This window comes from Poecilia mexicana, unplaced genomic scaffold (assembly GCF_051168715.1).
Source record: "Poecilia mexicana isolate PSO_F unplaced genomic scaffold, ASM5116871v1 scaffold_16, whole genome shotgun sequence".
Lineage (NCBI taxonomy): Eukaryota > Metazoa > Chordata > Actinopteri > Cyprinodontiformes > Poeciliidae > Poecilia > Poecilia mexicana.
The window spans coordinates 3,395,091-3,455,813 of record NW_028263385.1 but is presented as its reverse complement, the minus strand read 5'-3'; the positions used below and the strand labels follow the sequence as shown (position 1 = coordinate 3,455,813).

The 60,723-nt window shown below is 46.1% G+C and overlaps 4 protein-coding genes across 4 annotated transcripts; 3 read left to right on the top strand and 1 right to left on the bottom strand.

The window, feature by feature from the left end:
* The first annotated feature begins 5,558 nt into the window (after window positions 1-5,558).
* Window positions 5,559-10,900, top strand: ttc24 (tetratricopeptide repeat domain 24). Its single transcript, XM_088013828.1, has 13 exons — window positions 5,559-7,124; window positions 7,239-7,532; window positions 7,692-7,893; window positions 7,962-8,168; window positions 8,300-8,428; window positions 8,524-8,669; window positions 8,776-8,850; window positions 9,121-9,191; window positions 9,264-9,331; window positions 9,399-9,468; window positions 9,550-9,575; window positions 9,664-9,703; window positions 9,785-10,900. The coding sequence occupies exons 1-13, from the start codon at window positions 6,948-6,950 to the stop codon at window positions 9,882-9,884; spliced, it is 1,605 nt and encodes a 534-aa protein (XP_087869954.1). The 5' UTR covers window positions 5,559-6,947; the 3' UTR covers window positions 9,885-10,900.
* Window positions 10,901-13,206: 2,306 nt separating this feature from the next.
* LOC106932704 (gonadotropin-releasing hormone II receptor-like) lies at window positions 13,207-20,299 on the top strand. The gene is made up of 3 exons (XM_015011536.2): window positions 13,207-14,268; window positions 18,770-18,971; window positions 19,161-20,299. Exons 1-3 carry the CDS (start codon window positions 13,768-13,770, stop codon window positions 19,559-19,561), a joined length of 1,104 nt encoding a protein of 367 aa, XP_014867022.1. The 5' UTR covers window positions 13,207-13,767; the 3' UTR covers window positions 19,562-20,299.
* A 14,527-nt stretch (window positions 20,300-34,826) lies between these two features.
* LOC106910248 (immunoglobulin superfamily DCC subclass member 3) lies at window positions 34,827-45,233 on the bottom strand. The gene is made up of 14 exons (XM_088014121.1): window positions 44,996-45,233; window positions 39,579-39,884; window positions 39,359-39,503; window positions 39,153-39,283; window positions 38,887-39,024; window positions 38,653-38,811; window positions 36,940-37,105; window positions 36,597-36,847; window positions 36,359-36,523; window positions 36,094-36,282; window positions 35,882-35,989; window positions 35,676-35,799; window positions 35,484-35,583; window positions 34,827-34,923 (listed from the first exon to the last, which is right to left on the bottom strand). The coding sequence occupies exons 1-14, from the start codon at window positions 45,048-45,050 to the stop codon at window positions 34,849-34,851; spliced, it is 2,112 nt and encodes a 703-aa protein (XP_087870247.1). The 5' UTR covers window positions 45,051-45,233; the 3' UTR covers window positions 34,827-34,848.
* Window positions 45,234-49,946: 4,713 nt separating this feature from the next.
* On the top strand, window positions 49,947-53,181 carry polr3glb (RNA polymerase III subunit GL b). The gene is made up of 8 exons (XM_014976835.2): window positions 49,947-50,102; window positions 51,356-51,520; window positions 51,662-51,791; window positions 51,875-51,943; window positions 52,231-52,284; window positions 52,365-52,456; window positions 52,526-52,633; window positions 52,979-53,181. Exons 2-8 carry the CDS (start codon window positions 51,413-51,415, stop codon window positions 53,063-53,065), a joined length of 648 nt encoding a protein of 215 aa, XP_014832321.1. The 5' UTR covers window positions 49,947-50,102; window positions 51,356-51,412; the 3' UTR covers window positions 53,066-53,181.
* The last annotated feature ends 7,542 nt before the right edge of the window (window positions 53,182-60,723 follow it).

Below are 60,723 nucleotides of genomic sequence, written 5' to 3'. Positions count from 1 at the left end.
ATGTTGGAGAATGACTGAAACATTTTAAGATTTACGGAATCTCGGTTAGCTGTCAGAGCGGGGGCTGAACACCAAGCACTATAGCTAGCATTAGCTGGTATTTCGCCAGTGGACATAAATACAGTATAGTAATATTCTAATCACAAAAATACACAGTAATATGTCCATCTTACTTGCGAAAAGTCTGTCGAGCCCTCACGTCAGTAGTCCGTCGATCCGATCAACAATATTCCGCAGTGCTGAAGGCATCTTCTGCTGTTTTGGTTGAGCAAAGCAAAGTGTATTTGCGCCGGAGCAGCCAATCGTGGGGGGGAGGGTGTACTCTTTTATTATGTCTATGCTTCGAAGGACCAGTTTCTCAGGGCCCTTGAAAGGATGCAGAGCCTGAATTCGGACACAGCTATTTTTTGTTAGACTCCCCCTAGTGGTCTGGAGCACTTCCGTTTTCAACACTTTTTGTTTGCTGCATTTCATTCGGGGGTGTGTCTTTTCTTTTGTTTGCATGTTTTCTCTTTTGCTGCGCATTTGCACCTGTCGGCCACCGTACATTCATACTTGATGACGTCACGCCCACATCGACACGCCCACATCGACACGCCCACCACCAGGTGTCAAAGCCGCTGCTCCTGTCATATCAATAATTACTTATTTCATTCATATTGCTCTTATAGAGCCTCAGTGAAAACATGTTTATTATTATTAACGCTTTGGTGCAAAAAACTGATTGAAAATCGATTTATTTACTGCATGTTTATGTCTGTTGAGGCTCAGATGGAACGGCACTGAAAGCAGCGCTTTAAACCATTCAGACACGAACACAATAGAGACACAATCAGATGACTGATGACCCGCGATAATAACTCAATAGTCCATGGAAAAACCTTATAAGCTTGTATTAAAGCAGAAAGTACGGCGGCCACCGTAAAAAGGCTTATAGTATCAATTATGCCGCATGAACTGATCAGTAGATTATTGCGAGGGAACGCAAAAGAAAAAAAATTCCCCATGTCCCCTGGGGGGCTCCGTAGCCACGAGAGGTGGTGACGTATTTCCGTTTGAATTTATTCCACATAGGTTGGTTCCGGGTCCTGCTTGCTCCTATTGTTCTTGGCCAAAGCTGCAAGATCTGTACCATGAAAAAGACGCAAAACTTAAAATATCTGTGAGCTGCTGGTTCAACAACTGAGTTTTGTGGTGTGCTGTTGTTTCCAGTAATTAGTCGGTACCATCCAGTGCTTAGTTTTTTCATTTTCCAGCTGATATCAAGGCGACAGCGGACTGTAGCCAAAACTTAGCCACTACAGCTAACACGCGGTTTGTAGCTGCCTGCTATTTCAAAGCTTGAGGATATTGAAGATCCAGCGTCAGAAATGGGAAGATGGGGGATGTAAAGGGAGTTGTACGTGGTTCGTTTAGTGGAATAATTTGTTGGAGGAAAATAATGCCGGAGGAAATCCACTGAAACGGGAACAGGCTGAGGACAGAGGCAGCGATTCGGCACAAGGTAAGTCAATATGTGTGTTGATGCGTTTATGTTATATGGAGTATGAAATTATTCTTAGGCAGCTCCTTAGTTTTTGTTTATGTGGCAATTATATAAAATACATTTAACATGCAGTCGGAGCGATACCGAGCACGGTAATTTAAAAACAGCCGAGAGCAGCAATGCTCCAAACCACACAAGAAGTCAGTCAGATTAAGGTCCAAAACCTTAAGTGGCACCGACCCACATAAAAAACCCACAGAACAAATGGTGCAAATCACGTATTTCCCGAATCCCAAATATATTATCTACTTTTGCTGTTTCATAATTATTATCCACATTAGAGTGAATTTTTCCACTTGGCTGCTATAATCTGTTCTTGCGTTACACAACGTAATTTCTCTTTTTTTCCCTCTGAGATTCTGCTTAGAAAATGAGGTTATGAAGTTACATCCTCCTGCTGCTTTTTGTTTTTAAAATGGTAAATTTAGGTTTGCCTCCACTTTTATGAACTAATGCCTCTATGCATCATTTTTGTAATCCCTTGTCCTTTTTTGACGTCGGAGTTGTTGAAGCTACTTCAATAATCCGATAAATGTCGTTAAAGGTTACTGTGGGCAAATACAGCTATGTGGAAAAAAAATGCGGAAGTGCTAAAACGGAAGTCCGTGGCTTATACCCTATTGAGTAATTTGTAGAATGGGTGTGTAGCTGCTGTCAAAACAACTGCATCTGGTTTATTTATTTTTTTGTGTTTTGGTTTAAGGTGGCAGTAGTTAGATTTTATTTAATATAAAACATTAAGTTTAACTGTGAGGTAATTTTATTGAATTTATGTTAAGTGTATATTCAAATGTGGAGGGGGAACCTTTGTTTTGTTCCGCGGACCACGTGTTGCCCAGGGAAGCATTGGCTGGCGCACTTGGAGCCACATGGGCATTCAAGCTGAAGAAGCTGTAAGAAATTAAGATTTATTCCTCTGGAGTCAATGCTGCTGTAGCGTAATTGAATCTGCGTTGTGTCTGTGGGAATAACAGCCAGACAACAGCTGATCTTGAAGGCACCTTTAATATTCCTGCATTAAACAGCAGAAAAAGAAAAGTCAAAGACAGGCTCTCTCTCCGCACGGTGCTTCACAGCGCCTGTTTAACAAAGTTTGAATGCCCCAAAGCACATTATTTTACAAAAACATAATACTTATATTTAAAATACACTTATTATACCCAGAAAGCAAAACTACATACCTTCTCCCACACGGGATTCGAACAGAAAGAGCGCGACGGAGATCGTGGGAAACCTTTCATGAACTATAGTGGTATGCCCCGTTAACTGTTCTTCTTAAACCCCAAACTGACACTCAAAACAACAATATATGAACTCAATATGTTTAACAGTAGAGATAACAATTTACATTTTCCTTTATAAAACGCCAAATTTAAATAAAAATAATAATTTTTGAAACAGGAAGTTACCCGCTGTTTAAAATGGATCTGCCTGCTTCGTGCTGGACAAGTGCGGAGGGAAGAGCGGAGCCTGTTGCAGCTGCGGAGCGTCAACCAGCAGCCCGTTAAGGGGTGAAGGAAAAGACGGGCTGCATGCACCTGAACCAGAGGCAGCCAGAGTCCAGGAGTGCAGCGTGGTTAATCTGCCACCAAGTAAAATAAGTTAAATGTGAAGAGGTGAATTAACCTCGCTAACTTTGAAAGGGACTCTATAAGTGCTTTAGGGGGTAACCTGCTGTGATATAAGCCAAGCTCAAGTTTAAGAAATGTATTTGTTTGATGCACGGTAATTGTTACCAAGCTATTTAAGTGAATTACAAGTGTTTTGACAATTTAAGGGTAAACTTAGGTACCTTAAAGGCAAGTTATAATTTAGTTTCACATGAAAGTTTTTTTCTGTTTTGTAACAAGCGAAAGAAGATTTATTGTTCTGATTAAGGTGTTTGTTATACCACATTTAAGTTCGTCTTTGAAGATAGAAATAATTTAAGTTTAAAACACATAAAAGGTGGTTTTTAAAGAGTGTTAAAGATACACTACATTTAATTTCATTTAAGGAAAAAATAATAATTTAAGTTTATAAACAAATTGAAAGGTTAGTGCTTGAAGCTACATTTTTAATATAGGAACTTTTTTAAGTTACAGTTAAGAAAACCCTTTGTACATACACAAATTGAACAGTGACATGGTCACGCAGAAAGACTGATGCTGGAGCTATGGAGCTGCAGCAAGAGGGGAGTCATGAAGAGAAGGCCTCAGATACAATCCCCTTGGAGGCAAGAACAAGTCAAGCTGTTCCAGAAGAAGGCTTGAGGAAAAGTGTAAGGCAGAGAAAACTCACAGAGAAAGGCCAAACACTACATGAAGAAAGGGTGAGCAGGCTTCAAGCTCGTTTCAAGATCAGTTATGACAAATGGAAAACTGCTGCTAAACAAGCTAAAAGATCACTTGAAGCACCTGATGAACCAAGTTTGCACAATTACATCGTTCAAATCCAACATGCTTCAGGAGAAGTGAAGCAAGCCTACGAAGAGCTGCGAAGTTATGAAACACCTGACAGAGACACTCGTCGCAGAGTGGACACGTGATGCAGTTTCACAAAAACTTATAAACCAAGTTCAAAGAAACACTGGTGCAAAGGAAGATGAGAAAGATATAGAAAGGAGATCGGCTGGTTGGAGTGAAGCTGGCTCTGTGTTCACTTCAACAACCTCTCAAGTTTCCACACAATCGGGTAGTGTACGTTCAAGCCATTCGAGTACGTTGTCTGTCAAAAGGCAAGAAGCAGCAGCAGAACTTGCAGCCATGGAAGCCACTCTAAAGATGATGGAAGAAATGGAGTGTGAAAGAGAGAAACTGGAAGAGCTTGAATTGGAAAACAAAGAAAGGCTTGCAAAACAAGAAGCAGAGAATGCTGAAACCCAAAGAATGTTAGAACGAAGAAAAAGAGACCTTGAATGTTTAGAAGCTGTAAAACAGATGAATGTTGCCAAAGCATGAACTCGACTCAGATGAAGAAATATCGGATCTTCTGCATGATGTGGAAAAATCAAGGACCACGTCAATTCCAGTAAGCCAGCCTCAGCCTAAGTTGAAACCTTCAAGACTCAATCCAAGCGCGCACCCATTTACACCACCACAAGACAACACCTCAAGTGCACAACCTACTAGCAATGCTACGCAGGAAGATGGAGTAGCAGTACTGGCAAAGGTTTTAGCAGAGTCCATTAACTGATTACCAGTTCCAGAACCTGCTGTTTTCAATGGTGATCCAATCAAGTACAAGGATTGGAAAATTTCATTTCAAATGCTGATTGAAAGAAAGAACATCCCAGTGGGTGAAAAGATCTACTACCTACGAAAGTATGTTGGTGGTCCTGCAAGAAAGGCTATTGAGGGTTACTTTCTACTGGGAACAGACATGGGCAAGTCAACCTTTGTCTTGTTCCGCGGACCACGTGTTGCCCAGGGAAGCATTGGCTGGCGCACTTGGAGCCACATGGGCATTCAAGCTGAAGAAGCTGTAAGAAATTAAGATTTATTCCTCTGGAGTCAATGCTGCTAATGAGGGACAGTTTTGTTTATTTGTATCTTTTATTTATGTTAATACGCCATTTATTGTGAACTGATTTAGGTTTGTGCTACCTTTGTCTGTAGTTCTGACGGCATTTTTGGGGGACTTAGAAAGACGTGTCCACAATAAATGGCTGTTGAAAACCAAGAACTGCGTTAAGCTTCGATTTAAGTCGAGAGGAGCAACAGGCTGCATATCTGAGTTTATCTGGGACTTCATTCTCATGATGCCTCAGCATTGAGGAGGTGGATTTATTTAAATAAGACAGTTAAACAAATGCGACACTTAACCTGCAGAACATGATATGAAAGCAAACTAAGAGTCAGTTTCAGATGAATTTGGGTTCAGATCAAGTAGAAACTGACAGGAACCGGATGAAACAACAAAATGAAAACAAATTTATTTTCCGATATGAGATCAAAACGGTCCCACAGTGAGGAAACCTTTCCTTTGAGGCTGCGCCATAGTTGATGCCGTAAAAGATCAAGAATTCGTTTGGCAAATGCTTTTGACAGATTCGCTTCCTCATAAACACAGTTTGGTGCTTTAATGCCATTTCCAAACAGTTCCTGTATCGGTCACGTGACTTGCTGAAACCAACACGCGCACCGACCCGGGTTTGGTCTGTGGGCTTGATGCATGCGCTGATGCATCGGTGTTGCCGGACCCATCACTAGTACCCGCTGATTTGATCCTTTGGTGAGTTTGTCATCTGATAGCACTATTGCTTTAGCATGAAACTTTTGCTTGATGGCTCATTGGAGCGCTGTTTTATTAGAACCGTTGGCGTTGGTTAGCTGGGCCTCAGGCATTGCCGCAGCGGATTGTGGTTTAGTAACCCCACTCTGTTCCGGAAGGTAACCTGATTGCTGATTTTCTTCTGGCACTTTTTGTATTGATACTGAGTTTCAAATGAAATTGATCAAAATGGGATGTAGCTACATTTAAGCTGATATTGCGCAGTATATGTATTTATTTAATTTTTTTTCTTATTCTCACTCTGCTTGAGTATTTGACAATTTATTTTGTTGTTCTTGATTGATATTTTGAAAGTACACTTTAACTTTGATTTCAACTTTTTAACTTTAAATTGATTAGTTTGAAATATGATTGATATTCTTTTTGTTTTACTTTATTTAAATTATGGTTAATTTAACCTGATTTAAATGTTTATGGCTTTATTAGGAATTTAATAATTGCATTTGAATTTAATATTTATTTCATTTGTATGGTTCCACATAATTGTTTTTTTGATAAAAGACTTACTGGGTTTTCTGGCCTTTTCGGTTGGGATTTTTTCCCCTGATGGATCAGATCCTCTTCTGGATCTAAGGATGGCGAGCTAGGAAAAAGGACAAGAACTTTATGATGTTGGGATTGATTTATTTTGAGTCAATTTGTCTCTCATTATGCATTTGTAATTGTTTTTTTATTCAAATCACTAATACACCAAAACTAAAACTACTGAATCCTGTCTTCATTCTCACCTCAGGCTCCTTAAAAGAACCGTCTTCTGATGCTGCTCTTGTAGCCGCAGTTAGCTGCATAAAGTGCTTTACTTGAAAACAAGCAAATTAAAGGAGATTAAAGTCAGCTGGCGGCATTAAAGGGGCAGTCCGTGTTTTCCAGGCACAACATGGCAGCTGCAGTTAGAAATGCTGCGTGTCCAAATATGGCTCAAACATTCACTGGGTAAGCTCAGCTCAGCTGGAGAGAATAGCTTCGCTGGACAGGTGACACCCGGCGCTCCTTGTGTTTCAGAGATGTTTTCAGCTTCACACCTGGTGAACATCTGTGGAGTGTCACCTGGAGCTGTGACTCATCAGGTTGGGTTCTGGTTCTGAATAAGATTCCAGGAATGAAACATCTGTGAGCCCACCTGATCAACATGGCTTCTGAGGAGTCTCCTCCAGGTGAGGAGCAGGTGAAGAGGAGCAACAGGAGGCAGCAGAAGACGACAGGAGAGGTGGAGGACCGGACATGGGCCGGTCACGGAGCGCTGCAGGCCGGCCGGCCGCAGGACGCGCTGCGCTGCTTCAAGCAGGCGCTGCAGGCTGCTGCACAGGTGAGTCAAGACAGGTGAGATTCCACTGCTGGCCCATTTGCTGGTGGTGTGTAGGGGTTTGTAGTCCTTTGGTGGTGTGAGACTCCATTTCCCATCCTGCCCCTGTGCGTCCAGCTGCAGGACTCACGGGTTGTGCGCGCCTGCTCCTTCAACCTGGGCGCCGCCTATGTGGAGGCGGGCCAACCTCGGAGAGGACTGGACCTCCTGCGCCGGAACCGGCCCGGTCCCAAAGCGGAACGGCTTCCAGACCTGCAGTTCAACACGGCGCTGGCCCACAATGCACTGGGGAAGTACCAGGAGGCCGCCGCCCACTTCCTGCGGGCCGCTCAGCTTTACCGGTCGCAGGGAGACGGAGGGAGTGAGGGCGACGCCTGCATGGAGCTGGGCCGCTGCTGCAGCAGAACCCAGGTCAGAACTGGGTCAGAACCAGAACCAGATCAGGATTGGGTCAGAACCAGAACCCAGAAGCTGATGAGAAATATTCAACTGAGTGTCAGTTTTCCTGTAAATTAGATTTCTGTGGTTTTCCAGGTGTTTTCCAGGTGTTTTGTGTCATGTCTGCTGCAGGACTGGCCTCAGGCGGTGCAGAGTTTCCTCCGCGCAGCAGAGAGTTATAAAATGGCCTCCATGTTAGATTCTGCAGCCGCTGCCCTTAAAGAGGCAGGAAGTCACATGGTTCAATCAGATCTGTCCAACCATGATGACATCAGCAGCGTGCTGACAGAGTGTCTGAGTTTGAGCAGCAGTGTCAGCGACCCGAGCATGCTGGGTAATCACCTTTCCTGACCCAGAGACTTCCTGCAGCAGCCGCTCAGTAACTTCCCTGATATTGTCCAGGTGAGCTGTACCTGTCGGTGGGTGTGGCCTACTGCCGCATCAGGTGCTTCCAGGAGGCGGTGAGCTGCCTCCAACGAGCTGTGGAGCCTGCAGCTCACCGCCCCCCCCTGCTGGCCAAAGTGCTGCACAACCTGGGAGCGGCACTGAATGGCGCGGGCGATTTCAGCTCAGCGTTGGAGTTGCACCGGCTGGCCGCGCGGCTCTACGGTGAGCGTTGCCATGGAAACGTTCAACTCAGGTGTTCCTGTGAAACACTTGAAGCTTAACCTGCTGAGAGTTGACCTCTCAATAGACCTTTACCTGTTCTCAGTGTGACGTTCAGGTGTGTGTACCTGCAGGCTCTCAAGGTTGCCGTGGTGATCAGGCTCGATGTTTCAGTAACCTGGCCATCGCCTCCAGTCACCTGGGGGATGACCAGGAGGCAGCAGAGAGCTTCATCCTGGCTCTACAGGGATTCAGAGACACAGGTACCAAGAGAAGGTGTGCTAACAAAGGATAGATGTGTAACCTGTGTCTGTTAATAAGGACCAGGTGTGCTACCTGTGTGTCTCCACCTGTGCAGGCGACCGCCTGGCTGAGGTCCAGGTGTGTGAGCGTCTGGCTGAGTGTTACCTGAGGCAGAAGAAGCTGCAGAAAGCCATTGAGCTCTACAAACAGGCTCTGAGCGCGCTCTCTCACTGTAAGGTAGCGCACCTGTCTCACCTGGAGGTGAAAGGTCACCCTGAGATCTGAGCTATGCGCTGAATGAGAGAAGTTGAGCCAATCAGAGATCGGCCCACAGATCATCATGACCAATTGGTGGTGTTGTTCTCAGGAGGATGAAGGTGTTCAAGACCGGCTGGTGGAGCGTCTGACTGCAGCTCTGCAGCTCAGCCTGACTGTGACACAGGTGGAGCACCTCACCTGCAGCACCTCGCCTGCAGCACCTCGCCTGCAGCACCTCGCCTGCAGCACCTCACCTGCAGCACCTCGCCTGCAGCACCTCGCCTGCAGCACCTCACCTGCAGCACCTCGCCTGCAGCACCTCACCTGCAGCACCTCGCCTGCAGCACCTCGCCTGCAGCACCTCACCTGCAGCACCTCGCCTGCAGCACCACCCATCCAGCTTCAGGTGTCTGATGTTAGAAATCAACAGATGTTTTCCTTCTCCTCTCCTCAGAGGCGACGCCCCAACAGACCCCGCCCACATCTGCCCCAGCCCCACAGCTCACCTGGTCACCAGGATGTCAGGTGAGTGTCTGTGGGTCAGAGGGAACCCAGAGCTCAGCGCCGCGTCTCATTCTGTCTCATTTCTGAACTCAGGAAGCTTGACGTGGCACAATGTCTGGCAGCCAATCAGCATTTAGATGAGCAAAGGGCAGAGTCTCCACGTAAGTTTTACCTTTATTATTTTCTTTTTTTGTTGCTATAGTTACACCCGATTATGCTCTGGAGCAGAAGCTGAGAAGAGCTCAGGTAGACAGGCAGCTGCTGATCCAGAGGGCGGAGTTACACCTGGACGACACCTGTAAGATAACAGCGTTTCATTGGTTCATCTGAGAAATCCAGGTGTAGAAAACCAGGTGTGACCACAAAGTCTGTGTTTCAGCTCAGAACCAGAGGAGCTTCAGCAGGGTGAGTTACCTGGACTTTACACACCTGCTACACCTGAGCAGCAGGTCGACTGGAGCTGAAGGTGTGAGCTTCCTGTTTGTGTTTCCAGGTGAGCTGTGGTTGGACAGAGCGAACCCTCACACGGACAGGTAACTGACACCTGCTGATTGTTGTTTTTTTAAAGGACAATAAAGCTTTTGAATTATTGAAATGAACTCTTTGTGTTTCAGTGAAGCTTCTTCACCGGAGCAGGTGGAGTCGGGTGGTGATCTCAGGAAGTCAGGTTCACCTGAGGCCAGTTGGAGGTCCCGCCTTTGTTCTCTGATGTAGCCTTCTGATTGGACAGTGGACTGATGATGTCAGACAATCAGGATTGAGATGTTTCATCACATGACCTTCATGCAGCTCTGCATCCATCATGGCTTCCTGCTGCAGATTTACCTCCCAACACCCAGGTAACCAGGTAACCAGGTAACCAGGTAACCTATCCCCCTTTTCCACCGGCCTTTTCAAGACCGTCCCTGCTTTGGAGTAAGGTCGGGCCGAGCCGGGTCGGGTTGCTGAAGTAGAGCTGGCGGAAAAGAGGCACAGGTTACCTGGTAACCAGGTTACCTGACAACCAGGTAACGTGGTTACCAGGTTTGAATCTGGGAGTCAGATAAAAATATTGTATTTTGTAATTCCCGGAGGATTTTATAAAAACTAGAAGAAGGTCGGCCACCAGGGGGCGCTGTGTAGTTGGCAGAATGTTTTCCCCATTAAAGGCTGCAGCAGCTGGAATACACCAGTAGAGACAGCGCCACCTAGCTGTCCTTAAGCACTTTGAATTGCCTTGTTGCTGAAAATGTGTGTATAAATAAAATTACCTTCTAATCAGCAGATCATTGAACCTGATTATAAGGTATCATTTAGAAACTTCCTGTTTCAGTTAATGATTTATAACAGATTGATTTAATCTGAAAACATTTAACTTTGGTAAATCTGGACTAAACATTTTAAATACAATCTGATTAGGTTACCCAACCCAACAAAACCCAACCCAACCCTGAACCCGGATGGTTCTGATTCATTCACACCTGATGCTGCAGGAGGAAGACGATGAGGAAGAGGATGGACTGAGCTTCATCAATAAATTCTTCCTGCTGCGTCTCACCTGAATGTTTTCACTAAGACACACACACTGAGACACACACACTGAGACACACACACTGAGACACACACACACACTGAGACACACACACACTGAGACACACACACTGAGACACACACACACTGAGACACACACACTGAGACACACACACACACTGAGACACACACACTGAGACACACACACACACTGAGACACACACACACACACACTGAGACACACACACTGAGACACACACACACACTGAGACACACACACACACTGAGACACACACACTGAGACACACACACACACTGAGACACACACACACACTGAGACACACACACTGAGACACACACACACTGAGACACACACACACACACTGAGACACACACACACTGAGACCACACACACACACTGAGACACACACACACTGAGACACACACACACTGAGACACACACACACACACTGAGACACACACAGACTGAGACACACACACACTGAGACACACACACTGAGACACACACACTGAGACACACACACACACTGAGACACACACACACACTGAGACACACACACTGAGACACACACACACACACACTGAGACACACACACTGAGACACACACACACTGAGACACACACACACTGAGACACACACAGACTGAGACACACACACACTGAGACACACACAGACTGAGACACACACACACTGAGACACACACACACTGAGACACACACAGACTGAGACACACACAGACTGAGACACACACACACTGAGACACACACACTGAGACACACACACTGAGACACACACACACACTGAGACACACACACACACTGAGACACACACACTGAGACACACACACACACACACTGAGACACACACACACTGAGACACACACACACTGAGACACACACACACTGAGACACACACACACTGAGACACACACACTGAGACACACACACACACACTGAGACACACACACTGAGACACACACACACACTGAGACACACACACACACTGAGACACACACACACTGAGACACACACACACTGAGACACACACACACACTGAGACACACACACACACTGAGACACACACACACTGAGACACACACACTGAGACACACACACACTGAGACACACACACACACTGAGACACACACACACTGAGACACACACACACTGAGACACACACACTGAGACACACACACACACACACACTGAGACACACACACTGAGACACACACACACACTGAGACACACACACTGAGACACACACACACACTGAGACACACACACTGAGACACACACACTGAGACACACACACACACTGAGACACACACACTGAGACACACACACTGAGACACACACACAGACTGACACAAACACACTGAGACACACACACACTGAGACACACACACACACTGAGACACACAGACTGACACACACACACTGAGACACACACACACTGAGACACACACACACTGAGACACACACACACACTGAGACACACACACACACTGAGACACACACACACACTGAGACACACACACACTGAGACACACACACACACTGAGACACACACACTGAGACACACACACACACTGAGACACACACACACACTGAGACACACACACACTGAGACACACACACACACACTGAGACACACACACACTGAGACACACACACACTGAGACACACACACACACTGAGACACACACACTGAGACACACACACACACTGAGACACACACACTGAGACACACACACTGAGACACACACACAGACTGAGACACACAGACTGACACACACACACTGAGACACACACACTGAGACACACACACACACTGAGACACACACACACACTGAGACACACACACTGAGACACACACACTGAGACACACACACTGAGACACACACACACACTGAGACACACAGACTGACACACACACACTGAGACACACACACACACTGAGACACACACACACACACACACTGCCCCCCCCCTGCAGCAGCTTCAGGCTCCGCCCCCTTGCTGCAGTCTCCGGGTCTCTCCACTTTTCCTGCTCTGTTTCGGATCAGCTGCTGTGGATCGTTATCCGGGCCAGACCTGGTTCTGTTGGTTCTGTTTGGGTCGGAGTTCTAGGGGAACATGAGGAGGAAAGGAGCAGAACTCCGGACTCAGACCTGAGGAGCAGAACCGATTCAGAACTGCTGAGCAGGTAAAAACACCAACTCCTTCACAATAAAAGCATCCAGATGATGCTGAATTCCTTCTTCTGGTGGTTCTGGTGGTTCTGATGGTTCTGATGGTTCTGATGGTTCTGTTGGTTCTGATGGTTCTGTTGGTTCTGATGGTTCTGATGGTTCTGTTGGTTCTGATGGTTCTGTTGGTTCTGGTGGTAAAAGTGGAGAAAGTGAAACATCTGGATTAAAATGTTGGTCCGTCTCGTCTGCTGTGATTTATAAACAGGAAGTGGCTCCAGAGTCAGAGAAGTCGGCGACTCCATTGCGGTCACGCAGGAGTAGGTTGCCATGACGACACGGTGAACACAGAGCGGCAGAGGCTAAAAATAGCGTCAGGCTGCTGAAAGCCGATCTGATTGTGGAGACCGAGGCGCCTTTGCTCTGTCCGATCTGGATGGATTTGGGTCTGACTGGTGTCAGATCACCGCCAGATTACCCAGCAGGAGATGAATGGCTCCTGGACCCGCTCCATCTTCAGAACCAGGCTCTAGTCAAGGTTCTCCTGCCATCATGATTATCGCCTGATTTCTCCTCAGAGGTGAGAAGTTGTTGCCATGGAAACCCTCAAGTTCCCTTCCTCTTTCTGAAAGGAAACCTGCCAGCAGTCTTTGAGGACAGGAAGTGGACAAAAAGTTCTGATGGACCTCCAACTGCAGAAAAGATGACAGAGGACAGGTGCTCTAAATTGTCCAATCACAGCTCAGCAGGAAGCTGCTTTCATCAGAACCGTCGGAACCCGGCGTGGCTCTGAGTGGACCCGCTGTCTGAGCCTGTCAGACGCAGTTCAGGGCTGAGCCAGATCCGCTCACACTGCTCTTTTTCCCCTCGTCCTCAGGATGTCAGGAAACGTGTCATCTCTGACTCCGCCCACCAGTGCATCGCCCCCACCTCCCCTCACCGACTGGGAACCTCCCAGTTTCACCCGAGCTGCTCAGTTCCGGGTCGGCGCCACCTCAGTGCTCTTCCTGTTCGCTGCCTGCAGCAACCTGGCGCTGCTGGCCAGCGTCTGGTGTGGGCGTGGCCGCCGGCTGTCGTCTCACCTGAGGCCGCTGATGCTGAGCCTGGCAGCGGCGGACCTGATGATGACGTTTGTGGTGATGCCTCTGGATGCGGCATGGAACATCACAGTGCAGTGGTATGGTGGCGAGGCGCTCTGCAAACTCCTCTGCTTCCTGAAGCTGTTCGCCATGCACGCCGCTGCCTTCATCCTGGTCGTCATCACCCTGGACCGCCATTACGCCATCCTGCACCCGCTGGACGCCCTGAGCGCGCACCGCAGGAACCGCTGCCTGCTGCTGCTGGCCTGGAGTTTGAGCCTGATGCTGGCCTCCCCACAGGTAGGGCTCATTTTGTTCAGGCTGTGTGCCAGGATTCAGTTTAGTCTTAGGTAGCCACCCACCTGCAGTCGGTTTGTCTCACCTGGACAGGAAACTCATTTGCAGCCTGACTCTGGTCTTCCTGTGTGTAAATCAGATTTCCTTTGCTGCAGTGTGTGTTGCACTGTAGCGACAGTCTAGGGCCAGTCTATTGCCATCACCAATGTTCCCTCTAAGCTGCCCGTTTGCACAAATCACACACTGCTCACACATTCTCAGCACACAGAGGAAATCTATGCAGCGCATAAAATAAAGTCCAACATCATCAGTTTTGCACCGTGCAGTTTAGCTAGAGAAGGATAGTGCGATGGGGTTAAGAAACGTGAACACCGTTGGGTGAGCGTTATGATCTGGAGCCTTTTGGTCCAGATCTCAGTGCTGTAGGTTTTATCTGTACCTCTGTCTGCATATAAACACAGAAAGATGTCAGCGGGACCAGCGGACGGGCAGAGCAGGCCGTAAAGTGGCGCCGATGAACCTGAGTTGTTGAAAATTTGCTAGAAAAAACAATTCTCCACTGTCTTTATTTTTTTTATTTCCCACCGTGAGTCAGAACCAGATGTGCGAAGTTGATAGTCGTCAGTCCGATACGGGATACTTACCTGGCAAGTTTCACCCAACAACTTTATAGGGTTAGAGGTTAGAGGTTAGAGGTTAGCGGGGGTTCGCAGTACCTGCAAGAGACGGAGCGGCTGTCTGCTGTAAGAAGTGCACCCATCAGCCGTGACTGATTAGTTTTTCAAGAACAATCTAAAACACGACTTAATCAGTTAATAAATAACGTTTTTCCCATTTCATATAGTTTCTGAACTGTTCTTTACCATAGCAGGGCAGCAACACGTCGATCTCGGCATCAGGAGACAAACTGAACGCCGACAGGAGGCTGAGACCAGCAGGTCCTCCTCTGACTGGCTTAAAACGTTCATAGCTTTATTAAAGAACAACAAAATAAATAAATCAATAAAATGTGTTCAAATTAATGACCCAACAAAAATAATAATCTCAGTAATTGTTGTTTCTACAAGGTGTTGCCCAATTCTGTGTGTTTCGGTTCCTTTACCAAAACAACGAGCAGAGCAGGAGTTTAAATGAACTCATCATCCACCGCTGAGTTCAGGGAGGATTATTAATGATCACAAAATAAATATCAAGCCTGAATGTTTTTATCGTAATCTCTGGTTGGCTTGTGGAGCACAGGAGGTTTCCATGGTAACAGGTGTGTTTAGATGACGGAGAGTAAAGAGGTGGAGTGGTTTAGAGTTGATCACCTGTTCAGTTATTTTACCTTTCTTTACCTTTGCTGTGGCTCTTCACAGCCACTGTAGCTTCTGAACTTTAATAAACGACAAACTTGGACTAATTACCTCGTTAGTCTGTTACTGTACAACATTCACAACAAACATGAAGCACGGTAAATATGTTTCATTAAGTATTTAACAGACAAATGGCTTCTACCATGATAATTATGTGAAATTAAATTATTTGTCTAATTTAAAAATAATAGTTTGGTGTCGGGCTCAGAGTCTGAGAGGCTTTTCCTCTATCACACTTTTTTTTTGCCTCTTATTTAGTGGAAATATTGATAATAAGATTTTCTCCAAAACCTTTTTCAACCTTAAAGCTCCACTGCTGAAAATGAGGCTCTAACATTCACAAATGACATTGAAATAAAATCCAGTCCAACATCTGGTTTGAGGTGATTCCTCTGGAACCTGTTGGAGGAAAAACATCCCAACTCCAGAAGATGAGCTTTAACCTAACAGAGCTCTGAGGTTCCTCCTGTCAGGGTGAGGAGGAGCCATGTTGAACAAACAGGTCATGATGCTGGGCTACTGATTATCCCTCCGTCTGGACACAGGATCAGTAGAACCAGTTTAAAAGATAAAATGAATGTTTATATGCCAGACATGGAAAACTGGGATGACTCCATGCCATGAAGTTCAGAGTTTAGGTCTCCTGGCATCTCAAGGTGTCGACATGGCAGCCAGTGGGCTGAAGGAGGAAATACAGCTTTATTTTGTAGCAATTCAAGAGCTACCAGCTTTTATCACTTTGTAAAAAGTTTAATCAGCACAGAAACTCCAAAGCACACAAAGAAGCAATATATATATATATATATATATATATATATATATGTGTATATTTCTTGCATTAAAATTGTCTTTACAATCTTTATTGCAAGTGAATTACACAATTTTTTAACCCGCTTGGAATCCAGATTAACATTTAATCTGGATTGCAGGCATCTGTGTTGCTCTGAACTTTTCACTGGCGCAGCAGATTTATTCCTAAAAACAAATCTGCTCTGATCAGTTAATAGTTTATGCATTTAAAGCCGGCAGAGCGGACCAATCACACCGCTGGAGCCTCAGCGCGCTGCCGCTGCTTGATCTTTTAAGTTTACCTCAGCGCGGATCAGGCGCTCCTCTTTTCACTCAAACTGGACCCAGGCTGACCTGTATGGATATTTACATCAACCACTGTGAGGAATTATGATTCTTTGGAGAACTCCACATCAAGGTAGGAGTTTAAACCCACCGTGTTAGCTCTGGTTGAGCAGCTCTGTGTGAACCACAGGAATAACTTGTAGTCAAACTTCCAGAGGAGCAGTGAGAATTATTTGTCTTTGTGAACAAAGAATGATGTGGGGTGTTTCCATCTCAACACGCTGCCCAGCGTGTGGCGCTGTCTGCCCTGTAAAGTTCATGTCTGTGTTCCCGGTTGGTCAGAGCGTTAGTGGCTAACAAACCAGCGCTAACCCCATCTTGCAGGTTCAGCCCAATGAAGAGCTTTCACACTGGTTTTATTTTATTTTAGTACCCATCCATCTTATCCGGGTCGGGTCGTGGGGTCAGCAGCTTCAGAAGGGAGGCCCAGTCTTCCCTCTCCAGCCTCTTCCAGCTCCTCCAGGAACCCCAAGCCGTTCCCAGGCCAGCAGAGAGACATCGTCCCTCAGCGTGTCCTGGGTCTCCCCTCCTCCTGGTGGGACCTGAACTCCTCACCAGGGAGGCGTCCAGGAGGCATCCTGACCAGATGGCCGAGCCTCAACTGGCTCCTCTCGACGTGGAGGAGCAGCGGCTCTACTCTGAGTCCCTCCTGGATGACCGAGCTTCTCTCTCTAAGGGAGAGTCCAGCCACCCTGAGGAGGAAACCCATTTCAGCCGCTTGTATCCGGGATCTCGTTCTTTAGGTCATGACCCAAAGCTCATGACTATGGATGAGGGTGGGAACGAAGATCGACCGGTAAATCGAGAGCTTCGCTTTTTGACTCAGCTCTCTGTTCACCACGACGGACCGGTACGGCGCCCGCTTCACGGCAGACGCTGCACCAATCCGCCTGTCGATCTCCCGCTCCCTTCTTCCCTCATTGGTGAACAAGATCCCCAGATACTTAAACTCCTCCACTTGAGGCAGGACGACCCCCCGACCTGGAGAAGGCTCTCTACCCTTATCCAGCTCAGGGTTAGGGGGTTTGGCTATGGATCAGCAGACATTTCTACACTGCCAAAGAAGTATGAGGCCATCGTCCCCCACCCACAGACTATGGAGCCCATTAACAGTCAGTATGCTGAATTCAAGTACATAATGAAGCAAAAACCTAAACGGGGTCAGTCAGCACTTTCTCAGATATGGAGGCTGCAGCACTTAGATGTGAGGAGCTACAGGGGATCTGACAGCTCGTGGGTATTTGTGCCACATTTCAAACATCCAGTGTTGATTATGAAAGAGGATTTAGTTTAATGAATCATATCAAAACATGATCCAGAAATTGTCTTGAAGTGGCACATTTGGACCGGCTGATGTCAATAAAGTCAAAGCAAGAAGCAGAAGGAGCCATCAACCTAGGCAGAGGGTTCAACCACTGGAGGATTGAGAAGGACAGACGTGAAAAAAACTGCGTAATTAAATATTTTACAAGAATTTATACTGTATCAAATGCTACAGCACACATTTCATTGTGCAAAATGTGAATGTTTTAATGTGAACCAGAAGTTATGTCTGAAAGGTGTAACGTCTCATTTCTGTTCTCATGAACAGAAATGATTCTTTTTTTTCATTTGAAGTTGGGCAAATCACTTATACAAAAAGCAAACTCATGGAAATTGCTTATGTAATCTGATTCGTTTAATAAGCCATGCGCTGTGATCCCAGATTTATAACAGGTGTGTGGCCGCAGCGCCAACATGTGATGCTGCTCTCACTGGTCCTCAGTGTTCTCAGGGAGCCTGTGTGTTTGCAGAGATGCATCTAGAGGGAACATTGGGAACACATGAATAGATGATGAGCGAGTCACATGACCGCGTTTCCTGCAGTGAAAGTTCTGCTGCAGGAAATCATGCGACGGAAAATCCCTGCAGGAATGTTCAGAGGATTAAAGAAACTCACTGCTGGTTCCTGGCAGGAAACGCTGAGCCAGCTCTTTGTGCTGCATCCCTTCCTCCCTCTGCTCTTTGTGCTGCAGCTCTTCCTCTTCAGAACCATCCGTCTGGACGCGGCCAACTTCACACAGTGCGCGTCCCACGGCAGCTTCACTCACCGCTGGCAGGAAACGCTCTACAACATGTTCCACTTCGTCACGCTGTACGTCGTCCCACTGCTGCTGATGAGCTGCTGCTACAGCCGCATCCTGCTGCACATCAACCAGCAGCACCTGCAGCACAAAGGTACACCACCTGGAATACACCTGGTCCACATACCTGTACGATACCTGTGATCCACCTGCAGCACAACTAGATGGCAGGTGTAATTACTCTGAAACACACCAGTAATGTGATGCACTTGTAGCTCACCTGTAATTGCGTTGGCAACACTTGTCAACAGAATGTACCTGACTTAGCCCCTCCCCCTGCCAGCAGGTGAGTCGTCCCTGCGGCGGAGCGGCACCGACCTCATCCCCAAGGCGAGGATGAAGACGCTGAAGATGACGGTGGTGATCGTCCTGTCCTTCGTCGTGTGCTGGACGCCATACTACCTGCTGGGGATCTGGTACTGGTTCCAGCCCGACATGCTGCGGGTCACACCTGAGTACGTCCACCACGCCCTGTTCGTGTTCGGGAACCTGAACACCTGCTGCGACCCCGTCATCTACGGCTTCTACACGCCGTCGTTCCGCGCCGACCTGGCCGCCTTCTGCCACCGGACGAGGAGCCACACCTCGCCGCGCTCGCCGGACCGCCTGTCCGCCAGGGAGGGTCCGCACAGCGGCGAGGGCGAGGCGCCGCCTGGCCCCGCCCACCAGGCGGCGCCTCGCTGACCAATAACAGGCCAGAACTGAACCACGGGACGTTCTCTGCTTCTGTGGTTTGACTTTATGTTTGGAGGTTTCTACGGTGGCCGACAGGTGCAAATGCGCAGCAAAAGAGAAAACATGCAAACATAAGAAAAGACACGCGCACAAATTAAATGCGGCAAACAAAAAGTGTTGAAAACGGAAGTGCTCCAGACCACTAGGGGGAGTCTAACAAAAAATAGCTGTGTCCGAATTCAGGCTCTGCATCCTTTAAAGCGGGTGTTCAGAAAAGCAGCAATGGCGACAAAATAATTTTTGCTGTATTACACTTAAAATTACACAAATTTATTTTTTACAATGTTTTTAGGCGAGAATGTAGATGTGTAGATCTGAAATATCTGCTCGGTTCATTAATAAATCACCTACTTCCAATATTGCTCCGACGTTTTCGGAGATGTCTTCTCCCGCTGCATTAACAGCCAGCTTCACTCGCAAGCTGTCAGCTGGCCGGGCGCTCCATGTAGATATTAATAAAGTATTTAATTTATTCCTGAGCAAATGGGTTTGACTGATTAAAGTTAAGCCTTCAAACATAGTTTATTTAACTGTAATGTCTTACTACCTGAGATCTGGAGAGTATTTGAAAATGAATAATATCCCTTGCATTAAACATTTTAGAATCAGACAGATTTTCTTTTTACTATGGAACAACCTTTATTACAAAAGATGAAGAATAATACAGAAATAAAGAGTAAAAAACAACTGAGTCCGTTTTTTTTCCTTCGCTGCTCTGTGCTTCACGTTGTCACGGTTGCTAAGCAACATAACGCCGAGATGGAGGCTAGGCAGCTAGCCGGAGGCTACAGCTTCTCTCTTCTGGTCGTCCATATTCGTGGCCTTCGAAGGATCCGTCTTCTGTAGATCGGGCCGTTTCTCACATAGACATAATAAAAGGACAGACGCCTAATGGACCGCTCTCGTCTTATCAATACATACTTAAGTATATAAACATAAATAAATAATCATTAATACTGAATAATATACATTAGGCTATGCATGATTATGCACACACACACACACACATATATATATATACACACACGCACGCACGCACGCACGCACGCACGCACGCACGCACGCACGCACGCACGCACGCACGCACACACACACACACACACACTGACTGTTTAGCACAGTGGGTAAGACACCAGTCTACCACCCGGGAGACCGGGGTTCGAATCCAGGCTGGGGCAAGTTACAACAGTGCAATTGAGCTATGCAGTGTGGGTCCCTAGGCAAGACCCTTGGAGCTATATAGCCTACCTCATACCATGAGAGACATTGATAAGCATGACATGCCGGCTCAGACGTCGCCCGGCCAAACAAGGTCTGCGTCAGGTGCTGGGGAACCAGAGCACCTTGATGGGCTACTGGAACAAGACGGAAATGGGCGAGAGACGAAAACATGGATCTGTTGGAATGCTACTACTCAAGTAACCCTAGTCAGAGGGGTTACATGCAAAGTCTGAGGGTGGAATGGTTACTTCGACACCCACAGTCTACAATGACTGCCAAACAACTAGTAGCTCAGTGTTCCAACATCCGCAAACGGCAACTGCTATCACAACTTGAGATTGACGAGATACAACACAAATGCTACGGCAAGAGGGAGGAGCCCGGAGAACAATCCCTACCAACACCATAACAGAAACCAATGAGCCGATATACAACTCAGCATCAGTGATCCTTGAAATGCTCGGCTATAAGAGCAACCATGAGACCCAATATCCATCATGGAAAAGACGGTTAGAGGCTAAAATCAAGATAACAAGGAGGGAAGTGAGCCAACTGTCAGAGCTCCAAAGAGGTGCAATGAAAAGACCAGTACCTAAGAAGCACAGCCAGATGCCCATACTTGAAGCACTCGAAACTGCCAAACTGCCAGCCACCTAAAGAGATACACAAGAGAGAATGAAGCCATGTCATTCATTGTGGTCAGCACCAGGGCCTGACATGATCCATGCCTACTGGCTAAAGAAACTCACTGCCCTCCATGAGCGACTGGCAGCTCAACTGAACCAGCTGCTACAGAATGGGACTCACCCTGAATGGCAAACTCGATGTGGAAAACCATCTTGTACGCCAAGAGCGAGCGAGAAATGGCAACCTCGATGAGGTCACAAGGAAAGGAGCCACAGCCAAATACCTCCAACGAATAAGGCAAGTCCTGAGAAGCCAGCTCAATGGCAAGAACAAGATCCGTGCAATAAACAGCTATGCCTTACCAGTAATTAGCTGGCCAATGGAAGAGATAAAGGCCACGGACGTTAAGACTCGGAAGCTACTAACCATGCATGGAGGGTTCCACCCCAAATCCAGCACCCTGAGACTGTACACGAGCCGTAAGGAAGGAGGCAGAGGACTAGTGAGTGTGAGAGCCACTGTCCAGGATGAAACATCCAAGATCCATAAATACATCAAGGACAAAGCCTCAAAGGACGATGTGCTCAGCGAATGTCTCAGACAATGGGGAACAGAGGACGAGGTGCTGGAGGAACCATCATGGGAAGACAAGCCCCTACATGGGATGTACCACCGACAAATAACTGAAGTGGCAGATATCAGGAAATCCTACCAATGGCTGGAGACAGCTGGACTCAAGGACAGCACAGAGGCCCTCATCCTGGCCGCCCAGGAACAGGCCCTAAACACCAGAGCAATAGAGGCTCAGATCTACCACACCAGACAAGACCCAAGGTGTAGGTTGTGCAAGGAGGCCTCTGAGACAGTCCAGCACATAACAGCAGGATGCAAGATGCTGGCAGGGAAAGCGTACATGGAACGACATAACCAAGTGGCGGGCATAGTGTACAGGAACATCTGTGCCGAATATGGACTGGAAGCCCCGAGGTCAAAGTGGGGAACACCCCCAAAGGTGGTGGAGAATGACCGAGCTAAGATCCTGTGGGACTTCCAGATCCAGACAGACAAGATGGTAATGGAGAACCAACCGGACATTGTGGTGGTGGACAAAGAACAGAGGAAAGCCGTTGTGGTGGATGTAGCAATACCAAGTGACCACAACATCAGGAAAAAGGAGAAACTGGAGAAATACCAGGGCCTCAGAGAGGAACTGGAGAAGGCCTGGAAGGTGAAGACCACAGTGGTGCCTGTGGTCATCGGGGCCCTCGGGGCAGTCACCCCCAAACTGGAGCAGTGGCTCAAACAGATCCCAGGAACAACATCAGACATCTCAGTCCAGAAATGTGCAGTTCTAGGCACAGCCAAGATACTGGAGGAGAACCTGAAGCTCCCAGACCTCTGGTAGAGGACCCGAGCTCAGAGGATGAAAGAGACCACCCGCGGAGGGTGAGAAGGGAATTTCTTTTTTTTTTTTTTTTTTTTTTTTAATATATATATATGTTCTCCAGCCTACGAGTTCTGGTTTAAGAGTGATTCAGCAGCTGAGATTGGGTCCAAAATCCGATACGAGATTCATCCGTGCTGTGCAGTGAATCTGTCTCTCCCTTCTTCCTCACGTCGTAGGAAACCTTCAAAACAAAAACGGGACATTTTCGAGTTATCCTACGTTGACTGAGTTAAATAATTAAATAATAGCCATTGTCATCTGTGTAAACTTTGCTGGTGAATGTTATGATTTTTATAATATTGTTTCATTTCTATAGTAGGCTCTTGTATCAGATAATCTAAATGTTGGAGAATGACTGAAACATTTTAAGATTTACGGAATCTCGGTTAGCTGTCAGAGCGGGGGCTGAACACCAAGCACTATAGCTAGCATTAGCTGGTATTTCGCCAGTGGACATAAATACAGTATAGTAATATTCTAATCACAAAAATACACAGTAATATGTCCATCTTACTTGCGAAAAGTCTGTCGAGCCCTCACGTCAGTAGTCCGTCGATCCGATCAACAATATTCCGCAGTGCTGAAGGCATCTTCTGCTGTTTTGGTTGAGCAAAGCAGGAGGGACGACCGCTCCAAGAGCGTATTTGCGCCGGAGCAGCCAATAGTGGGGGGGGGAGGGTGTACTCTTTTATTATGTCTATGCTTCGAAGGATCAGTTTCTCAGGGCCCTTGAAAGGATGCAGAGCCTGAATTCGGACACAGCTATTTTTTGTTAGACTCCCCCTAGTGGTCTGGAGCACTTCCGTTTTCAACACTTTTTGTTTACCGCATTTAATTTGTGCGTCTGTCTTTTCTTTTGTTTGCATGTTTTCTCTTTTGCTGCGCATTTGCACCTGTCGGCCACCGTAGGTTTCTCAGTTTGTCGCAGCAGCAGATTGAATCCCTGAATAAAATGTTTGTCTGATTCTGATTGGTCACAATATTTGAACTTTTATCCTGTGCTCTGATTGGCTGATAACCACAAGCCAGACACTTTTTTTTCCTTTATTATTATTATCATCATATACAACAAATATGGTATCAGCATCAGATGTAAAGAAATCTAAAGAACTTGAAGAAGCCGACCCAGGCAGAAGAAACGAAGGAGCAAAGCAAAAGAACAAAAACAAAAAACAAAACTGGTTTTCCAGCAGTTCCAGATTGTTTGTCATATGATCCAGTTCTGCATCTTGATGTTTGTCCATGAATTTTAGAGAAGAGGTGGCAGAGCAGAGCTCCTTGTGAAAAGTGGGGAAAGATGGTTTGGCTTTAAGAAAACGAGATTTGTGAATGAAAAACTTGCCCATAATAATGATTACATTTAATAACCTTTTGAATTTATTTTCTTTTCTCGTAATTCCAAAAACAACGTCTTTCTTAGAAAATTCAGGTAAGTTAGGAATTTTTGGGAAAGGCCAGTGGTGCACATCATCCCACAAAGTTTTACAAAACACACATTCATATAAAGATGTTCAGTCGATCCAATGTCACAAAGTGAACAAGTTTTATCGACAGCAGATCCAAGTCTCAGGAAAAACACCTGGAAACATTTTGAAGTGGACTCCTTGGCTTTGGAGGAACAAGATTTAAATCATTTGTTCTGATTTTTTCCCTTTGAACCTTTGAAAAGAAATGTGATATAAAATTTGGATTTGGTACAAAAGGAAACCAAGTAACTAGTAAAGCATTCCCTAATTTTTGAGTTCTTTAGTTTGGTACCTGTGACACTGGGCCCATTAACCAGACGTCCAGGCAGATCCGGGTTCTGTAATCTGGGATCTCAGAAAAACATTTAGCTGTACATCAAATATTTGGGGCAATATCTGTAATAACTTTTTGAAATTCACTTTCATTTATTTGCAGGTTGTATTTAACACTGACATCTTCAAAAGACATAAAACCTCCATGATTTAATATCACAGACCAAACGCCTTGTTCTGGCCAGTTATGTGCAAAGATGGATTATTAATTTTTCTGTACCATCAGTTCCTTAGCAGTGCTGTGTGGGCTGCAGTTATAGATTCATCTCCAATATAATAAAACTTGCTGCTGAGAGAAGGAAAGTTTCACAGGCAGTTTAACGTCAAAGTCACATATAAGGAAACTAACTCCGCCCAGATTAGAGAATATCTCACCTGGAATATGGAACCATAATTCATTTTGATTTGTTAAAAAAACTGAAGCCAGTTTATTTTCATGCTGTCAAATTCAACAGCTGCAGTCGTCCACCTTCAGACTGTTTGATTAAATGACCTTTTCTGATAGTTTTCTGTTTCCATATAAAGTCAAAATTCATCCTGTTGATAGATTTGATTGCTGATATTCTTCATGTATTTTCAGGATAAATCTGGAAATATTTCCATCTTGGTGAGAAATATTCTTCCCAGAATAGATAAATCTCTCTGTGTCCATTTATTTAAATGAGTTTTACATTTTTGAAGTTTCTCCCAAATATTCAGATTTATGTTTATTAATATGCACCCAGATATTTGACGTTGGATTTTACAGGAATATTAAAAGCAGTAGATGAAGGACAGTCTTCTAGAGGCAAGATTTCACATTTGTTTAAATTTAATTTAAGCCTCAAGGCCTTTGAAAACGTTTCAAACTGAGAATTGTATGAATTTCATTCAGGTTATTTAAGAAGATGGTTGTGTCATCAGCCAGCTGACCAATAGAAACTCGTTGCCTAACACTGATAATTTACCAAACTGAGCGTTAAATGATATGGAAATTATTTCTGCAGCAGCAATAAACAGCAAAGGGCAGATTGGACAACCTGGTTTTATACTTTGTTAAATCTCTGTGGAAAACACACTGAACTGTTTGTCTCTTTGTAAAATGTTTTAATTACATTAATACATTTATGTCCAAACCCAAATAAATCTAAAGCTTTGAACATAAATTCATGTTCCATCATATCAAAATCTAAAAATAATACAAAGCCTTCATTTTCAACCAACTGGTTAAAATCAGTTAAGTCCAAATTAAGCCGAATGTTATTATGCATAGAGCCCCTTTTATAAACCTGATATGCCTGATTTTAACCTGTTAGTCAGGAGTTTGTAATCATTATTTTATAGTTATTGGTCTTAAATTATCAGGAAGAGTCGGATCTTTTCCAGGTTTAGGAATGACCGAGATGACACCTTGTTTCATAGTGTGTGTTAAACAGACATTTTCTAAACGCAAGGTTCTGATGTGAACCCAAAACGTCTAGAAAAGTTACTAGTTAATCCATCACAGCCTGGAGTTTTATCCAGTTCCTCTGTGGTGACGTCCGCCTCACAAATCTGTTTATAACTGTCATCAATTTTAGGAATCAAATGTTGAATAGAATGAAAAAAGTTATTATATGCAGAACTTTTCTCACCATCTTCAATCCTCTTGGCTCAGGACCTCAAAGATGCTCCTTTGGCTTTTCTGGTATAAAAATCATCTAAATCAGACTGTAGGATGTTTTTGTGCTGCTTGTCATCATTAAAAAACGGTTCAGAGCAGAAGAGACCAAGTTCTTGAATGATTTCTAATTCCTTTTCCTTATTTTGGAAAGTTATTAATTTGCTGTGTTTGACTGAGATTGTCGGACTTTAATTTTAAAGAATTCCCGTTTTTCCGTCTAAGATTCCAGATTTTTATCACTACAAATCAAACTGAGATGCTCCAGGATTTTATAAACTCTTCGTTGTTAAGCAGGGTTGAGTTAAACGTCCAGTAACCTTTCTTATGAGATTTTTTCAATCTGTGATCAGATCAGAAATTCCAGCATTTACACTGTTTTGCATCAGACTGTGTGAGATTAGCCAGAAGTCGATACGGGATTTAGCTGAGCCATCAGGTTTAAACCAGAAGGACTGACCGCTGATTGGCTTCTCTCCAAGGGTCCACCAGGTTCAGATCTAAACTAAAACTACATTTATATGATGAGACTGAAATTTAGAGGGCGATTCATTATGAACCATATTGAAATCTCCTCCCAGTATGAGATGGTTAGTGGAATATTCCTTTTAGATGACTAGTTAATTCAGACAATAAGGATTTATCCTGAGCAACACTGTTGTAGCCTCAGACGTTACAGAGAATCAGAAACTAGTTTCCATTTTAAGGCCCTGGTCGTCTTTCCTATGAGTTTCTAGCTTATTCTGAAAATTATGAAATAGTAAAGCAACACCAGCAGATTTATTACAACCATGAGATAAAATAATTTCCCCCCCGTTGATTGGACCTCATTGATGCGTTTCTTGTAAAATAAATGCAGTTTGCTTTTGTATTTTTACAAAATAGAAATATTGATTTTCTCTAAATAATACCATCTCTTAAACCCCTAACATTTAAGGATATACAGTTAAAATTAGAAAGAAAAAGAGACATAAAAGGGAAGCACCAGAAAAAAGAAGGAGAAGGAAACTGAACTTCTACTGTTCAGGAAAACATGAACTCATTCAGGACACCGTTCATCACCGTTCATCACCGTTCATCACCGTTCATCACCGTTCATCACCGTTCACCACCGTTCACCACCGTTCATCACCGTTCACCACCGTTCATCACCGTTCACCACTCACCACCACTCACCACCGTTCACCACCGTTCATCACCGTTCATCACTCACCACCACTCACCACCACTCACCACCGTTCACCACCGTTCATCACCGTTCACCACCGTTCATCACCGTTCATCACTCACCACCACTCACCACCGTTCACCACCGTTCACCACCGTTCATCACCGTTCACCACTCACCACCACTCACCACCGTTCACCACCGTTCATCACCGTTCATCACCGTTCACCACTCACCACCACTCACCACCGTTCACCACCGTTCATCACCGTTCATCACTCACCACCACTCACCACCACTCACCACCGTTCACCACCGTTCATCACCGTTCATCACTCACCACCACTCACCACCACTCACCACCACTCACCACCGTTCACCACCGTTCATCACCGTTCACCACCGTTCATCACCGTTCATCACTCACCACCACTCACCACCGTTCACCACCGTTCACCACCGTTCATCACCGTTCACCACTCACCACCACTCACCACCGTTCACCACCGTTCATCACCGTTCATCACCGTTCACCACTCACCACCACTCACCACCGTTCACCACCGTTCATCACCGTTCATCACTCACCACCACTCACCACCACTCACCACCGTTCACCACCGTTCATCACCGTTCATCACCGTTCATCACTCACCACCACTCACCACCACTCACCACCGTTCACCACCGTTCATCACCGTTCATCACCGTTCACCACTCACCACCACTCACCACCGTTCACCACCGTTCATCACCGTTCATCACCGTTCACCACTCACCACCACTCACCACCGTTCACCACCGTTCATCACCGTTCATCACTCACCACCACTCACCACCACTCACCACCGTTCACCACCGTTCATCACCGTTCATCACCGTTCACCACTCACCACCACTCACCACCGTTCATCACCGTTCATCACCGTTCATCACTCACCACCACTCACCACCGTTCATCACCGTTCACCACCGTTCATCACCGTTCACCACTCACCACCGTTCATCACCGTTCATCACCGTTCACCACTCACCACCACTCACCACCACTCACCACCGTTCACCACCGTTCACCACCGTTCATCACCGTTCACCACCGTTCACCACTCACCACCGTTCATCACCATTCACCACCACTCACCACCGTTCATCACCGTTCACCACCGTTCACCACTCACCACCGTTCACCACCGTTCACCACTCACCACCGTTCATCACCGTTCATCACCGTTCACCACCGTTCACCACTCACCACCACTCACCACCGTTCACCACTCACCACCGTTCACCACCACTCACCACCGTTCATCACCGTTCACCACCGTTCACCACTCACCACCGTTCATCACCACTCACCACCGTTCATCACCACTCACCACCGTTCATCACCGTTCACCACTCACCACCGTTCATCACCGTTCACCACCGTTCATCACCTTTCACCACCGTTCATCACCGTTCATCACCGTTCACCACTCACCACCGTTCACCACCACTCACCACCGTTCATCACCACTCACCACCGTTCACCACCGTTCACCACCGTTCATCACCGTTCACCACTCACCACCACTCACCACCGTTCACCACCGTTCATCACCGTTCATCACCGTTCACCACTCACCACCACTCACCACCGTTCATCACCGTTCATCACCGTTCACCACCGTTCATCACCGTTCATCACCGTTCACCACTCACCACCACTCACCACCACTCACCACCACTCACCACCGTTCATCACCGTTCACCACCGTTCATCACCGTTCATCACCGTTCACCACTCACCACCACTCACCACTCACCACCGTTCATCACCGTTCACCACTCACCACCGTTCATCACCGTTCATCACCGTTCACCACTCACCACCACTCACCACCGTTCATCACCGTTCACCACCGTTCACCACTCACCACCACTCACCACCGTTCACCACCGTTCACCACTCACCACCGTTCATCACCGTTCACCACCGTTCATCACCGTTCACCACCGTTCACCACTCACCACCGTTCATCACCATTCACCACCACTCACCACCGTTCATCACCGTTCACCACCGTTCACCACTCACCACCGTTCATCACCGTTCACCACCGTTCACCACTCACCACCGTTCATCACCGTTCACCACCGTTCACCACTCACCACCGTTCATCACCGTTCACCACCGTTCACCACTCACCACCGTTCATCACCGTTCACCACCGTTCACCACCGTTCACCACTCACCACCGTTCATCACCGTTCATCACCGTTCACCACCGTTCACCACCACTCACCACCGTTCATCACCGTTCACCACCGTTCATCACCGTTCATCACCGTTCACCACCGTTCACCACTCACCACCGTTCATCACCGTTCATCACCGTTCACCACCGTTCACCACTCACAACCGTTCATCACCGTTCACCACCGTTCACCACTCACCACCGTTCACCACCGTTCATCACCGTTCACCACCGTTCACCACTCACCACCACTCACCACCGTTCACCACCGTTCACCACCGTTCACCACCGTTCACCACCGTTCACCACTCACCACCGTTCATCACCGTTCATCACCGTTCACCACTCACCACCGTTCACCACCGTTCATCACCGTTCACCACTCACCACCACTCACCACCGTTCACCACCGTTCACCACCGTTCACCACCGTTCACCACTCACCACCGTTCATCACCGTTCATCACCGTTCACCACTCACCACCGTTCACCACCGTTCATCACCGTTCACCACTCACCACCACTCACCACCGTTCACCACCGTTCACCACCGTTCACCACTCACCACCACTCACCACCACTCACCACCGTTCATCACCGTTCACCACCGTTCACCACTCACCACCGTTCACCACCGTTCATCACCGTTCACCACCGTTCACCACCGTTCACCACTCACCACCGTTCACCACCGTTCATCACCGTTCACCACCGTTCACCACTCACCACCACTCACCACCGTTCATCACCGTTCACCACCGTTCATCACCGTTCACTACCGTTCACCACCGTTCATCACCGTTCACCTCTCACCACCACTCACCACCGTTCATCACCGTTCATCACCGTTCACCACCGTTCATCCTGGTTAAACAATCACACCTGTGAACTCAGACGCTCTTGTTGGGAAACCCAACGCCTGTGGAAGAGGACCGGTCTGGTCGTCCACCGGGAACATTTCAAAGATCTACTTGAGAATTACAACAAGGCAGTTAGTGAAAGCAGATCATCTTACTTTAGCAGTATGATTGACCTCAAATGGCGACTGCAATATGTTCCTCAGTTTGCTTTATAAAGAAGGTGATGGACCTGGCAACCAATATCTCTGAGCTGCTCTACTTCCCCTGATGAGCCTCAGTGTTCGGATTCATTCTCTTCTTTTGTTCCAATTACATTAAATGAACTGACTTCATTAATTGGTAAAATTAAACGTTCTACTTGTTTGTTGGAAATATTGCCCCCCTTTCTGCTTGTCCAGGCTCTAACTTCCATTGGTCCAACAAGCAGTAGTGACCCCTCTTTTAAAGAAGAGGGGTCACTACCTCTCTTCTTTAAAGAGAGGTAGTGACCCCGGTACCATCTCCAACTTCCATCCCATCTCTGAACTTCCCTTTCTCAGTAAATTACTTGAAAAAGTTGTAGAAACTCAACTCAGATCCTGGTCTAGTCAGTTACTGACCTCTGATCCCTTTCAGTCTGGCTTTCTTAACACCATTCCACTGAAACTGCTTCAGTAAAAGTCCATAATGATCTGTTATTGGCTGCTGATGAGGGAAAATGCTGGTTTTATTAGATCTTGCTACCTTTGACACCATCGACCATAACATCCTGTTAAACAGGCTGAAGGTCCTGGCTGGTGTCTCTGGCTCAGATTTGGACCGGCTGACCTCATATTTATCTGACAGGACATTCGTCACTAAGACGGACAGGTTTTCCTCTGACTCCGCCCCTTTAACCTGTGGGGCCCCACCAGGCTCAGTTTTGGGTCCACTTTTGTTTTCTTTTTATATCATTACACTTGCTGGCATTATTCAGTCCTTTTCGTTTACGCTGATGACATTCAGTTGTGTTTTTCATTCAGACCATCACCTGACAGGTCGGCCGTCCTCGTCCAGGGTTTGTCCCGTATCAGTGACTCTCTGCTTCTAAACACCAGTAAGAAACTGTGATTATTGCTCCCAGTCACCTACACAACAACATGACGACTGCCTCCTTCTGCCTGCTAGTAAAATCAGAGGTAAAAAATCTCGGTGTCACATCTGACTCGTCATCAGGCTTCGACTCACATTAAGGCTGTTTCCTGTTCTTGTTTCTTTCATTTAAATTGTTTCTAAAACCAGACGAAAATCATTCATGCTTTTGTCTCGTCTGGATTACTGTGATGCCCTTTTTACCTGGATAAATCCTCAGCTTCACGTTTGTAATCTCCACAGAAGCAGCAGCCAGACGCCTCTGCAGATCCTGTCGTTTCTCTCCTGTTCGCTGCACTGGCTCTGATTTTAGGATTCGTTTTAAAGTTCTTGTGCTGACATGCAGCGCGTTTGGCCAGGCTCCTGATTACCTTTGTCAACTTTTAACTAAATATTCTGCTGCTCGTTCTCAGTCTGAATCTTTTATTTGCTCCAGGAACGGTTGAAACCTAAAGCGGCCGTTCAGTCGAGGCTGTGGAGCCGTTGGCCTTGCAGCTCCGTTTTTCTGACTCTGTTTTTAAAAAGCAACTAAAACATTTTTACTTTCCCAGGTTTTTATCTCTTGATTTTGTTGTGTTTCTTCTGGTGGTTTTGTGTTTTGTAGGGTTTTAAGGTTGATTTTTATTGTACAGTGCTTTGTGATTTTATGTCTGTGAAAATTTTGCTTTATAAATAAACTTTACTTACTTACTTAAAGTGCTATATAAATAAATTTAACATTGAGATATTAACATGGAAAAACCTGATGACAGCCTCATATTATAGCAGAAAGTCAGATGGCCCTGTGTTCAGTCATAACACCTGAACGGGTCAGGACAAAAGAAAAACACCCCCATGTCCCTTAGAGGCCTCCGTAATTAACAATAAATAATCTGTTGAAACGCAGCAACAAAAGGTGAACAAACAGAACCTGCAGGTTCTGATCAGGTCGAGGTTAGGCTCCTCCCCTAGGCTCTGATTGGCTGACAGCTCTGTGGTAAAGCAGGGTATCACTACATTACCCATGATCCACCTGGGTTGCTGCACTTTGTAACCATAGACATGTGGTTACAATATGTCCGTCTGTAACCGGCAGCCATGTTTCCATCAGCGTTTTATTTATTCATATTTTGCAGCATTGCATTAGAAACAGCTGAAGGAAAATACTAAATATAAAATCAATCAATCAAATGCTTCAAGTGTTTGATTGATTCGCTACGTCAGCAGCTCTGACGTAGCGAACATTTCACCTGAATGACGCTTCGCCTCAAACCACCAGGTGGAGACGCAGAGTCAGAAACAGCGACCGTCCACAAGTCGATCTGTCCGTTCAAGTTTTAAAACTGTTCACTTTATTATAGAGCATCTGATTGAATCCTGCCAACATGGACCCGACCAGAACCGGGCTCAGAGTGAAAAGAAGCAGAACTTCAGTCCAGTTTCTACATGAATAACTTTTATTTGGCGTCTAAACAACAGAGAGAAAAACGACTGCTTGATCCAACAGCAAGAAAAATATTCAAACATTCCAGAAAATTCATTGAAAACAGATAAAAATCTCCATCAGAATCAGTTAAAGCTCCGCGCTTCACTAGAAAACCATTAAAGCATTTCATCATTGGTTCTAGCCTCAAATCTCTATGATCTACAGCTTCTAGAGCCGCTCCGGCTGGAGGGTTCTGGTTCTGGGCCCGGTTCCGGTCCATCTCCTCCAGCTGGAAGCAGTTTTCATCTACAAACAGAGTAAAAACGGGTCGGGGTTCTGGACCTACGGGAATCGTCTTCACATCAGCAGGATTTGGCAGAGCTTCCTGTCCGCCGCCAACGGCGACGACCGAAACTTGGACTCTGCTGACGGAAGAAAGTTCTAGAAAACCAGAATAATTAGCAACATTAAAGGCTTCGCTCTGCATTAAACCGGGTCGCTCCAGAACCGACACCAAGGCAGCAAGAAGCTCCTGGCAGAGCGGACATGTGACCCAGAGGACAGAGGGGCGGGGCTTAGCAGGGGGGACTCCACTGATGGACTTGGTGAGACTCGTGTCCTCCAGTCCTACGCTGGGAGTTTAAAGGGACAGGTCCGAGTTTTACTGTAAGCTGTCCTCGGGGTCGGGGGTCGGGGTCACCGTAAAGACTTGTAAGCGAACTCGGTGAACTCCCAGGCCCTCTGTGGTTCTCCATATGAACCTCAGAGGTCAGAGGTGAAGGTGGAGCTGCAGGTGTCTCCATCTGTCTCTCATTTGGTCGTTTGGACTCGTCATCCAATAGAAACTCGTCGTTTTGGTTCGTTTGTTCTTCAGAGTGAAAACAAACTGAATCTGGGTCAGAACTTCCTCTTTGGACGCCGTTCAGCACATTAATATTTGGCTCCAACACATCACAGGTAGGCTGAAACATGGCCGACAGGAAGTGGCCACGCCCACCTTTATGTGTTCATAAAGAGATGGTGAGGACGTCCCACAGAGAGGCGTCCACCATGTCCAAACTGTCCTGCTTCACCTCTGCAGCAGCTCAGAGGTCAAGGGACAATCATGGAGCTTTTGGTTATGAGGTAGCTTGGCCTGAGCAGCAGGAGGTCAGAGGTCAAAGCCTGAGGTAGTGGTGTGGGGGGGCAGCTGAGGGGGTCTTCCTCCACCATGGTGAAGTCTACTGCCACCTGCTGGCCAGAACGTGGTAATCCCTTTGGTTCTGGGCCCAGAGGCCCGGCAGGTCCGCTACCTGCTCAGGGGGTTCTGAGGCCCGGTTCTGGTGGGACCGGCGGGAACTCGGCACAGTTGGTGATCAAACGGAAACAACACCAAACTAAAGAAAAAAGGTTTTGGTTCGAGCAGGAAGTGACTCTGATTCCACAGAGGACAGTCCGGGTTAGGGGTTAGGGGTCAGGGGTCAGGGTCAATGTGACCGGGGCGTCATGGTACCGGGTCAGAGGGGCTCAGCTTTGGCTCAATGTGGGAAAGGTAGTGAACAGACAGAGCGGCCGGTCTCTGCAGCTTCATCTAAAGGTGGAGGTGAGGCTGTTGGAAGGGGGTAGTGGGGGGGGCACCAGGTGGGGGGGGGCACCAGGTAGTGGGGGGGGCACCAGGTGGGGGGGGCACCAGGTAGGGGGGGGGCACCAGGAAGGGGGGGGGGGCACCAGGTAGTGGGGGGGGTTATCCAGTTCCAGATTCAGCAGATCGACTCGACTCGACCATAACGGTCACTGGAGAAGGGGTGGAGTCACAACTCTGCAGGTGGAACAAAAGGTGATGATTAGCTTGGTTCTGATGGTTCTGATCGGAACCATCAGCAGAACTGAACACATATTATAGCTGAAGCTAATGCTAAACCACCAAACACATACAAATTATTAGAAGACGCCAACGTTAAGCCACTAAGCACATTTGAAATCTTAAAATCTTAGCAGAAGCTAACGCTAACGTTAAGACGTCGGTCTCTTCTTCTTCTTCTCCTTCCTGGTCTGAGACTCGCTAACAGCAGAGTCCTCCGATTCTGCTGCATTTTATCACTTTAACGTTTCATGAACCAGACGACTAAAACGAGATGTGACATAAAGTTCATCCAAGTCATGAAAATGGGAAACATTTTATGGCAATAACTGGTTCAAGAGGCCCAAATAAATGGCAGCCATGTTGAAAAATGGTGGTCATCCTGAAATTCTATTGGCTGATGGGAAATATGAAGATCAGCGGATGTTTCTGCCAGAGCTGGGTTGTGATTGGCTGGTTGGATTCAGTTGAATGATGGTGACCAGGTCTGAAGCTAATCGTTCAGGTGTTCTCCTCACCTGGCTCAGCTCAACGCTCTGTGCTCTTTGACCTTTAGCCCCTCTCACTCCTTTCAGGGTGGCCGGAGTCTCCCAGCTCCCCTCCTTCCTGCAGATAAAACTGAAAAAAAACAACAACAAAAAACAGGAAGTTGCACGTCATGGTGACAGAGAGGAAGCAGACAGATGATGATGATGATGATGATGATGTACCTGCGTCTGTATGCCAGCAGGATGAAGAGCAGGCAGCAGAGGACGCAGGCCAGGCCACTGTGAACGCCGACCAGCAGCGTCGACATGGACGGGTCGGAGTGGTCGCAGTTACAGCTCTGACCAGCTGGGGGCGACAAAACTGTCAGGTTAACCTCTAAACTGGCCAAACTGGGCAAACTGGTTCCAGCCTTGGAGGCTCCGCCTACCTGCTGCTGAGGCTCCGCCCTCTGCCAGAGACACCAGGCGACGAGCTGACGGACTGTCTCCGTTCCCGTTGAACGCCACCAGCTGGATCTCATAAACCGCCGCCAGTTCTACACACACACAGACACAACAGGTTACCCTGAGCCCCCGGGCCAGGTGAGCAGGGGGCGGGGCCTCCACTTCTACACCTGGCTCAGTAGCGTTAGCTGCTCACCCAGGTTGGAAATGGTGTGAGTGTTGATGTGTCCTGGGAAGACTTCCTGCCCCTGGACGTCGGGGTTGGAGACCCCATGGAACTGCAGCCTGAAGCCCTCCACCTTCCCTGGCTTACTGGGCAGCTCCCAGTACACCTGCATGGCTGTCTGGTTCAGCACCTTGGTGAAGAAACTGGGAGTACTGGGAACTGTGGAACAGACAGAGGGCAGCGTTAAGCAACAAGAACGAGGGGGCGTGTCTCAGGTGTGTACCATGTGACGTACCTCCGCCCAGCGTGGTGGCGGTGACGGCGGCGGACGGCGGGCTGCCGCCCTCAGCAGAGTACGCCTTCAGGTAGACGTGGTAGCTGGTGGCGGCCTCCAGGTTCTGGACGTCGTGGCTGAAGGTGTTCTGGTCCACGGCCTCCTGCAGCTCGGCGCCGTCGGGTTCTGTGGATGCAGTGGAGTCAGAACCCGCTAGACAGAACCACCCGACCTGGTTCTGACCCGGCCCAGCTCTTACCTCCCAGTCTCCGGATGTGCAGCACGTATCCGATGACCCGCAAGGCGTCCCGCGGGTCGGGCCGGTCCCAGGTGAGCCGTAAACCAGCGGCGCTCAGGGCGGTGGCGCGCAGCCCGGACGGTGCCTCGGGCAGCGCAGGCCCCGGTGCCACTGCCAGTCGGGCGCTGGCCTGGTTGGTACCAGCGCCGCTCTCTGCTATGCACTGGTAGATCGCCTCATCCTCTGTGGAGATGCGAGTGATGGCCAGCGTCCTGCAGGGGGCAGAGCGGGTCAGAGGGATCTAGAGGGTCAGAAACCGGTTCTGACCCGGTTCCGGCCCAGTCCCAGGCCCCAGCAGCCTTACGTGTTGGCGTTGGTGAGCTTGACGTTGGCGCTGGGCGCCAGTAGCTTGCCGTTCTTCAGCCAGATGAGGTGCGGCTGGGGGACACCGGTGGCAGTGCAGCTGAAGACGGCGCTGCCCCCTGCTGGCCGGGAGACGGACTGCGGCCACTGAACGAACTCTGGAGGAGCTGCAAGATGACATGGGAGGGTTAGCGGAAAGCCTCCTGCAGGGGGCGCTGGCAGCAGGAAGAGCCACTCACTGAAACTTCAGGATTCATTCAAACTGTGAAATTCATGATGATAAAAAAACAAATGTTATTAAAAAAAATGAGAACATCGGAATAATTAAAAGCCTTTTGCATAGAGGGAAAATTGGGTGGAAGGAAAAAGTATGCTGGAAACAGGGTCCTTGCAGCTTTGAGAGGAATGTGATCCAAGAGTTTCTCCAGAGCTGCAGCATGTTAGGACAATAGCACAACAATAAAACTAGCTATGGCTACTGTATTTCCATAGCGATACAATAAACAAAGTGTCTGTGTCTTTCTGCTAAAGAAAGTTTTTTCTCTGTGGGACACTCGGGCCTGAGATGAAGATCCTGATGATGATGATGATGATGAAGAGCAGCAGCTGCAGTTGCCTCTTTGCTCCAGCAGGGGGCTGCTCTCTGGGATTTCCCACGCCATCGTCCCGTTAGTGAACCCATCTCTCTTTCTGAACTTGAACTTCTTTATGTCTGTGTTTAAACTCCACTTTGACCTTTGACCCTTGCACCCCCAGAGACAGACAGGTGCTGTCTCGCCTCTGGCCGCCTGTCGTCCTGGTAACCCTGAGACCCCACTCACATCTCCTGAAGCCCCGCCCATTTGGCTTTGAATACAAAAGATAGGGGAGGGGGCGGGGTCAGGGGTCAAAGGGCAGATAGTGTGTGTGTGGGGGGGATGGTTTCACTAGCAGAGAAATAAAGATGATCTATGAAGCGTGGAAACACACACACACACACACACACACACACACACAGAGCGATGAAAATGATTCAGATAAATCCTAATGACCCAAATTTTGAGAACTGGTCCAGTTTGGTCCTGGTTCTGGTTCTGGTCCAGACGCTGCGTTCTTCATCTTCCTCATTTCTTTGGACCGCCTCAGAGAACTGACCGGGTTCTGTGACAAACAGAACATGGTTCTGACCCAGATGGGTCGGCTGGTACTGACTCTGCAGATCAGAGGTTCTGCTGCTGCCCAACAGAACCAGAATAAATGGGTCCATCAGAAGTTCTGCTCAGTGACAGGGTGGATCGGACCGGGTGGGGTTCTGCCGGGACAGACGGCACCGCTGTGGGAACCAGATCCTCATTGTGCGCCGCGTCTCTTCTCATGCTAATCAACATGCTAATGGCCTGACCTCTGACCCCACAACCCCCCAACCTCAGGCTGAGCGAAGTTAACCGACCTTCATCTGGACCAGAACCAGAACCCTTTGGTAGCAAGCCTGCTGGTTCTGCTGGAGTCCAACAGTCCCACCTTGTGCAGATGAACCTGTCCTGTGTTGAAGCTGCCAGGGGTCATCCAGAGCGCTCGCTGTAGTCACGCTGCTACGCTCCTCTCTCTCTCAGAGAGGAACTGATTCCAATAAAGAACTGAAAACCATGAACTGATTCAGAATCTGTCTGATCCGATTGGTTCTGGATCAGCCCGGTTTGTCTGTGAGGCCAGAGGTCCAGAGTCGGTTCTTTACCTTGGACCACGAGGCGTCCCAGCGCAGTTCTTCTGGACCGGCTGCCAGGCCGGTTGGCAGAGCAGACGTAGACCCCGGAGTGCTGCAGAGACGCATCCGAGATCATCAGGTTCCCCGTCCCCAGGACCTGGACGCCCTCCACGCCGATGGACCGGCCGTCTGGTGGCAGAGGACAGGACAGGTGAGGCCAGGTGAGGACAGGTGCTACAGACAGACAGGTGATGGTGGCGTTACCAAGGCGACTCCAGGACACAATGGGGCGTGGGTTTCCTGTTGCGATGCATTCCAAGATGGCGGTCTGGTGGATGTTGATGGTGAGGTTCTGAGGTCCAGAGAGGATGACAGGCTCCTTGTAGGTTCTGGACCCTGCAACTGGACCCACAGAACCAGAACCCATCAGTGAAACGGCCCAGACCCGCTGACACCAGAACCACTGATCAGGTAGAGAGCTTCAGACGTTTGTTTTGTTCAAACCTCCGGGCCTCAGGTGGTTCCCTTACCGGTGACGGACAGCTGGGCCTCGCGGCTGTAGCGCGTGTTGGCGATGTTGGAGGCGATACAGCGGAACAGGCCGGCGTCGGAGTGCTGGACTGCGGTCACCTGCAGGACGCCGTTGGGGAGCAGAGTGTACCTGCAGACACAACCGGGGGAAACATGATGACGAGACTGTGGAAGCTTGCCAGGAGCTGCAGGTAAGGAGGGTCACCTGGGGTCAGCGGTGCTCAGAGGGAGGCGGTCCTTCTGCCAGGTGATGTTTGCCTCAGGAATCCCGTTCACCTGGCAGCTGAGTCTGGCCACACCCCCTTCGTCCACCGCCAGGGACTGTGGGTGGGACAGGAACTTTGGGAGTGCTGCGGCATGGAGACAGGTCAGGTCAGATGAGCTGCAGGTGGGGGATGATGTTACATGGTGCAGGTGTGACTCACAGGCCAGCTGCGCCCGCGCCTTGCGGCTGATAAGCAACCCGTAGCGGTTCTGCGCCGCGCAGTCGTATTCACCGGCGTCCGACTCATTGGTCTCTCGCCTCTTGGAAAAGTTCCTGAGGAGGAGCGTGCCATTGGCCAGCACCGTCGCCCTGTCGCCGGTTGCTATGGGAACGCCATTATGCCTCCATGTGATGCTGACGGGCCCCTCCCCCTCCACCTGGCAGTGCAGCATCAGGGGGCGGTCCCTGACGGCAATCACGTCCCTGGGCTCCATCAGGAAGGAGAGCTCCGAGGCTCCCAGCGCACCTGGAGAGCAGGTAGGAGAGGGGCGGGGCCTCAGCTGGAGCACACGGTGGCAATAAGGTCTGCCTGCAGGCAAAACTCAGGGCACAACTCAACTCACTGCAGGCTCTACTGAGGAATGAGAACCAGGGAGACTGATGAAGGTGATGATGAAGGTGATGATGATGACGTCAGCATTCCTTCCGGTCGCGCCTGCAGGCATAACTCTGGGTTAAAATCAAACTCCTTAAATCAGGATCGCCACACGAGGGAGTGGGCGGAGCTAATGCTGCTCACACCAAGCGCACCTGGAGCGTCAGCAGCGACGTCCAGGGCGCCACGGCTGAGTTTCGAGAGTTTTGAGGCTGAGTTGGAAAATCTGAACATTTGCCAACGGACGCGGAGCGGGAACTAATCAGAGACTCTGCTATGTGACGTAGTGGCGGCTGTAGTCTGCTGACGTAAACAGCACCGAGAGCGAGTAAGTGAAAGTCCGGAAACCTCTGAATCATCTGGAGAATTCAAACAAGCGACATTCTGTTGATTTCAGTAAATAAAAGCCAGACTCAGTGTTTCACAGGGAAGAGGCTCCAACGCGCGGCGTGCCTCTATCAGCTGTCACCTCCGTCAGGAGCTTCATATTTTGGTGCTAGTCTCTAAATTTCATCCGCCATAGTCCAGAGACCGGGGGCGGAAACAGCGGCTCGTCCGACCTGAAGCGTCAGACGCAGCGTTAGCCCTGACGTCATGTGACCAGTCCACCTGGCGTGATGTCACAGCTCCACCTTTGGGTTGAGGTCGATACTAAAGGTGACTGCGTTCTCATTGGCTGAGCCGCTTCTGATTGGTTCAGGACTCAGGGTCTCAAACTCCAGCCCTCCGCTGTCCTGCAGTTTTTAGATGAGCCACAGGAACAAAACACTGGAATGAAGCAGCTTCATCTCCTCCTCCTGGTGTAGATCGGCTCTCCAGAGCCTCAACAACCTAATTATTCTGTTCAGCTGCTGCAGAGAAGCATCTAAAAGCTGCAGGGCAGCAGCCTGGACTGGAGTTTTGTGTTCCCTTACGGTTCTTCAAACTGAACCGAACCAGAACTGATGTTCTGATGTTTAACCACCCAGAGTGGCTAGAGGAGGCGGAACCGGACCGAAGCTGGACCGGATCCGACTGGACGGAACCAGGTCGTGATCGGATCAGTCAGATCAACGATGCTCTGCTGGTTTCCACAGAAACATCTAAACTGGTCATAATAAGTAGCTGAGCTCACTGGACCAATAACCGATCAACTGTGATAAATGAATGAATGAATGAATGAACTGAAATTACTTTCATAAAGTTCTTCCAGACCATCGGAGGATCCAATTGGTCGGTTTGTGAAGCTGCACTTGAACTCAGCTCCAGTCTGCAACTCCCCCCCCTCCCCCAGCTGACTGACCTCTGACCCCCCAACATGAAAGAAAACAATCAGAACAACTAACCAGACCAGACACAATCCTCCTGCATCCCCACTGCAGCTGTCGGACCCGCCAGAACCTTCTGGTCGTTCCTCATCCAGGTTCTGGTTCTGGATCAGAACCAGAACCTGATAATAATAGATACAGAGATAAAAACACATCGCTGCAGAATAAAACACCTGAAAACATGGCAACATGGATCAACATGGCAACATGGATCAACATGGCAACATGGATCAACATGGCAACAAGGGTCAACATGGCAACAAGGGTAAACATGGCAACATGGATCAACATGGCAACATGGATCAACATGGCAACATGGATCAACATGGCAACATGGCAACATGGATCAACATGGCAACATGGATCAACATGGCAACAAGGGTCAACATGGCAACATGGATCAACATGGCAACATGGCAACATGGATCAACATGGCAACATGGATCAACATGGCAACATGGATCAACATGGCAACAAGGGTCAACATGGCAACATGGATCAACATGGCAACATGGATCAACATGGCAACATGGATCAACATGGCAACAAGGGTCAACATGGCAACATGGATCAACATGGCAACATGGATCAACATGGCAACATGGATCAACATGGCAACAAGAGTCAACATGGCAACATGGATCAACATGGCAACATGGATCAACATGGCAACATGGGTCAACATGGATCAACATGGCAACATGGATCAACATGGCAACATGGCAACATGGATCAACATGGCAACATGGCAACATGGCAACATGGATCAACATGGCAACATGGGTCAACATGGATCAACATGGCAACATGGATCAACATGGGTCAACATGGCAACATGGGTCAACATGGATCAACATGGCAACATGGATCAACATGGCAACATGGCAACATGGATCAACATGGCAACATGGATCAACATGGATCAACATGGCAACATGGATCAACATGGCAACATGGATCAACATGGATCAACATGGATCAACATGGCAACATGGATCAACATGGATCAACATGGCAACATGGATCAACATGGATCAACATGGCAACATGGATCAACATGGCAACATGGATCAACATGGCAACATGGCAACATGGATCAACATGGCAACATGGATCAACATGGATCAACATGGCAACATGGATCAACATGGCAACATGGATCAACATGGATCAACATGGCAACATGGATCAACATGGCAACATGGGGCAACATGGCAACATGGGGCAACATGGCAACATGACAACATGGATCAACATGGATCAACATGGCAACATGGATCAACATGGCAACATGGGGCAACATGGCAACATGACAACATGGATCAACATGGCAACATGGGTCAACATGGCAACATGGGGCAACATGGCATCATGGATCAACATGGCAACATGGCAACATGGATCAACATGGATCAACATGGCAACATGGATCAACATGGATCAACATGGCAACATGGATCAACATGGATCAACATGGATCAACATGGCAACATGGGGCAACATGGCAACATGGATCAACATGGCAATATGGGGCAACATGGCAACATGGGGCAACATGGCAACATGGCAACATGGATCAACATGGCAACATGGATCAACATGGCAACATGGATCAACATGGCAACATAGCAACATGGATCAACATGGCAACATGGGTCAAGATGGCAACATGGGGCAACATGGCAACATGGATCAACATGGATCAACATGGCAACATGGATCAACATGGCAACATGGACCAACATGGCAACATGGACCAACATGGCAACATGGATCAACATGGCAACATGGATCAACATGGATCAACATGGCAACATGGCAACATGGATCAACATGACAACATGGGTCAACATGGCAACATGGGGCAACATGGATCAACATGGATCAACATGGCAACATGGCAACATGGATCAACATGGATCAACATGGCAACATGGATCAACATGGCAACATGGCAACATGGATCAACATGGATCAACATGGCAACATGGATCAACATGGCAACATGGATCAACATGGCAACATGGACCAACATGGCAACATGGATCAACATGGCAACATGGCAACATGGATCAACATGGCAACATGGATCAACATGGATCAACATGAATCAACATGGCAACATGGCAACATAGATCAACATGGCAACATGGATCAACATGGATCAACATGGCAACATGGACCAACATGGCAACATGGATCAACATGGCAACATGGATCAACATGGCAACATGGACCAACATGGCAACATGGATCAACATGGCAACATGGCAACATGGATCAACATGGCAACATGGATCAACATGGATCAACATGAATCAACATGGCAACATGGCAACATAGATCAACATGGCAACATGGACCAACATGGATCAACATGGATCAACATGGATCAACATGTTTTCCTGTGTGGAATCGAACCAGCATCCCAGACCCGGCTGTTGTTTGCGCCGTGTTGTTGCCATAGCGATGGAGCTGATATTTCCTGATGCTTTTCTGGAGAATCAGGCAATGAAGAAATTATTTAAGTTTTTACCCAAAACCTTTGAAGCTGCTTTAGAAACTATTTTAATTTTAAAATTCTGTAATTCATGTTAATTTTATAATTTTTTCTAAGTTATGATGAATAATCATGGTATCAAAGCATAACTGGGAAATTTCTAAAGGTTAAATAATTTTTAGTAAATCTAAAATAAATGTAGGTGAATGTTTCCATGAGCTGTAAATAAATGAGAATTTTCCCGTCTGTCGTTTTTCCGTCTCCATCGGACGTTGCCGCCGGTGTTGGCAGCTCCTGCTTCGTTTACGAAGACACGCTGACCCCGATGGCGGCAGGCCGAGCGCCGATGGCGCTTCGTTAAACGGGGCTCTGATGGAGCCGAAGGTCCAGCATCATCATCATCATCACCCCTCCTTCCTGAGGGGGAGGGGCTCATCATGGGGGGGTCTGACTGCACATCCCCCCCATCCCTCAGCAGCAGACAGGCCCAGAGGTCAGGAGGTCATGGGACCGCCCCCCCAGGCCCCGCCCACCCGACTGAACGTGAACTTCACGGTTCCAACAATTACCCCCCCTGGGGTAAATCCTTCAGCACCCTGAGAACCAGACAGTCCCCCCCTCGTCCCCCTGGACAGATGTCCTTCAGTCTGCTGCTGAACGGGTCACTTCCTGTTCAGGTGAGTCACCTGGGTTAAACTGGGTTAATTTAGACTGAACCAGTTCCTCCCAGTTTGACCAGCAGCAGATCAAACTGGGAGCCTGAAAGTAAAAACTGGAGTGAAGACAAAAGAAAATGAAGAGAAAAAGGAGCAAATGATGGAGGGAAGATGAAGAGAGAGAAGGACAACGGTGATGATGATGGTTCTGGTTCTGATCCGATCAGATTTAAGCATCAGCCTTTCAGCAGCTTTTAAACTGATTTTCATTAAACCACACTGCTGTGTTTTTATTGGTCAGATGAAAAATGTGATGCTCTGATTGGCTGAAGCAGAAAAGCTTCAGAACAAACTGGAAGAAACGTAAACCTGGAAACTTCTGGATTACTGATGAAGAGGAGGAGAAACCAGGGAATGATGAAGAGGAGGGAATGTAAACCAGAAGATGAATCAGAACCTCAGAGTTCTGTTGGCGTCGGGTCGGTGAACAGAACTTTTGGTTCTGAAACAGAGTCTGACCTGAGCAGCAGAGTCCCAGCAGCATCATCATCTTCATCATCGGGCTGAACAGCATCGTCTTCAGGCTTGTGGCTCTGACCCGGTTCTCCTCTGGCTCTGACCCGGTTCTCCTCTGGCTCTGACCCGGTTCTCCTCTGGCTCTGACCCGGTTCTCCTCTGGCTCTGACCCGGTTCTGCTGCAGAGCCTCCTTGCTCCTGCTTCGTCTGAAGTCGGGCTCCAACTGAACCAAAACCCGGAGATGCCTGGCTGATGTGGGAGGGGCGGGGCTTGAGGGGGAGGAGGGGTCAAAGGTCAGACAGAAGAGAGGAGGGGGAGGATGAGGAGTTTTTATTTTATGGCAGCAGAACAACGGAACCAGAACCACGCTGAGGTTCTGCCTAGAACCGGTTCTGACCCGTTTCACCGGTTCTGATCAGCAGAACCATTCAACTGGTCCAATCTCTGCTTCTGTCAGATTCTTTAGATTCTAGAAAAGTTCTGGTTCAAACTGGAAATGAAGCTGGTCAGAACCAGTCCATCAGAACCAATCCTTCAACTTCCTCTCAGTCCAGAAGTTCTGGTTCAGCCCGGTTCTGCTGATCCGAACAGGGGGAACCTCGACTTATTTAATGTTGGATCCATTTAGGTGCTGGTTCTGTTCTGGTTCTGAGAAAGCAGTGAAGCTTCCCAGCTGAGGCCCAGTTGAACCAGAACCATTTTGGGTTTGAACTGGTTCTGCAGCATCAGAATCACCTGAAGCTTCTATGTGGAGATCTATCAGAACCATCGGACCAAACGAACCGGGCCAATAAAGCTGGTTCTGGTTCTGAAACACAAAGGAATTGTAGAAGTTTCATTGCTGACAGGAACTTAAAGCTTATTGATGAGTTTGAAGAACAACCGGAAATGATTTGTGTTCAGGAAACTCGATTAGATTATTAGATTTTGTGATTAAAGGATTTGATGGTGTAAGAAAAGGGGAGCATTTATTAAACAAGGGATCCAATATCAGAACTGGAATATGTGGGAATATGGGAACAAGAAGGTAAATTCAAAATAATAAATGTTTATAATCCATGTTATCCACTGATGTAATGGAGGAGTTAACTGAATATTTGGAAGGGAAAGTAATTTGGTGTGGAGATTTTAATGCAAATAGTACAGTGGGGTAAATGTAATGATAAAAACGGACCAGTTATAGAAGAATTAATGGAAATGAAAAATCTGGTATGTATTAATGATGGAAGGGAACAAATCAATATAAGAACAGATGGAATCAGTTATTGATTTAACAATCGTTTCAAATGTTTTAGCTGGTATTAGTGATTGGTTCATTGATAAATAATCTACAATAGTGATCATTATCCCATAACAATAAGATAGGACTGAATCTAAATATTAAGAATATAAAGATTGGGAAAAGTTTAATTTTAATAAGGGGATGTATATAAATGAGGTAAATTTAATAATTTGTAAGATAATAATGGAAGCTGCAGATAATTATATAAAGGAATCAGGAAGTAAGATTGATAAGAAAATGGTGCCCTGGTGGACAAATGAGTGCAAAGAAGCAATAAAGTTAAGAAATAAAGCATTTAAGGTCATAAAACATAATCCAATTTATAAGAATTTAATTGATTATAAAAGAAAACAAGCAATAGTAAGGAGAACTATAAAAAATGCAAAAAGAGAATATTGGAGAAATTTTTGTAGTACAATAGGGAAAGAAACAAAAATTTAGAAAATATGGAAAAGAATGAATGGTATAAACAGAGTTTGAATATCCTATACTAAAAATAGATGATACAAATATAACAAGAGATGAAGACAAAGTTGAAATATTGGCAAGAACATTTAGCAAAATTCATAGTTCAAATAATATTAGTGAAAAGGAAGAAAACATACAAAAATTATATATAAAGATTTTTTACAGAACGATGAAGAAACAAATAATTTGTTGAATGTTGAGTTTACAAAAACAGAACAGAATTATGCACTTAAGGAAAAAAACACGGCACCAGGTGAAGATCAGATCTGGTATAGAATGATAAGGCAACTCGGTGAAAAATCTAAAGATATATTATTACAATTATATAATAAAATTTGGGAGGAGGGAAAATTACCGTTGAACTGGAAGGAATCAATTATACCAATAGCTAAACCCAGAAAACTACAGACCAATAACATCAAATCTATGTAAAATAATGGAAAAAATGATTAATAATAGACTAGTATATTATTTAAATAGTAAAGGATACATGTCAAAATATCAAAGTGGTTTTTGAAAAGGGAGGAGAACAAATGATCCAACGTTTTGTTTAGAGCATGAAATTAGAAGAGCTCAAGAAATGAAGTGGCAGTTTTTTAATATAGAAAAGGCAGAAAACATGATGTGGGTGGATGGATTATTAATTAAATTATACAAGTTGGGTATTAAAGGGAGAATATTTCAATGGATTAAAGACTTTTTAGCAAACAGGAATTGGTGAAGTTATCTCAGGAAAATATACAGTAGAAAATGGAAGGGAGTATTATAAGTTCATTACTGTTTAATGATGATAAATGACGTATTTAAAGATATTGGAATAGATATGGGTTGTTCACTTTTTGCAGATGATGGAGCTGTTTGGAAAAGATGGAAAAATGTTTATTTTATTATTAAAAAATTACGAGGTTATTATTGAAATAGAGAAATGGGGATTTAAGTTCTCAGTTGATAAAATAAAAGTAATGATATTTACTCAGAAAAAATAAACAAGGGAATAAAACTAAAATCATATAACCAAGAATTAGAGCAGGTAAAGTAAAATGTTCAGGGCTGGTTTGATGAAAAGTTCAAATGGAATAAACATTTTCAAGAAGTTGTTGATAAATGTAAGAAAATGTTGAATATTTTGAGATGCTTGGCTGGCAGTGACTGGGGAGCAGAGAGACAATAAAACAGATTTACACAGGAATGAGATCAACTAGACTTTGGTTTTTGGTTCAGCAGCTAAAACACATCTGGTTAAATGGGACTTTATCCAACATCAGGCTCTGAGATTATGAACTGGAGCATTTAAAACCTCACCAACAGCAGCAATAGAAACGGGAGAAAAGCCGTTAGTTACCAAGAACAAAACTAGAAATCAGTTATTGGTTAAATTAGCAAGGAAATAACTTTGATCCTCCAACCCTGGAAATTTTAAATCCATGTTGGGAAAAAGAAAAGAAAGAAACGAGGAGCTTTGAATGGAAATGAAATAAAAGAATTTAAAATGAATAGTTTAGAAATGAGTCAAACACCAACTTCACCTGGACCATCCTGGATTCTACCAGAAGCAACAGTAGAAATGTCAGCAATGGAAAAGAAACCAGATAAATCACAAAGTTATTCAGTGCAGTTATATTTAAACAATTATTATCAATATGTTCAAATCTACACAGATGCATCAAAAATAACTGGGAAAATAGGAATAGAGTTTATAGAACCAGAATTGAATATAAAAATAGGAAAATGAATTACAGATGATTATCAGTATACAGGAGAAATGTTGGCTATATTATTAGCTTTACAATGATAGAAGATATAAAACCATTAAAAACAATAATATGTTCAGATTCAAGCTCTGCATTATTAAGTTTAAAATATAATCATTCAGATAGAAGGGTGGAGATTTTATTATAAATATTTAATTATTCAGAATACAAAACAGGGTTTGATAGTTCTATTTGTGTTCCAGCACAAATTGGAGATGAGATGGCAGAGATTCAGAATCCTGTTAACTTTACAGTTAAAACAAGTAAATCTGAAGGAAAGAGAAACTGATGAAAGTTTGGCTAAAAAGGTGGGATGAAGAAAAAACAGGAAGATGGTTTTATAAAATTCAGATTGTAGGAGAAAGAAGAAATGGAAAGGAAGAAAGAGTGATAACAAGGTTAAGATTTGGACATTCAGGACTTAATTATACACTTTTTAAAATTCAAAAGCACAAAACTGACAAATGTGATTACTGTGATAAATATGAAACTGTAGAGCATGTTATATTAGAATGTCATAAATATGAAAAAGAGAAGATAAATGAGGAGAGAGTTTGAAAGTATGAAGGAAAATGTTAATTTATTAGATATTTTGAGGAAGAATTTGGGGAGTAAACATGCAAATAATTATTCGATTTCTAAAGAAAACTGAATTATTTCATAGAATTTGATTATAGTAGGTGTGTTTGTGAATGAGAGCATAATATAGAAGGATAGTATACAAAGTTGTGCGTAAGCACGTATGTGTTTTTACATGTGTATGTGTGAGTGTATGTTTAGGTAGAATTTATGGTAGAATACTGTAGATATGGATAAATATTTAGACCAGAGGTTCCCAAACTGTGGGGCGCGCCCCCTGGGAGGGGGCGCTGTGCCATTGCAGAGGGGGCGCGTGAAGCCGTCTGGATGAAAAAAAAAAAACATAAACGCTGTATGCGTTGGGTTTTTTACCTTAGAACAGCCATCTCTCTGTTGTTCCTCTGTCACTTTTATCAGCAGTTAAAACTGTTTAATCCGTTGTTAACATGTCGTAACCTGTTTTTCCGAGCCGCCTTTAAACACAACATGAGCGCTATGACGCTCGCACTGGGTTTACACCTGTGCGGGGCTGAGTATAACAGGGAGTCTCCCAGGATCCCCCCCTGCCCCCTCGCTCACACACATCGTTCAACCAGACAGCTATTTATAAGTAATAGGGGGGCCCAGAAATAATTTGGAAACCACTGATTTAGACCATCACGAACCACCCTCCATACCAGTAAGTGGCGGTAATGCTACTAACAGTTTGTTGCCAACCGCCAGTAAAACCGACAAGAAGAAGAAGAAGAAGAAGAAGAAGAAGAAGAAGAAGAAGAAGAAGAAGAAGAAGAAGAAGAAGAAGGTGGGGGGGGAACACAAAAGAAGTGTAGAGCCCCCGCGGGCCGCTAGGTGGCGGCAAAGAGCCGCTCAGGCTGCAGCAGCAGAAGAAGAAGCATGGCGGGATGTAAACAGGAAGTGGACTTCTGACTGAAACAGGACGGGTTCTGTTCTGAAAGGTTCTGGACAAGCTGATGGAGTTTCGACTGCAGGAAGGGGACCGTTAGAACCGGAACCAGAACCCGCTTAAAGGTCAGAAAAGACCGGACCGAACCGAACCATCAGAGTTTAGACTGAGGTTCTGCTCGAATTCTGACATCAGAACTTCTTTTGTAGTTTTATTTAAAAGGTTCGGAGATTCTGATCCGGAGATCCAGTTCATGATCGGCTCCGGAGCTCTCCAGTTTGGATCAGGGTCCGGTTCGGCTAGAGTTCTTCCGGTCCAAATATATCAGAACCGGCATCCGTCTGTTTGGATCTTCCTGCAGAACCGCTTTCAGAACCAGTATAGAACCGGTGTTCTGACTATGAGTGCTACCTCGTCAGATTTTCCTACCGGAAATATAACTAAGTCTATCTGTCCGTGCTGCGCGTCCAAAACTGCTACCGTCATGTTTACAAACAGAAACTACAGCAGGTTGTTCATGTTAAATACATTGAATAACATTATTTGAGTGACGGGACTGAAGTGGAAGCTTAAGAGTTATGGTTAGCTTAGCATTGGAACAATTTATATACATGACGAAACCACAAGATCACTTCCTTCATCTGAATATCCTACCCGTTTAAAATGAAAAGCTATAGATGTATGCACTAGTCCTTTTACTAGAATATTCTACCTGTTAAAAATACTTTAACAGGTAGGATACAGAGGCGTAAGAATAAAACAGTATCAGACAGGGGAAACTGTTTTTATTGGAATTAAATTAAACACAGACAAATACAAATCACCGCAACTCTTAATACGTTCGACTGCATTGTTAACTGATCAAACAGTAAACAGCTGAAAAAAAGTGACAGATATGGGAAGTACGGAAGCCCCTACTGTATCAAACCGATATAGGAATAACAGAGAGTTGGTCACTTTACGGTAAATGCCCCCCAATCCTCGCCCATGCCGCCGGGCATGAGAAACTTTATTAAAACTTGGACACGCTGTGGGGGCGTGGCTTCCGCCAGGTGTGGGGGTTGGGGGCGTGGCCTCTGACTTTATTAATTTATGTTTCCACTCAAAATGAAAACGATCGAAGCAATAAAGCAAAAACTCTCAATAAAAATGTCTGAAGAGTTTTAAAAGTGAACAATAAATAAATAGTAAGTTTAATATTTAATCATCTGGGAGCAGCAACACTAAAAACTGGAAGAAGCTGGTCCAGAACCAGAAGCGTCAGGTTCTGGTTCTGGACAAATAAGATGGTCCAAAAATGAGTTTTATCATTTCATTTCATTTTATTATTGGGCCAGAACCATGTCGGGTCAGGTACTCTGTCTTTCTGTGTTTTCAGGATCCAGATTCTCCCGGTCAACCAGGTTCTGGTTCTGATCCGGCAGTCTGGGTGGTGATGGCGGGTCGCGGACGTGGCCGCAGAACTCTGGGTTTGGACCCGGTCGTAACCAGCAGAGGCGACTCCCTGCCTCCGGCCGTGCAGCAGCCCACACCTGTGTTCCCGGTAAGCTCCGCCCCTTTCCTCTCACCTTGCTCCTGTCCTCAAGTGGTTCTGGTTCTGTTGGACGTGTCCAACTCCAAACGAACCAGAATGAGGGCAGCAGTGCACTGTGGGAACTGTAGTTGATGCTGTGCGGTTTCCCAGGTGATGGAGCAGAAGCCCCTCCCCCTGACAGGTGGGGAGGAGTCAGAGTACCTGACTGCGCTGAAGCAGGACTTCAGGGCGGCCATGAGGAGTCAGCCATGTTTTATCCAGCCGGCTGCCGCCCACAGAGGTCAGAACACACCAATCAGAAATCAGCAGCTGACTCACTAAGCTGTGCTCTTATTCTGACAGTCTCTCTCTACTTCCTGTCAGATGTGGAGCGATACTCAGATAAATATCACCTGACCGACAAGATGGACGGCCTCACTGACTGGATCATAGGTGAGTTTACTTCAGTACAGAACAGTTCGGTTCGGTTCAGTTTAGTTTGGTTTAAATCAGTTTGGTTTCATTCGGTTCTCGTCCGATGAACCTGAATCGGTTCAGATTTAGTTCAGAACCTCAAAGCAAACAGAACCCATTTTCTAGACATTCCAGTCTGGACCCTGGTGTGTCCAACAGCTCCCCCTGCAGGACTGACTGGTTCCTATGAATCAGGTTGGGTGAAGGAGCCAAAACCTGGTGGAACCAACTGTGGTCCTGCTGAGGTTCTGCTGCTTTTGTTTCAGACTGGAAGAGATTCCCCAAAGAGCTCCGGGTCCAAATCAGGAAACCCAGAGGCGGTCAGTACTCTGATTCCATCTGACAGTAATCTGATTACCTGAGCCAGTGGCAGCTGCTGCAGTTTGCTGTGTGTCCTCAGGGGCAGCGCTCAGCCACCTAGCTGCTGCGCCGTTGGGACAGAAGAAGAAGAAGAAGGTTGGCGAGAAAGAGGAGGTCCTGCTCAAACTGGAGGTGAGTGTCTGGACTGAGAACTGGTGGGGTGGGCTGCACACCATGTGACCTTTTACCTTTGACCTCCAGACGCTGGAGAAGAAGGAGCAGCAGGAGAGTTCTGAGGAGGAGGGCGAGGAGCAGAAGGAGGAAGAGGCCGAGGCTGAGGAAGAGTATGATGAAGAGGAGTTTGAGGAGGTGAGGGAGGTCATGTGACCAGAACTACTTCCTGCCAGAGCGCTAGCATGCTACCTACAGCTGCATGCCAGCCATGTTGAGAGTGGCAGGAACCAGATCCAGTCTGGCTGCAAATGCTCTCCTGATTGGACGACCAACAGCCAATCAGAAGCCTTCATTCACCTGCGACATCAACCAATTAAATTTAAATTTATTTTTGAAAAATAATGTTTAGTTGAAAAATGTTTAGAGTAGAATAAACTTTTCACATGTTTATAATTATTTTATGATTGCATTATTGACGTTTTGTGATGAACTAATGTGTGTGTGTGTGTGTGTGTGTGTGTGTGTGTGTGTGTGTGTCAGGAGACAGACTACATCATGTCGTACTTCGATAATGGCGAGGACTTCGGAGGAGATAGTGATGACAACATGGACGAGGCCGTCTACTAGAACTGGTTCTGGTTCCGACCCGACTGATCCGTTTTATCAGTGTTCTTAAAGTTTTTGTACAGAAACAGTTTTTCTTGTTTTTTGCTGTTGAAAATAAACCAGTGTGATTTTTGTAATGTTTCTGACCCAATTGGATCTGTCAGGTTCTGACTCAATAGAACCAACCATAACGCCCCCTTCCGGCTCAACATGACTGCTGAAACCCACCAGAACCAAGGCAGGTCAGAACCTGAGACAGGAGTTCCTCCAGAAACGTCCGGAACCAAGACTTTGTTTGGGTCTGGCATCAGTTTGGTTCTGGCTAGACTGGATTGGTACCAGTACAGGATCTCCAGCTGGTTCTGACTGTTTCCTGAAGTTCTGGACGTTTCTCGGCCCGTTTGGTTCTGGTTCTGAAGGCTGAAACCGTCCTGCTGCTTTCAGACAGAACCAGAACCTGGACCTGTTCCGGTCCCTCTGCTGCTGTGTGCGACCTTTGCCCTGGTTCTGGTCTGCAGGAAACCCGAGCCGCTGACTCAGAGGCCCAAACCGTCGGCCAATCAGATGCCGACTGGGGCGGTTCTGGTTCTGGGTGCCGGGTCAGCAGAAAGGGGAGAGGGTGAATGTGCAGCACATGTCGGTTCTGAAGAACCCGGTCAACTCGGTTTAGCTCAGCGGCTTCTGCCCCACTTCCAGTTCACCTAGAACTCAGTGGTTCTGGTTCTGTCTTTGTTTTTGTTGGGTTGCGGGTTCTGATGGAAACAGATGTAAACAGGAGGTCCAGGTCCAGCTGAACCGGGTCAGAACAGTTTAATTGCAGGTTGATCGCCCTGGACCCGACCTGCTGTAGAACCAGAACCGACCCTCTGACGGTCCTGTCGTCCTTTTGTGGTTCTGAGAAGCTGAACCTGAGACCGGGACAGCTGGGACGTCTCTGCTAAAAATGTCCTGCTGTCCTCATGTCCAAACCGTCTGCTGAGACGCTCAGCTCTTACTGTGAAGGAGACAGGAAGTGTTTTATTGTGAAGGCCTGAGGTTCCTGTTTTGGCTCGGATGGATCAGAACAGAATCTGAGTTCTGGAACATTCTCTGGTAGAAAACTGATCAAGTTCAATGAATGAGTGAACCAATGAATGAGTGAACCAATGAATGAGTGAACCAATGAATGAGTGAACCAATGAATGAGTGAACTATCTGTTGCTACAATCCTGGCACTGGGTGTAACACAAAGACAGTGAACAGTTGATGTCAGCAGCAAAAGATAATTTATTTTTCAATTTAGGTAAAATTTCAGTCACAAGAGAAGAAAAGCACCAGGAAGCTTGAAGCTTCAGGGCCTCCAAGGCCAAAAGCAAATCACTGGACTCTTCACTGCTCCAACACCGGATCAGGTGAGGGGCTCGCTGCCAGGCCCGTCAGCCGGTCCGGGTCTGTTGGGACGCATCTAAAAGTCACAGGACCGACCCGTTGCCTCCTCCTGTCTGTCCCGATTCTTCCTCTGTCATCTGGTCTTCTTTCTCTCCATCCTCACAGCTGAATGACATGAATTTTGCATTAAGACCTAAAAACACATTTAAAAACACATAAAAAATGAATCTTTAATTTAAATGATGTCCTTGTTGGATAACCGTTACTGACTGGATCTGATCTGACTTATCAGATGCATCACAAACCACTGAAGTGATGCTGAGTGAAGACATTAGAGCCCAAGTGTCCCAGCCCAGAACAGGGGTCAGCAACCTTTTTGAGACTAAGGGCTTTAGTGACACTGAGGACTAATAAACTTGTACAACTCATCTTTAATCTTTAAAATATCAATAATAATAATAAATGTACAAATATGTGAATAAATTGCTGCCTAAAAGAATGAAACAAAAAACTGGGCATTAATCATCATTTAAAATACAAGTGAGCAAAACATACAGCATATTAAATATTTTTTTTAACTTCACTGAAATTGTTCAGCCTGGCATGTGGGTCTTCCTACTCAAGGGACATTTCAGACAGAACCGGGTCGATAGCAGCTCACCGCGGCTGCGTAGTGTCCGTCCCCAGGCAACCAGAACAGCGTCGCTCCGCAGCGTTCTGGGGTCCTTTAGCTCCCGCCACGACAATTTAGGTGACCTTAATATATTGTGTGTTTTAATTTGGTCATTATTTATTGATATGTGTGTGATAGACGTGTCTAACAGACATTTATAGAAATATGGAACAAATCGCGTCCGTATCAGTTCAACATGGGACGCAACATTTAACAGTTAAATAGGGATGATTGTGTATTTTATGGGAGCGGTGGCAGCCCTAATTACAAGACAACAGCCACCTGTCATTTTAGGCTAGCTTAAGCCAACCTGAATATTTACAACCATCCTGTTGAGACATGTACATTCCTTACTGTCTTTCAACCACTTTGGAAAGCTTTTCTTCATCCCTCCAACATCTTTATCCGTTTTCTGTTTTCTGTTTACCTCACTGTTGACGAGTCCACTACTACCATTCAAATTTAACTCAGCGTGTTCTGGAGGAACACCGGCTGCCAAAGTGACCTGTGTGGGAGGAGAGAGCAACAGGAGGGGCGCCTAATCAGTGCCGTTCCTCTTTTACTGATCATTTCAAACAGCTGTTACATACAGGAAATGCCAGCTAGAAAAAAAATTCCCCACATCACTTTTCTGGCCCCTCTAGTGCAGCGCCCCTATACGTTGCATACAGTGCATACCCACTTTCTTGCGCCACTGTGTGGGCATCTACGTCTATGGGCGGAGCTATGCGTGTGGGAGGGGCTATATATGTGGGCGGGGCTAAGGCGCTACTAGAACTGCAGAAGTCCCAGAAGTTTATATGTTCCTATTTCAAAGAGAAACACCAGAAGATTTTGGTTCATTCAAATGTCTCAATAAAGTGGTGAATAATTATGAATGTAAAGCGCTTTAAAGGGATCCACGATTAGTGGAACACGTTGGCCTAAATATGTTGTAATTTTCCTATTAACTAAGAAATTTCTGGTACTCCAAAACTCATAATTATTTTAAAAAAAGAAGGACATCTTTTGTTATATTTTTCTTCCATTGAGGTCGCAATTAAACACAGGAAGGCTAACTTTACCTGAGTTCTTGTTTATCATATTGTTTGACTGGTGTAATTTTAGATAATGCCACACTGTATCACTGTTGGCTGTAATAAAAAAAAGTGAAAAAAGTGAGGGGAATCTGGATAATTTATCACATGAAAGCAAGGAGAGCGCAGTGCTAGAGCCGGAGCGGAAAGCAACCTGATCTTTACCCTTGACATTTCTCTCCACAACACTTTGAGTCATTTATACCAGCAAAACACTTTAACAGGTGATCGTTACCTTAACGAGGCAAAAATAAATGCTGTGCTGCCGCTGAGACAGGCAGAGCTGCCTCCTGTACTAAATCCACCAATCCGACAGGACCAAGGCCACCCTCAACAGCTGTTACCGGACCGACACCGGACACTGTATACAGCGCAGCTGATGCCGAACCGGAAACAGCGTTACAGACGCTGAGAGAAACATCAAAGAAGCAACGCTAACGGAGCTATTGGTGCAGGAAATGCTAACGGAGCTATTGGTGCAGGAAATGCTAACGGAGCTATTGGTGCAGGAAATGCTAACGGAGCTATTGGTGCAGGAAATGCTAACGGATCTGGATCACTGGTACTGAATGTGAAACCACCACCAGTAATACCTGTTGTCTAACTGGATTCAGAGCTACAAAAGTGTTTACGGATCACACAGTGACCAGAGGTGGTGAGTCTCATTCATTGTTTCATTATAAAGCTAAAAGCAGCAGCTGCTGCTACGGCCAATTCTTCCTCTTCTTCTGTTTGCTCCTCCTCTTCATCACCTCTTGTTATTTCTATGTATGTTCTGATCCATTTCAACACGCTCCGATTCAAATTAAAAAGGCTAAAAACGTTACTCATCATTGTTTTGGCTGGAGGAGCCATACAATGGGCTCTTTGCACCTAAGGCGTTGACGTCACATCTCCAGGAGCTAATGCGGCTCACTTGTTTCCGCTTTGAGTTACCATGACTGGTAGAAAAGACTAAGTCGTATTTCAGATGCAAAAAAACAATACTATTAACATTGTTGTCTTCCTAATATAATGGGCTTTTAAGTTTTCGTTAATTTCCAAGCGATCCTGAATTAAGAAGATGGCTGGTAAATATCTGTCGCTACCAGCTAACGCCGCACAGCAAAGTTTGCAGCCTTCACTTCACTCCGGATCAGCCTAAAACTACCGGGGATACGGATGGTAAATAAAGGAGCCTCCCTGAGTTATTTCCATGGAATCACTTCTATATTCAGCCTGAAAGAGTTTATGGGAACGAGAGAGCAGACCAGAGCCAGACAGCCGAGCAACTGATCCGCCTGTACATCCTGCTGTAAACACCGTCCTATCTGAGCTCTTCACAAGAAACATGCAAAGGTAATAAAACGAAATAACACGGAGACATGAAGCAACACGGTCATATTTTTCTAAAAGCAGCAACTTTGAACCTGAACAGCTGAACCAGATCTCTGACACCAGAGCTGCGCTACTGTCAAGCTATGAGGCTTGTTGAGCTTCGTCAGGCTTCGGAAGCTAAAAGTCCGAACCGTAACCGAACCCCGTTAGTCTGTGACACTAACGACAATAAACACACATGATATACTTGAAAATAAGGTAAAAACATTGTCCGTTAGAATGTTTAGATACTTAAATAGCACATTTTACAAGAACAATGTCCGAGAATATTGCCTACTAGCATAAGCTAACGTTAATGTTAGCCACAAAGTTTAAGTAAAACTCACCTTAGTGTCAGTGAATGTATAACGAGGCGAACATCTAAAACCTTTCTCCAGCTGACTTGTTGGGGCTTCGGATCGATGTACAAACCTTGGCCAAGCCCTGCAAGCAGCTAATGTAAATGATATTTGTATTGGATCGGAAACAATCGAGCCGCTTTACCCCAAACGCGGAAGCTGAGGTGCAAAGAGCCCATTGGACCCATAGACATACTATAAGAGTAGACCCCTGATTGGCCGCTCCGGCGCAGGAAATACGGCGGCCATCTTGGAGCGGTATACCCTCCTACTTTGCTCAATCAAAACAGCAGAAGATGCCTCAGCACTGAGGGATATTGTTGTTCTGGTCGATGGATTATTGATGCGAGGGCTCCACAGACAACATTTCACAAGTAAGATGGACATATTATTGTGTATATATTGTGATTAGAATATTACTTTACTGTATTTATGTCCACCGGCGAGATACCAGCTAATATTAGCTACAGTGCTTGGTGTAATACGGGTTCAGCCCCGCTATGAAGGCTAACTGAGATTCTGTTAATATAAAGAAATTAATTATTCTCTAACATTGACTTAGATTATCTGACACAAGGGCCTATATTAGAAATGAAACAATATAACACATATTATAAAACTTATATTATGTGTTATAACATTCACCGGCAAAGTTTACACAGGTGGTAAAGACTATTATTTATATTCTTTCACTCTGTCAAAGTAAGATACATCCTAAATCTTCTGCTTTTGTTTTGAAAGTTTCCTAAAGACACGATGTGAGGAAGAAGAGGGAGAAATCTATAAAGAGAGACGGATTCACTGCAGGATAGATGGATCTCACTGGATTTTGGAATCGTCGGCTGAAAAACATATATATATATATATATATATATATATATATATCTCTATATATATATATATAGAGATATATATATATATATATATATATATATATATATATCTCTATATATATATATATAGAGATATATATATAATTCAGTATTAATCATTATTTTTTGTGCCATTATTAATCTTTATTTATTAGTGTTTGTATAGTTATATAAATATATATTGATATTACTAAATAATTTATTAAATAAACTATGAACGGCTGTGTGCTTTGTAATATGCTCTTCATTCATCGATATCAGAATATTCCATTCCTATTCTATTGTTATAGCCACTAAGCATATTTAAATATGATGAACTATGTATTAAAAACATACTTAAAAATACAATTGTTTATAAATGTAGCTTTGATAGATGTTTGAATATGGTTTACAGTAACAAAGTGTGTTATGATCGATTAAATCCGCTGATACGTCATTGTGCTGCTAAACACATAACGCTGAGTGGAGTGGTGGACCGCTCCAAGATGGCCGCCCTAAATCTCGTCAGCGACAATAGGCGAGAGCGGTCCATGAGGGTCTATGCTTATATTATGTCTATGGTTGGACCATTCCACGTCATTTACCCAGAATGCATTGCAGTGTGAAAAACATGGCGACATTCCTGTGACAATATTTTATTAAAATGTATAAAAACTAAATAACTGTATATTATTTTAAACATACAGTTTTTATAAATTTAATATAAGAACTGTAATATTGTACAATACAGTGCAATATTACTGTATTGTTTTTACATCTAAGATAAATATTTCACAAATAAGGTTGATTGATTGTTACAACTAATTGTGTTGTAATTAACACTCAACCCTATTTCCTCTGATACCCACAAATAAAAGCCAGCCAGTTCCCATCAGAGACCAGAAGCCTCATGTCTAAAGCGGCGTGCCCACAAAAAATGTGCCGTGCCATATTTTACGCAAAAGTTGGCGTGTATAAAAATGAACTTTGCGTCACAGTTTGCATAAATATACGCACATTTTTTCTCTGGTGTGAAAATGTGCGGCAGCCACACTGTTGGGTTCTGTGTTTCTGTGTATTTATGTCTTGGTTTTTCTGTGTCCTGTTGCCCTGTGAGTCTCTGTCCTCCCTGTTGATTGATCCCAGCTGTGTCTAGTTCCCTGATTACCCTCCCTGTGTATTGCGAAAGCTCTTTCACCTGTTGTCTTTGTTCCTCGTCATACATTCGTCTCATGTCGAATGTATGACATGAGACACAGCACATGCACAGTGCTGTGTCTGTGTATCGTTTCTTGTGGACATTTATCATTAAATCTTCATTTCAACATGTCGTCCTGGGCTCACCTGCGTCTTCCTCACCATTCACAACCGCAAATCATGACAGAAGAACCCGACCAGAACTGAGGTGTGGATCCAGTAGCAGCTGGAGTTGGCGCATAGGGATTTCTACAAGGTGTAGAGATCCTGCCTTCTCCGCTGCTGCTGGAGGAATTGGGTCTCGCCTCAGACCTGGACACACCCAAGCGACGGAGGCCATGGTGGCGGTCAGGAGCGGAAGAGCTTTTTGGGGAAGCTCTTTCCAGTCCCAGTCGTTGGAGGGAACCGCGGCTGGCGATTTGCCCTCCCGGCGTGGGTCCACACCTTCTGCCCCATGCCAGCCTCCAGACTGTTCAGTCCGCCTGGACCGTGTCCTTTTTGTTTTGTTTTCTTGGACTGAGTTTCATTGGAAGAGTTAGGGGAGGATTGATCACAGATCAGATCCATCTGATGGTCCATCAGCGTTTAGATTCATCCAGACTGATCATCCTGGAGCTCAGAGCAGAACTTAGAGCGGTACCAGCGGTACCGGTACCGGTCCAGCTGCAGCCGTCCTCCAGTGGAGCCGCCCGCTTTGTGAAAGCGCCTTATGGACAGAAAGCATCTCTACTCTGTGAATGCAGCTTCTGCTGCTGCAGCAGGTCCGACCCGGAGGCTCTGCTGCAGCAGCAGGTCCGAC

What these genes read in the sequence shown, in the direction of transcription:
- ttc24 (XM_088013828.1), top strand. Translation starts at nt 6,948, where the DNA reads ATGGCTTCTGAGGAGTCTCCTCCAGGTGAGGAGCAGGTGAAGAGGAGC. An exon ending in GCTGGCCGCGCGGCTCTACG is followed by an intron (nt 8,169 to 8,299) that starts GTGAGCGTTGCC and finishes GTGTACCTGCAG; the next exon opens with GCTCTCAAGGTTGCCGTGGT. An exon ending in CCTGGTCACCAGGATGTCAG is followed by an intron (nt 9,192 to 9,263) that starts GTGAGTGTCTGT and finishes TTCTGAACTCAG; the next exon opens with GAAGCTTGACGTGGCACAAT.
- LOC106932704 (XM_015011536.2), top strand. Translation starts at nt 13,768, where the DNA reads ATGTCAGGAAACGTGTCATCTCTGACTCCGCCCACCAGTGCATCGCCC. An exon ending in TGATGCTGGCCTCCCCACAG is followed by an intron (nt 14,269 to 18,769) that starts GTAGGGCTCATT and finishes TTTGTGCTGCAG; the next exon opens with CTCTTCCTCTTCAGAACCAT. An exon ending in GCAGCACCTGCAGCACAAAG is followed by an intron (nt 18,972 to 19,160) that starts GTACACCACCTG and finishes TCCCCCTGCCAG; the next exon opens with CAGGTGAGTCGTCCCTGCGG.
- LOC106910248 (XM_088014121.1), bottom strand. Translation starts at nt 45,050, where the DNA reads ATGCTGTTCAGCCCGATGATGAAGATGATGATGCTGCTGGGACTCTGC. An exon ending in GGGACGCCTCGTGGTCCAAG is followed by an intron (nt 37,106 to 38,652) that starts GTAAAGAACCGA and finishes GTCATCTTGCAG; the next exon opens with CTCCTCCAGAGTTCGTTCAG. An exon ending in TCACACCATTTCCAACCTGG is followed by an intron (nt 35,990 to 36,093) that starts GTGAGCAGCTAA and finishes GTGTGTGTGTAG; the next exon opens with AACTGGCGGCGGTTTATGAG.
- polr3glb (XM_014976835.2), top strand. Translation starts at nt 51,413, where the DNA reads ATGGCGGGTCGCGGACGTGGCCGCAGAACTCTGGGTTTGGACCCGGTC. An exon ending in CCTCACTGACTGGATCATAG is followed by an intron (nt 51,944 to 52,230) that starts GTGAGTTTACTT and finishes CTTTTGTTTCAG; the next exon opens with ACTGGAAGAGATTCCCCAAA. An exon ending in AGGTCCTGCTCAAACTGGAG is followed by an intron (nt 52,457 to 52,525) that starts GTGAGTGTCTGG and finishes TTTGACCTCCAG; the next exon opens with ACGCTGGAGAAGAAGGAGCA.